At 40.2% G+C, this 72,089-nt stretch overlaps 1 protein-coding gene across 2 annotated transcripts; it reads left to right on the top strand.

Annotated features, from left to right (window-relative positions):
• The first annotated feature begins 38,992 nt into the window (after positions 1-38,992).
• pcdh10b (protocadherin 10b) lies at positions 38,993-52,570 on the top strand. Of its 2 annotated transcripts, none has more exons than XM_052155138.1 (5): positions 38,993-42,003; positions 42,831-42,889; positions 43,076-43,182; positions 49,552-49,709; positions 51,329-52,570. In XM_052155138.1, the coding sequence occupies exons 1-5, from the start codon at positions 39,457-39,459 to the stop codon at positions 51,380-51,382; spliced, it is 2,925 nt and encodes a 974-aa protein (XP_052011098.1). In that variant the 5' UTR covers positions 38,993-39,456; the 3' UTR covers positions 51,383-52,570. The 2 variants fall into 2 exon arrangements, with proteins under 2 accessions (XP_052011098.1, XP_052011097.1); XM_052155137.1 differs by having other exon boundaries at positions 49,552-49,911.
• Positions 52,571-72,089: the final 19,519 nt, after the last annotated feature.

Below are 72,089 nucleotides of genomic sequence, written 5' to 3'. Positions count from 1 at the left end.
TGGAAAATTTATAAAAAATGGGGGGGGGGGGGGATCAATGTTTATTAGAGAGCCTTCAATATTTGTGTAATAAAAAAAATTGGCAATAACTTAGATAGAGATGCATGCTAGGGCAGAGAAAGTTTAATGTTTGAGTAAAATCTTGCGGCTCACAACTTCATGAATCATCTCTCATAAACAACTTCTAAATGTTGTTTTTTCATTTCATCAAATGTGACTCAAAATTTTGTATCAAAATACTTCTCTGAGATGAAGAACTCAGATTAGCAGACACAATCTTTCATTTTCTTGACTTTTACCTCCTAAACACTTGTCCTCATTTCTGCATTACACACAAACCTTGTGAATGACATGATCCCATCTTTGAGTATTGCATCCCAGAGACTAACAAAATATTTTGCCTCTTGTAGCTTGAAGTGTCTGCTGATAATCTCTTGAGACTGCCTATCTATCTCTCTATAAACAAGTATATAGGCAAATAAACACTGAAAATGGTGTTTCACAGCAGTATCACTACTCTCTGTGGTTATAAAATAGGAGACTCTGCGGAAGAAAATAAATCATGGATGGGTGCCCTGCAGTTTGTGAATTTGCTGCCTCTTAGTTTGGAAAAATTGTTGTTTCTTTAGAGAAAGGTCAAGGAAAGGTCACTGAAGAGTGTGCAAAGTGGTTCCAAGAAAGCTCATGATGACTGTGTCACTTGGTGATTTCAAGGCTTTATTATTTAATAAAAGTTAATTGGCATTAACTAATGATCATTTGTACGGGATGGCGAAATCTTAAGAAATAGTACGACTTGGCCTGTACGAAGAGGTAAAAACATAATAAAAACAGAATTTCAAAATTATACAATACAGGCATCAAATATTTGCTAGCCTACTATCCAACACTTTGATTATTAAAGAAAACATCAGTGAACCACTTTTCTTACTCATTTCATATTTAATAATTCAATATGAATTATTGGTGAACTAATACACTTCCCTTGTCTCATTCTAAACCCTAATGTTTTCTTTTGTACATAATACATGACAGTGATGTTCACATTAAATCTTGGTTTAGGGTTTGACAAGGGGTTAGACTTTTTAGGTTTGGGTTAGGGCCTAACTTTGGAAAAATCTGAAAAACATTTACCACATTTACATGCACTTAAGAAAACGATTTATGACAGGGTTTTTGTAGAAAGCGACATTCTGAAACGTCATGTAAACAAATTGCTGTTTTCCTCATGCCATTTAAGGGATTAAGAGAAAGCGGTTTAACACACCTGGGTTTCTTCTGGAGAACGTGGCTTATGTGGCCATGTAAACAAATAAGTGGCATTCATACAGGTTTTTGAGGAGTGTGCATATGCGTGTACAGACAGGATAACAAACGTCATAGGAGCCCTGGATCCCAACATCAAGTCAACTCAGTTGAAAAAAATTCAAAATGTATGGGAGTACAGTGGGAAAATCACATATACTATAAACCAGGGGTGCCCAATATGTCGATCGCGATCTACCAGTCGATCGCAAAGGCAATGCTGGTAGATCGCACAAAATTTAAATGTACTTTCGCAAAATTTTTATAAAAATAAATATAATGTCTTTCCTTCTTTTAGTTTCTGTCTGACTTGCACTTGACAAGTAAATATTGACCAGGCGAGGTTTTGTTTATTCAGTTGCCATGACAACTAGATTTGTGCATACGCACCTTCCAAGGACTTCTGAGAACAGAGCGCGAAATTGTGATGCTACTGCCCGGATTAGGCAAAACTGTCTGATTCCATTCAGTTCAAGTCATCAGAATAAGGAAAATGCCCTGGCTATTGTAATCTATTGTGCTGTAGCTGTTTTGGGTTTAGTTTTAAAACTGAATAATATCAACATTGAACATTATTATATATTTTTTTATTAATTAGAAGATGAATTCCATGTAGGGATACATGCAGTAGTCCCAACAAGCATTTTCTTATTTGAAATGAAACGTCTCGGGTTATGACTATAACCCTTGTTCCCTGAGAAGGGAACGAGACACTGCGTCGTTGAAAACGACTCTTTGGGGAACGCTCCTTAGCGTGCGCCTCTGAAGTATGAATGAAACTATTCCAATCTTGATTGGTGTTGCGTCATGACGTAACATGTGACGGCATAACCGGATGCATAAAAGTGACGCCGGCACACATACACATTAGCCTAGCGATGAAGCAAGCCGCTCTCAGGCCTTGAGGGGCGTGGCAGGACGACGCAGTGTCTCGTTCCCTTCTCAGGGAACAAGGGTTATAGTCATAACCCGAGACGTTCCCTTCGAGGGAACTCGCGACTGCGTCGTTGAAAACGACTCTTTGGGGAACGAATGCCCACTAGGCCACGCACTGAAAAAAGGCCTGCCCTAGGGTGAAACTGAACTCAGGCACTCAGCTAGGACGAGAGCACACGTGCGCCAGGCGTACTAGGGAGTGCAGACTGTAAAACCTGATGAAAGTGTGCGGGGTAGCCCAACCGGCTGCCTCACAGATCTCCTGGAGGGGTACTCCCGATAAGAGAGCCCTAGAGGACGCCATGCCTCTAGTTGAATGAGCCCTCACGGCCAAAGGTGAAGGCAAATTGCGCACCTTGTAGGCCGAGATAATAGCTTGAACAATCCAATTTCTAATGGTTTGTTTCGAGGCAGGGAGCCCCTTCTTAGGTGACCCAAAACACACTAACAGTTGGTCCGACCTCCTCCAAGAAGAGGACCTCTCGAGGTAACGCTCAAAGCTCTGACAGGGCAGAGCAAATGGAGCCTCTCTTCTTCTGCCGACACATGAGGTGGAGGATGAAAAGCCTGCAGGACCGTGAGACCGTGCCGTGTTAGACGGCACCTTAGGCACATAGCCAGGTCTCGGGTGTAAAATGGCTTTAACTCCGCCAGGGGCAAACTCCAAGCAAGCTGGCGTCACTGCCAGGGCTTGAAGATCACCCACCCTCTTTAGAGAGGTAATAGCTAAGAGAAAAGCCATCTTGAACGTCAGGTCCTTGGGCGAAGCTGACTGAAGGGGTACGAAGGGGCCAGGGATAACCCTTCGAGAACCACCGCCAGGTCCCAGGCAGGAACCCTGGACCTGGTTGTCGGTCTCATCCTCCATGTACCACGGAGAAAACGAATGACCAGCTGGTGCCTCCCCAGAGGCCCATCACTCAGTGTTGCATGGAACGTCGAAATGGCAGCCACGCACACCTTGAGTGTGGAAGGGAGAGACCCGCAGAGAAACGATCTTGAAGAAACTCCAGAACTGAAGCCACCGGGCAGTTAACTGGATCTACTTCATGTTCTCTACACCAAGTGGAGAACAAATTCCACTTGAGGCCATATAATCTCCTAGTAGACGGAGCCCTAGAGCTAAGTATGGTTTCAACCACCCCCGCTGATAGACCAGCATTTAGGTACTGAACCCCTCAGGGGCCAGACCCACAGTTTCCACAGCTCTGGACCGAGGGTGGAAGACTGTGCCCCCGCCTGAGACAACAGATCCCTCCTCAGAGGAATCTGCCATGGCGGAGCTATCAGGAGTGAAATTATGTCTGAGAACCATACTCGGGCCGGCCACATGGGGGCAACCAGAAGTAGACTGATGCCCTCTTGGCGGACCCTTTCCAGGACTCCCGGAGCAGAGCGATTGGGGAAATGCGTACAGGCGAAGCCTCGGCCAAGCCTGTACCATGGCGCCCAACCCCAGTGGGGCTGGATGTGAGAGGGAGAACCAAAGTGGACAGTGGGACGCCTCTGAGACGCGAACAGATCCACTTCTGATGGTCCAAATTTGTCCCATATCAACTTCACCACCTCTGGATGAAGTCTCCATTCCCCGGCCTCAGCCCCTGCCTCGACAGGATGTCTGCTCCCTGATTCTGAACCCCGGAATATACATTGCTCTGATAGACAGTATTTTCCCTTGGGACCAAAGAATTATCTGATGCGCCAGTCTGCACAGAGGGCGCGATCTGAGTCCTCCTTGTCGGTTCAGATAAGCTACCACTGATGTATTGTCCGAACGTACTAGGACATGGTAACCCTTGATGTCTGGAAGGAAGCTCCTCAGAGCCCTGAACACAGCCAACATCTCTAGACAGTTTATGTGCCAAGAATGATGATGGTCCTGCCACAGACCCCTGGCAAAGCGGCCGTCCATGACCGCGCTCCAGCCAGTGAGGGAGGCGTCTGTCGAAACGGTTTTCCGGCCACATGACGCTCCCAACACTGGCCCTTGGGACAGGAACCAAGGTTTCTTCCATATTAGCAGAGAACGAAGGCACCTGCGCGCTACTCTGATTATACTGAAATGGATTCCCGCTGGGGAAAACCCTTGGCTTTCAGCCACCACTGGAGGGGCCTCATGTGTAGAAGGCCCAACGGTACAATGTTGGATGCCGCTGCCATGAGGCCCAGCAGTCTTTGAAATTGCTTTACAGTGATGGCCTGGCCTAGCTTTAACCCGAACACCATCGCCATAAGGGACTCGACACGTGCAGGAGACATGCGTGCCTGCATCGTAACAGAGTTCCACACAACGCCCAGAAACGTTGTGCACTGGGATGGTTGTAACACACTCTTTTTGTGTTGAGTCTCAACCCCAAACTTCGAATGTGGCCAAGAACGACATCTCGATGCCGAATCGCCATTTCTCGAGACTGGGCCAGAATGAGCCAGTCGTCAATATAATTCAGTATACGGATGCCCTGAAGTCTCAGTGGAGCAAGAGCTGCATCCATACATTTGGTGAATGTGCGGTGAGATAGTGCTAGGCCGAACGGAAGAACCCGATATTGGTAAGCTTCGCCTCGAAGCGAACCTCAGGAACCTCCTGTGACATGGAAGGATGGATACATGAAAATAGGCGTCTTTTAGATCTATCGTGACAAACCAGTCCTCGGATCTGATCTGACTCACGATGACAGGAATAGTAAGCATTTTGAACCTGAACCTCCTCAGAGACCGGTTCAAAACTCTGAGATCTAAAATCGGCCTCAACCCCCATCCTTTTTGGAACTATAAAGTACCGGCTGTAAAGACCGGACTCCCTGTCTGAATGATGAACACGCTCTATGGCCTCCTTCAGCAGCAGAGATTGCACTTCTTGTTCCATCACCTGAGCCTGCTCCGAACCACTGTAGTCTGCACCACCCCAGAGAATTTGGGGGCGGTGCCCGAACTGCAGTCTGTACCCTGAATTTATTATATGCAGGACCCATGCAGATATGTTGGGAAGATGATTCCATGCCTCTACAAAATCTACTAAGGGAACCAGCCTCTCGAGGCTGGTCTCGAGTGTTTTGAGCACTGTTCTCGACTTCCTGAAGCGGGATACCGGCAGGATTTGGTCGATACAGTGCTTGTGACCACAATTGATGTGTGTTTTTATTTTTTTGACGCTGAACGGCACGGTGTGCTTCGCTGGAGATTGGTGTGGCCCGGCGTCAGAGACGGCGGAAACCAACACCGATTTCCTGAGGACTCCGCTGCGAGAACAACCTCGGTTGCTCTGCAGCTGGGGCAGCCCTCCGAGGTTCTAACACCCGGTTAGGACCTCTTCCCAAACCCCTCCTAGCCTTAAGGACGTCCCTCAGGTCGGCCCCTGGCTGGAGGGCTTCGCTGGGAGCCGCTTCCTCTGTTGCCAAGCTCCTGGAGGAGGGGCTCTAGAGGAAACGCTCTCCTTTTGCTCTGCGCGGTGCGAGGAGCTGACTGAAGGCTGGGGCTGATGTGTTTGCCCCACCCTACTTGACTTAGACTTGGATTTACGGGGAGAAACTGCTTGAACGCCGCAGATTGTTTCCTCGCCTCCTGAAACCTGTCGACGACCGATGTAACGGCGTCGCCGAACAGGCCAGAGGGCGAGAGCGGGCATCAAGCAAAAAAGCTCTGTCTTTTCTTTTATTCCCGATAAATTTAGCCACAGATGCCTCTCCGTGGTCACCATAGCTGCCATAGAGCGGCCAATAGCGTGGCCGCCTCTTTAGTTGCCCGGAGAGACAGATCTGCGGCTCTGCGCTAACTCAGCGATATCTTCGGAGTTGGCCCTCCCCTCGTCTAAATCTTTCAAGAGATCGGCCTGGTACGCCTGCAAAATCGCCATTGAGTGCAGGCACGAACCAGCCCAACCTGCCGCCATGTAAGCCCTGCTTATTAATGCAGATGTATCTCTGCAGGGCTTACTAGGCAGCTCGAGGTTTTAAGGAAGATGCCGACTCAGGAGAGAGGTAACCGCTAAAGCCTCCTCCACACCAGGCATCTTCCCATAGCCCATATCCCGTGCCCCTAAAACATCGCTGTAATCGACCACACTGGGGGTGGAGACACGGGCCTAATGTGGTTTATCCCACGATCTCGAGATCTCTTTGTGGAGATCGGGAAAACGGCAAACCTCGGCGCTGGGGTTGTGACGCGTGCTGCAGGAAACGCCGTCTAATTTGCTTCCGACGTGCGTTCCTGCTCATTTTGTGGCCAGCTAATGTTAAGTCTGGCCACAGCACGCTCACAACCTGAATCAGCTCCTCAAAAGCCTGGCCGAAAACCGGCGTGCTTGGCTGCTCACGGTCGTCCGCGATCAATGCTGAGCATTTCCACTTCCTCGAAGCAGAGAGCTCGAGCATTGGGACCTGATTGTGGGCAGAAGAAGCCGCGACGCTGGCTTCTGCACCACTCACAGTAGGCTCGGGATCCTCAAATGAAGAATGAGAAAGTGCCGCAGCAGTCTCATTCTCATCTGCAAGATCCCGCTGCAACCCCACGATCTCAATCGCCGCTGCCTCAACAGACGCGGGACCAGAACCGTGGGGAACGCGAGCCTGACCGTGCTCATCAAAGCACGCCAACCGGAGCGCAGCACTCTCATGGGTAGTGCTTCACAACTTACACAGGCAGATCCCTCGAGAGCTGCCTGTGCGCTAGGCGCCCCAAACAGTTCACACACAAATCGTAGCGTGTCCTTACCCGTAATAAAACGAGGGCAGGGGTGCACGCACTTCTTGAACTGCTCGGTGGCCATAATTCTTTTAAATAGGACAAACAACACCAAATAAGACAAACAATATACATAGAGCTTGCTGAAGAGCTGAAAGCTAATGTGTATGTGTGCCGGCGTCACTTTTATGCATCCGGTTATGCCGTCACATGTTACGTCATGACGCAACACCAATCAAGATTGGAATAGTTTCATTCATACTTCAGAGGCGCACGCTAAGGAGCGTTCCCCAAAGAGTCGTTTTCAACGACGCAGTGCGAGTTCCCTCGGAAGGGAACTGTGTTTTTTTTAGTTGGTAGATCTTATTGAGTTGGTCATTTAAAAGTAGATCATCACACAAAAAAGTGTGGGCACCCCTGCTATAAACTATACCCATTTATACACACCAATGTTAAATATTGACTGTCCCTCACGTTTGCGCATATTCACTCAAACATTGCAGGAATCCCAAAGTTTTACATTAGAGGAAAACCCCACTATTGCAGCGCAATTCTGCTGCAGATTGTGATGGAAAGTAAACAAGCACAGCCACAATTCTGGTATATCTGTAAATTAAGCAAAGCAACAGAGATTAAATAGCGAAGTCTTCCTCAGATACCATGTCTGTTATTTACACAAGCATCGTGGGGAAATTATGTCACTGTGGAGAAAGCTGTTTACTGACAGAGCTGCATGTATAAGGGTGTAAAAGAGTATTATAGAGCTTATACAGTACATACTTCTTTCCTAGCAATAATCTGCTTTTTAGTGTCCATGTAAACATAATCACTGTTCATTTGTTCATTTATTTGTCTTCATGGAATTAAACGTTTTAAGTTGTTGTATGAGCCAACTTGTTTTCTTACTGTTTTGCCATCTGGTATGAATTGTTACGACTTGTTATGGGACCAGTTTGGAAGTAATGCTCCTTAATGCATTCATTTTGAACATTTCACATTGTTATCATATGAAAAGTATTGTGCTATTTACTCCTGATGTCAGTGTAACTGTCTGACATCAGGTGTAAATAACACTGGCAACATAGTGCAACTACTGTATTTACACCACAATAGATTGGTGGAGTGAGATAAATCTACAACAAATGCTAGTTTGACATATGAGATATGACCTGGAGGCTAGTGCACCAACATTGTTTCAGCATTTTGCATGGTGACACTTATGTGCAGATAAAACAAGCTCAAATCCAGCTTGTGACATTTTCTGATCCACTCCTCTGTCTCTCGTTTCCTGTCTCCAATCTCTATGACTGCATGCCTGTTCAGTATAAAACGTTTTTAAAATAAACTAAACAGGCAAAAAAATTATGTACTTATACTATATATTAAAATAATAATATCATTTTAATAAACTACTTGTCATAACTATATACTGTATCTATCTCTGTGTATCAAAATGAATGCCCACAACAATATAGATTGTCTGTTGGGGGGGGGGGGGGTCAATTTGTATCTCTGTATCTTCATTTACCCAAGTGTATCATGAGCTACTCTTTAAGGATGTCTATCGTTTTGTTTAATGCCAATTATAATCAGCAATAAATTGAGCAACTGCGGCCTTTTATCCTTTATAAGCCCTCATTTATTCCAACCAAAGATCAAAGGTCAGACATGGTGAATAATATTTTCCAACTTGAGATCAAGAGCAGATACAACACCTCTCACATATAACCTCTCATCCCTTCCTCTGTTTATCTCCTTTCACTTGCTCTCTCTCTATAGCCTGTGCCAAACACTTTGATAAGTTTGAAAAAGAAACATACTTCAAATGACTGTGGCGAGAGAGTTTTGAATAATACACAAATCAGGCAAATTAATTTAACTGCCATGCTTGATTCTCAACCAAGAGAGCTTGATTGTCTAATTTAGTCTGCTGGTGTACTAATACAAACTCAAGTGAGTGGCACACAAAGATGACATCACAAAACTGATTGACGTGACCTAGACCCTGAAACGGGACAATTACGCCCCCAAATCAGCCGCATCAGTCCCGGAATCACCTTCACACTACAGGCTTTCACCCCATTATACAATGACTTTCTCCCCTCTCATGCATTCTCAATCTCTCTTTCCATATCAGACGTGCAGTTGATTGTGTTGAGTAAGGGTAACCAGTTTCTGAATGCCGTTTGACAGCCATTAGCATAGTCATCACGGTTAACCTTGGGTCACTGACCTCTCTTACTTTCTGACACGTGAACACACACACACACACACACACACACACACAGGCACAGTGTGTCATACACATTCACCTTCATATAGAATGTCTACTCTGGATTTACCCAAACACTACTGGTTTAAAACATAATGTGATACAGATGGCACATTCTTTTGAGGGCAGAGAGAATTACTGGTGATGAAATATTCAGCTCTGAGCTTCACTGATTTCAGTTTCATCAAGAAAATAGATAACGAGCAAAAGTGTTGGTGTGTGCTAGTGTTTAGTCCAATTGTTTTTTCCAGGGAAAATGGAAAACGAATGTAACAGCAATAACATAATCAACAACGATAATGAAAATAATGATCATCAACATCATTGTCGGCATCATAACCATCATCATATTCATCATCTTAACCAATAACCATCATCATTGCCATCTTCATTGTTCAGGATCTTAAGCACAAAGCTGCTTTGCGTTTTGCAGATTGGATGTGAAGTTCCAGTCAAAGTCAATTCCTATTCAATAAACACATACAATCATACATTTTGTAAATAAATATAATAATAATTGTAACTAATTTAAAATAGAATATAAAACAAAAAACATTTTGTAAATAAATATAATAATAATTGTAACTAATTTAAAATAGAATATAAAACAAAAAACATTTTGTAAATAAATATAATAATAATTGTAACTAATTTAAAATAGAATATAAAACAAAAAACAAATTCTTTAATAAACGGTATGCTTTAATTATACCTGGAATTGTCAGGTTTTCCAAAGCTAGCTTAATTTAACCCAAGCTTTAATTTGATGTTAGGTTGACATTATTATTGTTGTTATTTATTTATTTGTTTGTTTTTTATTGTTGGTTGTGTATCTAGAGAACTGGAATCAATATTCCCCACAGAGCTTTATGTTTGACTATATTCTTAACATGACACATCCTCACTGCAGCTCGCTAGTCATGTGTATAGCGGCATGTGCAATCGATACCAACAATCAGTGCACATATGAACACAGCACGTCTAACTCAATGCTACTAATATGCCCCCTGGAGAGTATGAGGGCCTTCATTCAAACATTTCTCTTTGTAATTGTGACTTCTATTTTACATGTGGAGAAGCAATTCAGTCGATTCTCACTATTCACACATAGCAGAGTTAATATAAATCAAATTTGTTACAAAAACATGTTGTGACTATCAGAGACAAATCCACTATATCCAAGCTCTGCATTTTTTTATTTTGCCCTCTTTTCATCTTTGTCTCAGATAAACAACAACCAATCACACATACACATTTATTTCTTGTTCTTTTTTGAAAAGCCATTGTTTACTACAAAGTGTACGAAAGCGACTTGTTGGTCCTATTTATGATGAACAAATGGCAATAAAAAATAAAATGAGTAGCTACAAGCTTTCAGATAAACCTGGTTTCCACAGATGCTCATGTGAAATACCCAAGCGATGACATTTTTTTTTTAATATCACCTCACCCAGCCTCTGTTAACACAAGGAACACTGCTTGTTTGTTTCATAAAGACCTATTCACATGTATTTTCAACAGAAAATCTCACTTTGATTTAGACATATAGGTCCCTCCTAAACACAGACACACCTGTGGTGAAATTACACCAATGTCTTGAGAGACATTTCAGATTCACATATTTTTGTGGAAAACAATTTGTTGCAAAAAAGATCAGAGAACAATTATAAGAAAACATATGTCTTGCCAATCACACTGAAAAGCGAAAGAGATGCATGATATTTGTGATAATGTTGTACATTTAGTTTTGTTGTATTTAATTTTATGTATTTAGTATCCAGTGGCAAATTCTCAGGGCCAGCTAAGACTTCTCTCTTATTAATAAATAAACATCTTTTCATTCTCATTCACCTTTTTGTCCATGTATTTTCAACCGCTTTGCTTACAAGCAAAATCGCATGAACAAAGCCGAGTTCATTAAACAAATTATTTCAGACTATGTTCATACTTTTCAGGCAGACTGTCTGCACTATTAATTGAAAGTGATCAAATCAAATTTGCGACATAACCAACCTATCTGCATGGGTTGCTTTGGTAATGACGTAGGCGATGCTTTCAAAAGAGATTTGTGGAAAATGGAGGTGCATCATCTCGCTCTCCAAATAAGTGCTCTGTCCAGTCGCGGTGCATAACTCCTCCATCGCACAAAAAAAAACTCAGCGATGGAGGAGACTGGAAAATATTGCGATGTTCCGTGCTGCAGTCACCGATTTTTTACGTCATGGATGTGTAGCGTTAAGAGTGTTGCAAAAGACCATTTGAAATCTGATTTGAGCAGCCAGTGCGTCCAGACTGAGATGCATCTGAAAAAAACTTTAAATCTCATTTGAAACCACCTCCCAACCTCCAACATTTTTATTTCATATGTTTTTTTGCTGTACAGACTATCAAAACCCATCTGGATACAATCTGGATATGCAAAAAATCTGATTTTTTTGTGGCAGTCTGAACAAGGCCTACTGTCAGATTATCAGATTCATCAGCCAATCAGACTGATTTATTTGTTTTTGGTGGGTGTGGTCTTTAGGATATGTCCTGGTCGAGGCCTTCTAGCTGGCCTTGAGTGACACAATCACGGTTTAAGTGATGTATGTAATTTGAAAGCAAAGAGATCGAGGTCTAGTTGACAAGTCGGCTGTCATCACTGCTGCTATCACAATCAAGAAAGAGATCCTTATGGATTTTAAATCCCAAGATGTTCTGCATGGCCATGTGATTATTTAATTTATTAAATAGGAAAAGAGGACTGATTTTCACTTCAAGTAAATTGGTATGTGATTTTTGCATTTTTAGATCAACATCAGAACTGTTCTAAGTGTAAATTAGGCTTGAGCATTCAGTGTTGTTTCAAGTTTTGAAAAGTAATCATGTACCCTGACGAAACAATATTTATTGCAAGCTAAATTTAAATAGCAAATATTATTAGATAATTTATTGATGGGAGAATCTTTATTGATGGGAGAATCAACATGATTCTCCCATCAATTGTAAAACCGACCCCACCTTTGGTTTCCTTTCGCCGTAACCTCCGTTCCCTCTCACCCTCTCGCCTTTCCACTGATGTCTCTGCCTCTCTTCCCACAATAAATGTATTTTCCATGCTTGATGTGAACACTGCCACAGACACACTTAGCTCTACTTTAACAACCTGTCTAGACAACATCTGTCCTCTCTCCTCTAGACCAGCACGGACTACACCACCCAGCCCCTGGCTGTCTGACGTCCTTCGTGAACATCGGACTGTTCTCAGGGCAGCTGAGAGGAGATGGCGGAAATCTAAAGATCCAGCTGATCTAGGTAAATATCAGCTTCTGCTCGTAACTTTTTCAAATAGCGTTAAAACTGCAAAAACTTCATATTACCAGACCAAAATCAACAGCACCACAGACACTCGTAGCTTGTTTAGAACATTTAACACACTTCTCTGCCCTCCCCTCCACCACCTGACACATCACTGACAGCAGATATATTCAGCCACATTTTTTACTGATAAGGTTACAGCCATCAGCAATACATTCACAGCACCACACCCTGTCAAACACCTGGCTCCTGTATGCAACCCTTCTTTCACTATGTTCTCTCCTTTAACTGACACTGAGGTCTCTAAACTCCTCCTCTCCAACCACCCCACAACCTGTTCCCTTGACCCCATTCCATCACACCTTCTCCAGGCCATCTCTCCGTCCATCCTACCGGCACTTACACACATAATTAACACATCTCTTCTTGCAGGCACTTTTCCCACTACATTTAAGCAGGCTCGAGTAACCCCACTGCTGAAAAAACCTGCACTTAACCCCACACAGATAGAACACTACAGACCAGTCTCTCTCATCCCATTCATGGCAAAAACACTTGAAAGGGCAGTTTTCAATCAGATCTCCGCCTATCTCTCACAGAACAAGCTGCTGGATGACAATCAGTCGGGCTTCAAAAGTGGACACTCCACTGAGACTGCCCTGCTGTCTGTCATCGAGTCGCTGAGACTGGCGAGAGCTGAATCGAGATCATCCGTTCTGATTTTGCTGGACCTTTCTGCTGCCTTTGACACAGTCAACCATCAGATCCTACTCTCCACCCTCTCTAAACTGGGTATCACTGGAACTGTGCTTGACTGGTTCAACTCTTATCTCTCAGAAAGGTCCTTTGAGGTAGCATGGAGGGGAAGTATCCAAGCCACACCAGTTACTTACTGGGGTACCTCAGGGATCAGTGCTTGGGCCACTTCTCTTCTCCATATACACAACATCACTGGGACCCATCATCCAGTCACATGGTTTCTCTTACCACTGCTACGCTGATGACACGCTAACTCTACTTGTCTTTCCAGCCCAACGACACCACAGTGACTGTTCAAATCGCTGCCTGTCTGGCAGACATCTCGGCCTGGATGAAGGAACACCACCTTCAACTCAACCCTGCCAAGACAGAACTCCTTGTCTTTCCAGCCAACCCTATTGTTGAACACAACATCACCGTGCAGCTGGGTCCAACTACAGTTTCAGCCTTCCAAAGCGGTCAGAAATCTAGGGGTAACCATTGATGATGAGCTAAATTTCACAGACCACATTTCAAAAACTGCAAGATCTTGTAGATTTACACTCTACAATATCAGGAAGATAAGACCCTTCCTCTCTGTACATGCCACACAACTGCTCGTTCAGTCCCTTGTCATAACTAGACTGGACTACTGTAATGCTCTCATTGCAGGCCTTCCTGCATGTGCTATTAGAACTCTCCAAATGATCCAGAATGCAGCAGCACGTCTGGTCTTTAATGAACCTAAGAGAGCACATGTTACACCACTCTTTGTCTCTCTCCACTGGCTGCGGTTCATGCACGTATTAAATTCAAGGCCCTGATGCTGGCATATAAAACAGTCACTGGGTCTGCTCCAGCATACCTAAAAACATTTATGCAGAGCTACGTTCCCACCAGAAGCCTGCGGTCGGCTAAGGAACGTCGCCTTGTCGTACCAAAACAAAGAGGCACCAAAACACTTTCCCGGACTTTCAGTTTCATCATACCACGGTGGTGGAATGACCTTTCCAACTCAATCCGGGAAGCTAACTCACTCTCTATCTTCAAAAAGCGGCTAAAAACACATCTTTTCCAAAAGCACTTAACGGTCAATAATAAAAAAAAAAAAAAAAAAAAAAATATATATATATATATATATTTACATTTCTTGTTGCACTTAAATCTGTTTTGTATACTATTATGATGATAGTAAAACTTTGTAATATGGCACTTTTTGTACCACTGTCTCCCTAAGATGATTCGCTGATGTTCTTCCTCTTTTGTAAGTCGCTTTGGATAAAAGCGTCTGCCAAATGAATAAATGTAAATGTAAATGTAGATAGCCTTTTCCAGGTATTAAAGACCTCCTTGGTAGATTCAGATGTAAAAATATGATTTTTGAATGTCAGTTCGGGAGAAGTTAATTTAAAAAAACATTCATGCTGCAGTTCAAATGAGGCTTGCTTGAGCATTCAGTGTTGTTTCAAATCCTGGCTTTGTGCATGGACATGTTTTAAAAATGTCAACTGGTATTATTAGTTGGCTGCAACATAATGTATGATGTCCTTAGGCATAGGGTGTCTTATTCATTGTAAAACAGTGTTTTCTTAGTGGCATGAATCACACTTAAAATGCACGGGCCGCCACTGTTAGTAGCATTACCTTAAATCTAGCGGATATTTCCAGAGGCTATGAATAAAGCTAAAGTTTGGTATTTTTGGCAATTAATCCACATTCACTGTTGTGTGTGTATTTAATTATTATTGTAATTATTATTATTTTACTCCCAAGTGTTTTTGTAGCATATAAGGGATGGCTTATTTGTGCCTTATTTGAGTCTTCTGTGGCTTGTCATCACATACACACAAAAGTAAACAATTTCCACCAATGAAAATGGAGCAGCTAATTTTGGCCCCAACAAAATTTCCTTTGCTGTCTCTCCTACTGTCCCTTTTATTGTTTCACAATCTACTGTATATTGTTTGTCTCTTCACCTCAGAACTGCCTCTCTCTCTGTCTCTCTCTCTCTCTCTCTCTCTCTCTCTTGTTTATCTCTGTGAAACTCTAGTCAAGGGGTTCTGACATATCCAAACAATTAGTTTGGGGAGAATATCATTTGGTCAGCGCTGACTCTAATGCAGCTCTCAGAAGAAAAGAAAATTACACTTTTACACAAGCCTTGAATCATCTAAGCCGTATTAACTGGCTTGGGAATGAAAGTCTTTTTGCCTGGCAGAAAGCTGCTGTTAGTCTGACAGTAACACAATGCCTCTTCATTCACATCATCAGGCACTGACTCCCCTCCTCACAATAGAGTCAGGGAGAGAGGAGAGGGAGAGAGACGATTGGGTGCGTAATGGGAGATTGGAGCATTTGTCTGTGGACGTTAATGACCCGTTGTTTATGGTGGTGGAGATGAGTTCACCTCATGGTGACAGTGTGGCCTACTGCAATACATTCCACTCTGTGTGTGTTGCATGCTAGCACTTTTCTAGTATAATTTAAAACTTTTTCAGCCTTGCTGTTGTAGCAGCTTTCAATAAACTGCTATATTTACAAATGATTCATTTGTTCTTGGGTTTTAACATATGGTGTCTTATATGTTCCGTTACACAAATGACATTGTTATTTTACCTAAAAATAAAATATGACTATATGACTTTCCAATGATCAACTGATCATCACAATTTGATAAATAAAACAAGATCAATGGGGGCAGGCAGACCAAGGAGGGCACGGGGGGCAAACAGGCAGTCCAAGGGGGCCACAAGGGGCAAACAGGCAGACCAAGGGGGCCACAAGGGACAAGGGGATGAGGGGAATGGGGCAAAGACCGGGAGGCAGGGCCAAGATGGAGCCGGGTACCAGGGAGACCAGCGAAGGTCAGGCAGACGGTCTGGAGACCAAGGGGATGACCTGAAGATGGGGACTAGGTCTGGAGGTCTGGGAGGAGGCCACAGGATAGGGACTGGGTCAGGAGGCCTGGGAGGCGGCCACAGGAAGGGGAGGAGCCAGCTATTCCGTATTACCAAACTCTACCTGTTCGTACCTGAAAGAACAAGGGACGAAACCGGCTCAACCCGGTTGTAAAATCTTGCGAAGGTAGTTGGTGTTGCCCAGCCTGCTGCTCTGCAGATGTCTGCTAGAGGTGCCATTGGCCAGTGCCCATGAGGGTGCCACACTCCTTATAGAGTGTGCTCGAACCTGCAAGGGGACGGGCACGGCCTTGGTCTGGTAGGCCAATGCAATGACATCCACGATCCCGTGGCCAAGCCTTTGTTTGGAGAAAGCGTTCCCTTTCCGCTATCCACCAAAGCAGACAAAGAGCTGCTTGGAGCATCTAAAGCTCTGTGTGCGATCCAAGTAGATGCGCAAACCACACACCGGACACAGCAACGATAAGGCTGGGTCTGCCTCCTCCTGGGGCAGCGCTTGCAGGCTCACCACCTGATCCCTAAAAGGGTCATGGGAACCTTGGATAGCCTGGTTGGGGTCTCAGGATCACGTGAGAGTCTTCCAGACAGAACTCCAGGCATGTTTCGCTGACAGATAATGATTGCAGGTCCCCGACCCTCTCGATGGAAGTGAGCGCAGTCAGGAGGGCAGTCTTTAATGAGACAGGCTTTAACTAAACTAACTCTCTAAGGGCTTGAACAGGTCTCTCCGAAGGCCCAGCAGGACCACGGAGAGGTCCCATGAGGGAAAGAGGCGTGGCCTAGGAGGGTTCAGCTCTTAGGAACCTGATGATCAGGTCGTGCTTACTTAGTGACTTACCTTCAACTGCGTTGCGGTGCACTGCTATAGCAGCTATGTACACCTTCAGGGTGGAGGGGACAGCCGACCCTGCAGCATCTCCTGCAGTAAGTAAATCACTGACCCGACTGTGCATCTCTGGGGTCTTCGCTACAGGAAGAACACCACTTAGCAAACACACGCCACTTCAGGGAATACAGCTGCCTTGTTGAAGGAGCACTGGCCTGTGTTTAACAGTGTGGGCAGTAGACCTTCCTCAGGGGAATTTGCAGGAGGTCCGAGAACCAAGTCTGGGTGGAACAATACGGCGCCACAAGGGTGGCTTGTTCCTCATCCTCCCTGAACTTGCAAATACGTATTTGCGTTTGCGGGGCCCTGGCTGCGAGTGCTCGTGTCTGGCGGCCAAGAACACCAATTATGTGAACCAGAGACGATGTAGACGATGTAGTCCTACAGGCCCTGGAGAGGAGTGCCGGACAATCCTGCCAGGTGGTGGCGTTTTGTGGGCCCTCCGTGCCCCGCGACCACCTTATCCACCTAAGGGCCCTCCGTGTACCTGTGAGCCACCCCGCCATCAAGGGTATTGAAAGTGGACGAACCTGGAAATCGGTTTCGGGCAGCAAAAGGTTCCCTCCACGACATTAGTTCGTCGTGAACTTTCGGGTGGAGGGGGCCGCGGCTGTGAGCGGTGCCCTGAACCCAGGAACCAATCATCTAGCCAAGAGGGCTCAGGGCCTCAAAAGAGACATTAAGCTGGCCATGAGGCAAGTCTCATCTCAGAACTCAAAGGGGGCAAAAGAGCGTGCTGGGGAACGGGAGGTCCACGGTGATTTACTCAGCGGGACCGTGCCCATTGAACTCACCATATCGCCTCCAGCACCAGCCGGGCCGGCATCGTACCCGTGGGTAGAATGCGCAGAGGGCAGCTGGAGTGAAAGAAGGAAAGTCGTGACCACAACGTTGCCATGGTCATATTCTTGCAATGAGAACATGAACCATCCACAAACGCTGCCTCAGTGCGATTGCTGCCCAGATACGTGAGGCAGCGCCCGTGGCTGTTGGAGGCGGAGAGATAACGACAGCATCCAGGAATAACACAAAGACAGAAAATGCATCTTTATAAAGACACATCTTTAAAAAGACGTTCACGTCAATGTATGGAATGCGATGTATATCCAACAGCATATGCTTCTTCGAGGTGAATGGAACAGCAGTAGTATTCAGCTGTATGAGAGTGGGCATGCCTTCTCCTTTATATACATATGCCTGGGGGAGTGGCATGCAAATTCCACTCGCCAATTCACATTGGCCTTTTCTCATAGATATGAGGTCTATTAGGGCCCCCACGAGCGACCCCTAGTGTCACTACATCGACACAATGTCGAGTGAGTGTCAGAAGGGGAACTGATATTTCAACATGCTCATATTGATTTTAGTCGGTTGCATTGCATGCATCACATTCAAGAGTTAACCCAATTTCCATTCTTTCCCTCCCTCTATACTTGCTTTCTTTTTGTCCCCCCAGGGGGGAATTTGAATCTAAACCGATGAGATATTTACTCATTCTTGATTAGAAGAATTTACTATGGAGGAGTGAGACCTGCATCTTGATGATGACTATCAACAGATCTCAACAGCCTCAGCACCCGTGGACACAGCTAATGTCAATCGCTGTCCCAAAATTAACACCGCAACCCTTAAGTTGGTTATGGGCTTCTGAAAGGTCATTTTGAAGACTTTTTCTTCTTTTTTTTTCTTCAAACAAATTATAGAAATTAATCGGAACTTGACATCAGAGTGCTTGGGTGAAGTTGAATTACTTTTTAGTTGTATTAATAAAGTCATTGTGCTGACAATATAATCAAGTGTTTGACAGTACAGGATGACTGCAATCAGTTCTCATGGTCGTGAAACTGGCCCATATGAGTCTCATTGCAAAGCCTAAAAAACTGCACCTGTTGTATTTCAAACCAATGAAGATAACTGGAAGTCATTTCACTGCATATAGTGCAGTGGCAATTGCTTTAAGTCTATACAGGAAATACACTTCCCCTAATATTTCCTAAGAAATGCAGCAATGACAGGTTTAATATATGTAAAAATTGTCAATGTAAATCACATATAATTGTACATTTCAATATTTTGGAAAATAAAAGTACAAAGTCACACATAAGTATTCCACAGTTCATTTAAATAACATAGTCCACATTTCGTTTTTTGTTTTTTATACATGAATATGCCCATATAGGTCTGTGGATGTACGGCCCATAGAGTGATATAGAGGCCTTGCTTCAATGGGAGTCTATGGCATTGTACCATTCTAATCAATGGTGCAAAACATCAATGTTCATTGGATTAGTGGCCTGGATGGTATGCTTCTCTGGGAGTCTATGGGAGCTTTATGAGCTCTATTTGCATTAGATCTACAACTGCTTGACCATTGGACATTGGGCTTTGGGCTTGTGATTTTTTATATGATGATTGGTCAAGATCCTAAATGGGTGGGACATTTAAATTAATGGGCAATAATTTAAATGTTGTTTTAGAAGCGATATGTGCAGCATTTTTAAGCAATATTGCAGATGCTAAATACAATATTCTGCGCTTTCTCACTTTTTATAAGGACCAGTCACCACTGATATGGAGGCAATAGGGTTCTTCATTCTGCATTACATATCTTACCATATTTTTTTTTTTTATCCCTTAGTAGGTCCTCGTGGTGGCTGGGTTACTCGCCTCAATCCGGGTGATGAGGACAAGTCTCAGTTGCATCCACTACTGAGACCGTCAATCAGAGCATCTTATCACATGGCTCACTGTGTATGACACTGCGGAGACTCCACCATGTGGAGGGTAATGCTACTCTCCGTGATCCACACACAACTTACCACACACCCCATTGAGATTGAGAACCACTAATCATGCCCACGAGGATGTTACCCCATGTGACTCTACCCTCCCTAGCAGCCGGGCCAATTTGGTTGCTTAGGAGACCTGGCTGGAGTTACTCAGCACACCCTGGATTCAAACTCATGACTCCAGGGTTGGTAGTCAGCGTCAATGCTCGCTGTGCTACCCAGGACCCCTGCATTATACAGTATATCTTGAAAGAATGAACTTTCCAATTAAATGTGCCAGTCTGAGCTAATTTTAACTACTTTACCTACTTTTCATGAATTGAGCACTATAATTCTACTGAAGTATTCAATTTAATTTATTTGTATAGTGCCTTTTGTTTTATACTGTATATTTCTCTAAAGCAGCTTTACAAACCCCATTGAGCAAGCCAATACATATGAGCAAGCCTAAGGTGACAATGGCAAGCAAATGCTCCCTAAGATGAAGTATATCCATAATTCAATGTGTTCCCCACAAAGGTGCATATATGTTGCTAGAACACTGTGTGTGTGTGCATGTCAGCTATAGGTCTGTGTTTCTATGCACATGTGTGGCACTTTTCATTTTGATGTGTGCTGAAGTTGACAGTGTGATTTGTGCTGCACCTTCGGGCTCACTCAGAACACAAAGGCCGTGTCTCACCGCTATTTCCAGTGGGCACTGTCAAGGTCAGCCGTCCTCCTTAATGCATGTCCAACAAAAGAGCCAATTTAGGAGCCATCAGGCCCCGGCTGGCCCCCAGGCTCGCTCTGCTTAACTGTTATGAATCCCGGCAACTCTGTAATGGGAACGAGCCTCCGATTAAAACACTGCCTTTCTTCATCCGAGCAGCAATAAGAGACCCATTTCCTGACACACACAGAGAGATACGCACTCACACAGACTCACAAAAACATTGACCAAAGACTCCCGGAGAGGAACTCAGACCAGTGAAAATTGGTCAGTGGCCATTCTGACACATTTTTTACTTAAAATTTCAAACAGAATTTGGGCTAAGCACCCTTTCAGCTTCATGCACAAATTGCAAGCAACCTACTGACTGTGTTGTGATGGAAATACAGCCCACACCGTTAAGCTTAACAAACACTGTCACCTGACATTTCACTAAGCTGCTGTCAAACACTCAAAAGAATTGTGTCACTTGTTACCAACCCATAATGCTCTGGAGTGACACCTCTTGCACCAAGCAAGTATTTCGGTTTAGATTTCTCAGGCATTGCTTCATATCTCCAATGTCTGCATAAATTCTGCTTGTCCAATCAGTCGTCATCTGAGGCGATAAAGCGTCAGTATGTTTTGCTCAGTTGTATTTTCACATTATTGATGATTATATTCGGAGGGCTGATGAGAAGTGTGAGAGAAACTGAGATTGATGCTGTCATGTTAGTTGCTTAGATGACAACTACAGGCACAGGAAGTTAAATTAAAGCTGCAGAAATGAAAAGCGACAGTTGTTGGTAATAAAATCTGACCACATCATGCACACTGCTCCCTGACTTTACTCACAGGAACATATCAATTTCTTTCTTAGAGACCCCATGAAGTGGCTTGACAACCAAGGTGTCCTTTCCAGCTTTGACATATTAGGGTAGTTGATGCATAATTAGTCCATGGACCTGTTTTATGTATATATTTTTATTTAGTAATCAAAGTTAATCCAAATTTTATGTTAAAATGTACATGAATGTTTAAGGGAAAACGTATAGCTTAAGTTCTATTCCTGGTTTATTTGATTCTTTCAGTTTTAATCACTGTTTGCCTTCAGTAGTTCATTTTAATTGGCGCTGCATGCTGTAAAACAATAGTTTAACATTTTTAAAAGTACAAATATTTAATTTGTACTCTCAATTAATATGGTCATAAAAAACTGCATACATTATAATGGTAAAATTGTCTTCTTAGGACTGGAGTGCATATTTGTGTAGCCTGTCCATATTTGAGTCTTACAGGGGGTATGTTTATCCACTCCCACTCATGTCTTGCCAACAGTTCTCTACGGTTGCCACCTCTAAACAGAGAGCAAGGTCAAACCCAAATGTTATTGAAATGAGAGATAGCCTGCAGTCGGCTTGAGGTGTCCAGTGATTTTGCATGTGCATTTGACATTCAAACACGTGGCTGAACCACATCCGAGAAGTGTGTGGTCCTTGGTTTCATGGCTCCAGCTAAATACCAGTTCCGCACTCTGTGAAATGATGGGTGAGAAGGAAAGGATGGCAAAAGAGAGAAGAAAATATAGGGTATATCTTATTAGTCAGTCCAACCCAGATCCTCTTGTTTGTTTGTTTGTTTGTTTCTGTTGTTGAGTGTTCAATGTTACAGTGAGGTTGTGATAAATGGGTGAGTAGACCTTGAAAACCCCTGTTGGCATGCTCTACATTCATATACAACACCCGTGCCATAAGTCAGTTCACACGCTCGCCCGGCTTTTCATGCAGACAGTAAGAGAATAATGCGACCCTGCCGCTACCTGCAGAGCGTGTCTCCCTCTCCTCCTCAGCACCTGTCAGTCACTCTAATGGCTGTCACATGCCTCCCCGCTGTCCAGCTCACACCTGTCATGAAACTGTCATGAGCACATCCAGGGAATGACGTTGGGAATGGGAATTTGACCAGAGCAGATGGGGGCTTCACCTGAATGCATTTCTGTCTTTTCATTGTTGATGTTGTTGTATTTCCCTTAAAAAAAAAAAATTATAAATAAATATATGCATGCAATATTTGAAATATAAAGTCAACATGAAATCAATCTTGACCCAATTAACTTTATTTTACATTACCCTGTTTAAGTATATTACATCCATTGAATGACACTAGGAATTTGACGAGAGCAAATCTGGGTTTCATGCATGCATTTATGTCTTCTTATGTTGTTTTTTAATCAACTTATTATTTATAAGAATATTATGTTAAAGATTTTTCAGAAAGCAAACACCTATAATCTTAATTTTTTTTATATATTTTAAATGAATTTATGATATCTTTATTTAAACTGGCATTTAAGTATGAAATAAAAATGTACCTTATTTACTATTTTAATGCACAAGTTCATCCAAATCTGAAAATTCTCTCATCATTTACTCACCCTCATGCTATCCCAGTTGTATTTGACGTTCTTTCTTTTGCTGAACATAAACAAAATTTAAAGAAGAATATTTCAGCTCTGTAGGTCCACACAATGCAAGTGAATCATTTATTCACCCTCGTCGGAAAAATATCATAATTTAAGTCCTTATACTTTTGTTTTTGGTGATTTGCATTCTACTTTAGAATGTTGTTTATGGTGAAAACTGACTTAAATATTACTCGCCCACACTTATATTATTGCTTTAGAGTCTTATATAATACTTTTATGCTGACATTATGTGCATTTTGGAGTTTCACAATTATAGGACCCATTCACTTGCATTGTATGGACCTACAGAGCTGAGATATTCATCTAAAAATGTGTTCTGTAGAAGAAAGAAAGTCATACATATCTGGGATGGCATGAGGGTGAGTAAGTGATGAGATAATTTTCATTTTTGGGTGAACTATCCCTTTGATGTGAATGTTTCATCAGTGTACATATACTGTATTTACAGTCTTCCATACACTTGGGTCCGTTCCAATTTGTAATGACGACTGCTCATGATCCAATTTATTTCTAATGGATAAAAGTCCTGCCCTAAATGTATTTTTACTGGATATGTAATTTATTTTCTACAATTATGGTAGTAAAATAGGTTGCAAATGATGTTTTATGCTGACTTTGCAATAAATATTTAAATAATAAAAAAGTACAAAAATAGGAATACAAAATGAATACTGCCACTTAGGCTTAAAAATGTATCCAAAAAGAATAATGAGGAGAGGTTTTCATTGCCACATGAGGTTACTGAATAATGTGGTTATTGATATACTCACTGTTTTGTGACTAATTGTACTAATTTTAATGATTGATCAATGACTGAAGCTCATTGGCTGCTGCCAATTGAGTATCACTTAAATAAGGAACTGGTGTATGTGCATTCTCATGCCCTGATGAAGGCAGCTAGTCTGCCGATATGTGTTGGCATTTTTATTTTTGTTGCCTATATTGCCTATGAACACTCTGCATTGGAGATTAAGTGCCTTGCTTTTCGCTATCAAATGGCATTTCATGTTTTGACAATAAAAAATGACTTTGCAAACATAGGTATAGAAGATATGCACACGTGTGACTTGTTAGTTCTGCAGCTCATCCACAACACCAACCACAACTATGTTCACTTTATGACAAGTACACAACAGCACTTGTAAACACACACATTCATAACCTTCAATGGCTCCAGCATGTTGAAGACTAATTATAATACAAATCAATCAATGGTTCACATGCATTAATCAAACATTCTACTTCCACAAGGAAAACAAAAATAAACCGTTAGAGACAGAGTGCATCACCTTTTAATTAAAATGTATTATGTGACCCCGTTGACAGGAGTTTATTTATTTATTTTATGTGTGGCCTGGTGAAGGGTAGGGATAAATATAGACTTTCTCTTTAGATCTTTCAACACTGCCATGGGGTATTGTTTTAACAGTACTTCCACAAGTTACAAACCAGGCTATCCACTCTCAGTACGGGCTTTGAGTGAAGGCCTTCATTTAGACTGGACTTGTGCATTCATTAGGAAATGTTCTAGACTACAGTAGCTCGTAGTCTCAGTGGGGTACTATCCCAGGTTTGTTGACAGATGTGTGTGTGAACAAGTGTGGGTTTGTAATTGGAGCAGAACCACCAAGCAGTTTAACTTTGGGCCCACCAGGACCAAACCTTCATTTAAAAATCATCCCAAAGGAGCTCCAGAACAATCTACAGAGAAATACCTTTAAAAATACTTTCACAATTCAAAATTAAAATATATGATGGGAACAGCTTTGCAAGATGAAATCCCTGCTATGGAGGTAATAATTTATGACCTTATTAAATTAATTAAACGCATGTTTCCTATTATGGTGCGAGGCTAAAAAAAAAAAATTACAATGGCAGCCCTTGAGACAGACACGGTGATGAGACAAGTGTAATGCACTGTCACACTCACACACACACTCTTACACGCATTAAACTCAGTGGCTTATTAAATTTGTGTCTCTTTCCTTGGACGGCACAGTAATTGTCATACATGTCATTAAATTCAGATTGGTTTTTGCTACGCTTCACGGATACTTGCAAGCATGTACGTGCTCTAACACACAAACATGCACACACAAAACTCTGAATATGTAGACCAAAGTACACCCATTGTATTAAGCCAAATGCTAAGGCAATTGAAAAGATTTTCCTCATTAATGAGTCACTTTTCTCTTTCTTTGACAACGCTTATCTGTGTCAGACCTCCACAATGCACAACACTTAATCAACCTCAGAAAAAAAGAGAGGTCAGTGAGGAAAGCATTTATGTTGTAACTGAAAGATGTAAAGTATTTGATATTTATAGTACATTACAGTGAAAACGTGACATTTACTGTATGAACACTGGCTTACACGACAGTCTGCTAGCTCATTATAGCACTACATATTTCTCATGTATGCATTTATGTTAACTAAGCTGAAATTGAGTATGCATTATGCCTGTTATGTCTTGTTTAATTTTGGTGTTTGGATATTAAGGAAAACCCAGAATCATCACTATAGTAATTGCAATAGTATATATATATATATATATATATATATATATATATATATATATATATATATATATTTAGACACATCACATTTAAATCTGATATTACCTGGACAATGATACTCAGTGAAACACATGCACACACATAAATGGTAGAGTTCCTTTGTGACATCGGGGGTCTAATGATGGTTTGTGGTAAACAAAAGTCCACAGCTCTCTCTGCTCCTCATCAACACAGAGGAATTCGAAGTTTAGGTTAATTATAAGAGTTCATTATCACGGATACAACAATAATTAATTCAAAAAGTGTATTTGAATTAATTATCGATATCATTAATTAAGATGGGGGATAATTAAGCAGTATGCAGTGTGTGAAAGAAAGAGTCGACATAGAGAAGAACTGTGTATGTGCGTTAGACTTGCGTGTGGGCAGAGATGCAGACTGACAGAATGACGCAGAACATCCTCGGCTGTGGTGACAAACAACATTGTGAGGGGAATGAACGATGGGGGCAAAATGGAGTGAGCCAGCGAAAGAGCAAAACAAAAAGTGAGGGAGAGAGAGTTGGAGAGTTAACTCAATTAGCCAAAACAATCTGCACCTCGCTGCTGCCCTCACAACACACCAAACACAAACTCATCTAATGGCTGCTTTGGATGACAAATGATGCAGTGAAAGCATTTCAGGTCTACATGGGAAAAGCAACTGATTCATACAGCATCATTCTGTGCCCTCTACCAGCTGCTTAACAATCCTCCTTTCTCCCTACCCAGGCTTTTTTTTTTTTTTTTTTTGGTCTTCATTTATCCTTGTCACAGTTTGGCTCTGAAAAACACAACTATAATTTTGCCCTTACTCACAAGCTGTCCTTAGCACTTTGAGATCTTAAAAGCGCCACCCTGCAGATGCGACTGCATTTGTCAAAGTGAAAAGTGAATACAGAGGAGACAAACGACACAGTGCCAGCCAACGTCAAGCCAATCCAGGGTCCCTTACTTTTCATTGCATCTGGCAAAATTTGCTTCTTGTTGTCCACCTGCCAAATAAATCAATAAACTAGCTGCAAAATAAAGGCGGGACTCTAGTTTCTAAGAAATCTGAAGTTTTTATTTTGTATATGTATTTTTTTGTGGAAAGCTTGCGAATAATGACTGACATTTTTTTTCTTGCCTGATGCAATATATATCTCATGGTCAATAAACAATGTAAAGAAAAATTTTGAAAATCGATGAACGTGGGTCTATAATCCAAAGCTCAATACTGTACATGAAGTAGATACAAGTATGATAATTTACTGCATTATACAGTCTAATAGACATAAATGTGAAAGTACAGTTTAATCTATTGCATGATATATGAAATAATAGAGAAAAAAAATATTTCCACACATTTTATTACCAGTCATAGAGCACATTGAACAATTCAACATATAATTTACAAAAATTACAATAATAGGGGGTAGATCTAGGTAGGTTACTGTTATGTTTACCTTGTCTTGTTTCACTGTTGCCCTTTTTGTTTACCATTTTTGTCACTTTTGCACTCCATAGGTTCACTTTTGTCCCTTGATTAGCTCCACTGTCTCACTAGTCTGTTGTTAAAAGAACTACACTTCCCAGTATCCACCTGTCATCATCACTGCCATTTTGTTCATTGTTCTCACCTGTGTCCCATTTAGTCATCACTCCCTGTGTATTTAAGCCCTGCTTCTTGTTCTCTCCTTGTCTGTCGTTGAGTGTTGTTAGCCTAGTGTGTTTTCCCTGCCCGAGTTCTCTGTATTTTAGTTTCCTGTTTCCCCATTGTGGGTTTTTTCTTTTGTGTTTATTTGTTTATTTGATCTTTCAATAAAGTCAACTGCGTTTGGATCCGCACCTCCTCGTCTGCCTCGCTGCTCATTCATAACAGTTACTTTGGCGCAACAACATGCAATAATGGGAATAAAAACAAAAAGTGCAGTCTATTTAATATATATCTCTTTATTTCATAACAAAACACATTTTATGAAAGATCTTCAACATCAACTTCATTTAAAAAAAAAAAAAACATTTGTGCTTAAAAGTAATACAGTTAAATCCAGTTACCATCTTAGTGGGGTTTGTTACCTAGAAGTAACAATGCGCAACAAAGGAGTATTATTTTTATGCATTCATTCTCATTAAATTTTCAAAAACTGGATAGAAAACCAATTTGTGTTGTTTAAAACAGACTAAAGAACAAACAACACTGGTGGATCATTAAGTATTTACACAAATCATGGATGAGCCACTTCTTTATCTTAGGTTACTGTGTGTGAAAGGCGAAGAAACAGTTTTTGTCAGGACTGTGACACAGAAACACGTCACATTTCATGCACTTGACCTTGATTATGCCATTGCATCCAGGATATTTGCACCTCCCTCTGTTTTCACTGTAGACAGACCAGTGGTCCAAGCGGACTGGGGCCGGGGGTAGAGGTGCAGTTGCGCCGCGTCTTTTTTTCAGGTCTAAACCTGCCTGGACACTCAGAGATGGACGTCCCCTCTTGCTGCAAAGTGTGTCTATTTTGCAGAGGCAGCTTGCCACCTCAGATTTGAAGTCCATCAATCTCAGCTGCTCCTTTTGTTCCACACCACAACTGGTGGAATCTCTTCTGTAGAGCAGCCAAGCCTCCACCATCGCCACGTCCATCATGTGGAAGAAGAGGCGCAGATACCATTTCTTGGATCGCACTTTGGTGCGATACAGTGCGATAAGGGAATCAAGGAGGTCTGCTCCACCCATGCTTTTGTTGTAGATAGACACAATGTTTGGCCTTACCACCTCCACCAATTTTGGGGCTTCTTGACCCATCTCTTTACCAAGGTTGTGGGGTAGGCTGCTGCATAGGTACTTAGCAAGGGGACTGAACGGTTATCATGCCACTTCACTGCTCTCAGGTTGACGCCCTCAAATTTCGTTTCCTTCTCTTCAAAGGTCCCTCTTCCTTTTTTATTCATTGTTTTGTCTTCAGTAAAGGTGCAATTGGGCAACCTTGAGGATCTCACTGTTCCAACACTATGGATTTTCATTTTTTCAAGTTGGACTTGTAGGTCGATGCTGCAGAACCAGTTATCAAAAAAACAACTTGAAGGACTGGTTGGTGGGAATGACTGAACACAGCTTTAGAACAATGTTGCCACTGGCACCAATGTCTGGCTTCCCTTCAGCTCGAGTGATGGTTCCAGTGTAGACCTCAAAGTTGTGAATGATGCCATGGCAGTCAGCAAGGATAAATATTTTATACCCCCAGCGTTTTGGTTTTTTGGATTGTATGATTTTAAACTGCTTTTCCCTTTGAACGGCACAATCTGTTCATCAACACAGAGCATCTCATGCATTGGAACAGTATTGAAGCTCTTCTTCAGAGCTGTCAGGAGAGGACGAATTTTGAAGAGCGCATCACGCCCAGGCTGACCTGCTGGGATGTGGTTTTCATTGTTGCTGAAGTGGAGGTATCTCTTGATGGTCTCCCAGCGATTCACTGACATAGTGTTGGCAATGCAGTCCACCCTTGCAGCTGTGCTCCAGTACAATCGTGTTTTTGGAAAGTTGAAGACTGCCATGTACTGTGCAATGCCAATGAACTGCTCAATCTCTTTGAAAGTAACATTAAGCGGCTTATTTATGTCACACTGGCTGGCATACAAGTTGCTCTGTGTGACGATGTTTTCAATTGCATCAGGTTTCTGAAGTAGTCAATTGGTGCTTTTACCTCTGTGGCCTGAGGAAGACTGATTTTCCACTAGGGGACAGGGGGTATACTTTTTCGGCCAGTTTTCCATGTGAGATTCAGGTCCTTAGCTTTTATGTATGCTTGTTCCTCTTCGTCCTCTTCCAGCTCTCCATCTCTTTCTTCAGCATCTCTATCTGGAGGTATCAATAAGCACATACGGTATCAATAAACATATCAATAGGTATCAATAAGCACATAACAAGCAATAGTTGCCAGCTAGTCTAACTAATCTAACTAATTATCTAATATTACCCTAGTATTATTTATAACGGCTGGTAATCATTATAGAATGCATTATACATTGCATAAATTATACTTAAACCTAACAATCAACACTCCATTACCTGACTCATCACTTTCTCCCTCATTGATAGGTCTTTCCTCCTCATTTTCCTCATCACTACCATCTAACTCATCCTCACTTTCATCACGTGGAACAACCAAAACAGTGTCCACTGCCTGACTCCTCTTTCTGCCATAGAATGTTGTTATGTTCATTGTCACTGAAAAAGATAATTACACAATTATTATATGTATCTGGAAATATTGGAGGCAGATTGAACATTTGGTGTGCACACACGTGCGCACACACACACATCTGAGCTTACAAAGCTACAAATTCTAGGCTATGCCTATGCATACTTATAGCTAAACTGTCATCATAAATATTGTTATTGTTATTAAGTATTTAAAAAAAAACAAAAAAAACAAGGCACATACTGACAAATACTTTAATAAGTCTTGGTATCCTTCCATCTGTGTGAAATGTTATATTGCTGATAATATTGTATTGCTAACTAGCATGAAAACAGGGAATTCTCATTCCACTGTTGCATATTGTTGCTTTGAGGCAACATAGCTATTTTACAGAACTTACCCAAAATTGTGAAAATATTTTTTTTTCATGGAAATCCTAAGGAAAATGTCACTTTTTCAAAGTTTTGTGGGGCTGAAAAAACATGGCTGCCGCATGTGAGTGCAGGTGAGAAAAAGACATTGAAAAGGGGGTTGGACAAGTCATTTGATCAAATACAAGCATTCTATTGGCTTTTCATACTTCCTCCAGATTAAAATAAGCTTTTTTTTTTGGTGTATGATTTTGTAGGCCTGAGAATATGAGGGAAAATGGGTATGTTACCCTGATACAACACTATGAAATAGAGGGATGAAGTAGATACAAGTATGGTAATTTACTGCATTATACAGTCTAATAGACATAAATGTGAAAGTAGAGTTTAAGGTTGCACAGGTTGCCAATGAATAGGGTTCAGTGCAACATATGCTTTTGTAAACAGATCAGTGTGACACTGTGTAATATAATACTGTCACAGCTCCATCAGCCCTTCCCTTTATGTTTGGACTTTTAGTTTGACATTTATTGAGACTTGTGTTGAAGTTTTTCCCTTAGACTATACTTCCCATTATACACTGCCTCATCACACTCATCGGTTCCCCATCTTTGTTCGCAGGTGTTCTGTTTTGTCATTACCTATGTATGTATTTAAGCCCTTATGTTCTCTCCTTCTTTGAGTAGTCTTAGTTCTATGTAGCTATTCAGTTGTTCTTTCCATGCTAGAATTTATATCATCTTCATCATCATACTTCTTCTTCTTCTTCTTCATCGTTGTTGGCGGCGGCAGCATAGTTATTTGTTTATCTTTTATGTTCCTGGTTAAACTCTCTCTTTCTCTCTCTTCCTTGTGAAAGCATGAAGATACACTGTAATAAGTGCCATCCTGAATGTGTTAGCTTCAGGAATTATTTCTGCCTGAATTAGCCTTTATAAATTAGTTTAATGGGTGTAGCCTAATATACTCAGGTAGATTTAAACATGTAAATTAAATTTTTGACTAAAGCAAACCAGTTAATTTAGATGTTACTACATGAAGCATATTTTAATTAAATTTTTTACAGTGAGTAATACAGAACATAGAAACTTCAAAAATACAGTATGTAATAAGGCTTATTAACAGTGATTATCAACTGGTTTTGCTTCCATGATTATGATAACACAGGAAGTCGGCCTGTTGCTTCTGAATGTCATATATTTTTGCCAAATGCCGTCAGACATTTTTGCAATGGTTCCAGCTTATGGAGTGGTGGTGGTGTAGTGGCTAAATCACAGGGCTGTTAGGTCTGAAGGTCGTTGGTTCAAACCCCACGGCCACCACCATTGTGCCCTTGAGCAAGGCACTTAACTCCAGGTTGTTCTGGGGGGATTGTCCCTGTAATAATTGCACTGTAAGTTGCTTTGGATAAAAGCATCTGCCAAATGCATAAATGTAAATGTAAATGTCTTCTCTGGTGGCTTGACCGGAAGCACATTGTCTCAGCAGCATGGGAGACCCGTATTAAAACCAGGAAGAAATCTTGTTCAGATAATGGCTGACAACTGTGATTCTGAGGTTCCATTTTCTCTCTAAGATTACATTTGCAGTGCACTGACAATAAGGTTTAGGGTTGGGGTAGCTGGAGCTCACATGTGCCCTTATGTTGAAAAAGACTTCCCACTTTGTGCTTTAAATATTGGAGGTCTGAGTTTAGCTCAAGAAAAGTAAACTAACTGTTTCTGAATTCACTGTGAGATCATTGCTGCATCAGGACACATATTTTGAATCAGACATCATGTGGTGTCCCAATACCAACATTAGCCTATTGTATAAGTAAACAAGAATTTCTTTAAAATCAAATATTGAAATGTATTCATGCTAAATGCAAGTAATTCAATGCATCTGTCACATGGTAATATGACTAATATTAATACAATATTTAGAACAATGCTTGTCCTATGTGTTCCTATTGTTTATGTGTTTACAAAATTGTCAATTGCCCTATTTAGCCTATGTCTTGTTAATAAATGTGCATATTGTTGGGAAAATGTAGTAACCCATTTGTGTTGCAAACCCAAAGTTGAGAACCACTGCCATAAGGTATAGCAGGCGAAGTTGCAGTTAATTATTCTAATAAAATGCATGATGTGATCCACAGGGGTGCAATGATATTTGAAATATGTTAGCACTTTGTAAGAATAAAGACATTAAAAGGCATACATTTCAAATGGCCCTCATGTGGTATAGAAAGGGGGTGGAAAACCGTCCTATTGCAGTTTGAAGAGTTTTGCTCTTTACTTACGTAATTGACCACATATAAAGGTGAATGATTCATTACTGCTTGCTTTGCTGATATCCAGGGGCTGGAGAAATAGATCCTACCTGCTGCTATCGTAGGGTGGAGATGTAAGTCTTGTTCTGCTCTATAACATTTGAGTGCTTTAGCCTTTATACTGATGTTCGGAGTGAGATTGCTTGCTCTGACTCCACTAAAGGGAGTTATATGGCTAATTGAGTTTGAAATGTTCTCAGTTTGTGGTTAGGCTGGAGACCCCACGGGATCCACATATTTTTTTCTGTCTCTGTGAATGTGAACAAGGACACTGTCAGGACTGATGCAGGGAGCTGTATGCTAATCCTGTATAGGCGAGTAGGCGGTGTATTTTTCCCCCACTCGATGGTGTGAGTTTGTTATACTGCCACAGATCGTGTTACAGGACTGTCAGTCCTGTAAAGCCTGAGTTAGTCAGATTTTATGGAAACACAGGTAGACAAACCTGATGTGTTCATAGCTTTCCTCACAAATTAGCAGGAGTATTTATATTTTCAGATTTCTTTGCCACCACAGCCTCTCCAAATTCTTCACATCTGCAATGATGAAATGCTTCTTCTTTACAGCTCTGACAGCTGTATCAATGTGTCAAGAAAGTGCTTCTTCACAAAACACTGAAAGTTTGGCACCTCTAATAAAACAAAACACACACATAGAATGCTAGCTGGAAGCATTTTAATGTATTTATGTTAATGCTTCCAGCGTGTGAAGGAAAGAGCAAAACTGTATTACAGGTAAGCATACCAGTATCAGCTGTGTGTTGCTAAAGTGTTTTGCATTGAGCAACTTATTGGATTGTGTGTATTTATGTAGGCATGTGTGTGCGCGTGTGCTTGCGTGTGGGTATGCGTGTGTGCGTGTGTGTGCGCGCACGTGTGTGTGTGTGAAAAGACTTCTTGACCTACATGAAATTAGTGCACATTTCCATTTATTCATCCGTCTGTACATCCCTTTTGATCCTGCATGAATCATGTTTCTCATCACAACCTGTTTGTGTGTGTGTGTTCTAGTTTGTGTGTGTGCATACATGTTTGGATATTGAATCTTGACATTGGATGTAATTTGCATGTCAAAGAGAGGACCTGGAAAGGTTGAAGGGTCATCATATTTACATTTCTGATTAAATGTTATATGTATTACAAAGGAAATGGTATTTCTATCTGCATCAACGAACCAATAAGGAGAGGCTTTGTTAAAAGAATAGTGCACCCAAAACTGAACATTATTTACTCATTATTATTATTATTATATACAGTATATACACTACTGGTCAAAACTTTTGAAACACTTGACTGAAATGTTTCTCCTGATCTTAAAAATTTTTGATCTGAAGGAGTATGCTTAAATGTTTGAAATTCGTTTTGTAGACAAAATATAATTGTGCCACCATATTCATTTTATTTCATTATAAAACAAAATTTTAATAAAAAAAAAAAGTTTTTGTAATTGATGACTTGAACCAAATAATACAGAAAAGCAGCCAATAAGTGCCCAGCATAGATGGGAAGTACATGTCTGCAAATTCTAGGCAAAGGGTGACTACTTTGAAGATGCTAAAATATGATATATTTTTATTTATTTTGGATTGTGTTTAGTCACAACATAATTCCCATGTATATGTATATATACAAAAACCATGCTGTCTGAGTGCTGTTTAATATAGGAGCAATTTCCAAAGCCAATTCCCTCTCTGCACTTCCACGAACATGGTCTGGATACAAATATACTGTGTCGATAACGTCATCCCTCATTGATTCAAATTTGTATTAATAATTTGATTTTATGTGAGAGTGAATCACAACTCAAAGCCTTCTTCACTGGCATCTCCTCTCACAATTGGGAATTACTGTGTGTGTGTGTGTGTGTGTGTGTGTGTGTGTGTGTGTATTATTGAAAGTTTGTGGGTTCAAAGCTCTTCCAAAATACCATTTGTGTTCTGGGGAATTCACTTAAACTGGATGCATATTTCCCATAAACATTCCCATAAAGCATACACATATCTGTGTATACATTACCTTATAATAAAAATATAAAAACACAACTTTCTGCTAAATGATTGCCACAGAGAAGAAGGCACAACTGCAAAAATGTTAAAAGCCCATAAGGATGAAATAAGCCATTACTTTGATTTGAGATATAGAAAAAAAAATATTTTTCTGATTTGTGTCCCTATAAAATTTGTATAGGATCTTAATGGATGTAAAACAACTTCTTTGGGCCATATATTTTGACATGCAGCTATCTGAGTTAAAAGTTTCACATGAAATTCTCCTCGTAAAGGGGAAGACTCCACAGAACCTCTAACTCAACTCCAGTACCAAGTACCACATTACATTTTCCTCATGACTGAACACGAGCAGAGATTCAGACACATGCTCATCCTCACCCAGTCTCTAAGGGACTGCTAAATTGAATAAGGCTTTTGGACTGAAAACAATCCTCTGTCAACCAGCACTCTCTGTCCCATCTCATCCTGTCACAGCAGTGTCAGTCCTGCACCCATACTCATACATGTGTAGGTTGCAGATGAAAAGGGCTTCTGGGCCACAGACACAACAGACAGTCACTTTGAGAGCAGCCAGACATCCAGACACGAATAACCACACGCAGGACTGGTCAACAGTCCGACGCCACATATGGCCATCAGATATTAAGATTTGAGAACAGACATCTTATGCTGTCTCTGAAAACTCAATTTTTTTGTGTTTTCTGTCCATTTTGTGTGGAGGAAAGGGGAAGCAGGATTGGACAACTGAGGCTATTTTCTTCAGATGTACCAGATCCAAGATTCTGACGTGGTGTTTTTAACACAATTCAATCCCATATTTTAACCAGTAGGCTTTTACAACCATTTGAATTGGGTAACAATCTTGTGGGCTGGATTCTTGACTTTTTAACCAAAAGGGCACAAAGAGTGAAGGTAAATTGAACTTTATCTGACCAAATTTGCTCCTCTACTGGCTCCCCACAAGGATGTGTGCTTTCACCCCTATTATATAATCTCTAAACAAATATGTGTAAGAGTAGGTGGGAAAATAGGACCATCGTAAAGTATGCAGATGACACTGTTATTGTCTGTCGGCTTCAGGACAATGAGACCAGTCACGGTCATCAACGACTTTAAGTGGTGTGAGGAATCCATTCTTCAATTAAACTTATTAGACAAAAGACTTGATAATTGATTTTAGAAAACATGCTCACACACACATGAAGTCACATCCATTTAGGGTCAGACATTAGAATGTGTACAATTTTACAAATATCTTGGGAAAATTATTGACTCAAAACTGAACTTTGAAGCAAATTGTGAAGCCATGTGTAAAAAGGGGCACCAGCATTTGTTTTGTTTATGGAAACTGCCCCATTTTCACATTGACAAAACTACGATGATCTTATTCTGTCTGTTCTATCCTTTTCTTTAGTTTCATGGTTCGGAAATCTATATTTAAAGAACAGAAATATTTTGAGTCAAATTGTCAAATGGTCTAGTAGGCTGATTGGGGAGTCCCAGCTTAACCCAGCGTCCCTGTATACCACACAGTTACAGCGGTTGGCTGGCTCAATTTTAAATGATGACTCCCATCCCTTGCACAGTGAATTTCAGCTTCTTCCTTCTGGACAAAGGTTTATCGTCCCACAGTGCATAACAAAGTGGTATAAAAACAGCTTTGTTCCAGCAGCTATTACTGAACAAGTCGTAGCAACATTGCCAAGATGATGATATAGATGCAATGTCTATTTTATTTAACTATTTATATATTGTATTTAAATGTTGATTGGAACATGGAGCACTTGTTATCATGTTGTACACTGTTTGTGCTGTTTGTAAAATAAAAAATTAAAATGTATGAACTCACACACTGCAAAACATATCTACCTACATGTATAAATAAAGTAACATGAACCTGAACCTGATGGTGATACTTAGTTAGAACTCAGAATATGATTTGGTTTAAAGGCTCTGTCACTTTGCCTTGTCCATCACACTTCTAATGAGGGCATCTGATTTCTATTGTATACCAGACTTGAAGATGACAGATCTAATATGTCAGCCAGACTTAACATCCAGACATAATGTTATTTATGTTGATAAGAATATTCTTCAACTGCAAAAGCCAGTAACTACATCAATAAATTACTTTTGGGTGGGCCTCGATAAAATTTGATGGGCCAAGTTTTCACATAGATTTTTTTAACCAAATTCTCCTTAACAACAGAGCATTCAAACAGTTCTTTCACACTTTCAGAAATCTAAATTAATGTATTTTTTCAACTATTTTATAAATCTATATTTAAAGTCAATGAATACTCTCTAATATTCTGGATGTGCCTGGTCTAATTTGGGTGGGCCTTGACTACGCCACTGAACTACACATTTAGTCAAAATTAAGTGTTGACTGAATATCATGTCTCATAGAATATGATGTGTCTTGTGACAGATGGGTTTGGCTTAGTTATGCTCAAATTCATGTACATATATAATTATTGCATTACCATGTGAGATTTACAGCACATTTGGCTCAATAATCAAGAGATATTTGAAGCCATTTTACTTAGATAAAGTTGACTTTAGTTATATCGTTCAAGCATTGAACTCCAACATTAAACCCTAACCCTAAAATATGATTAGTATGGTTTAGAATATTGGGTCTGGGACCAGCAAAAGTCTTGATCTAGGAACATGTTCAATAGATGTGTGTAGATGTGTTATTGAACATGTGATGATTGTGAGTCAACAACTTATAGTAAGTAACACCGTCACAGCAATTACTTAACCAAAAAGTCATTAAACTGGTTTAAACTAGTTTATGAAAGATGCCATACTAAACAGACCACCACATGTCTTTCTTTCTTTTCCTCCAGAAATCTATAATTGTGCATTTTCACACAGATAATGGAATAAATTACTTCTTTTGAAACCCAAAACATCACCTTTCCCCAAAGCAGCTTTGCAAGAGCGACAAAAAAGACAGACAGCTTGGTGCCAATCATAATGACAGCAGCACTCCTCATGCTGTTGAGGTATGCTCGCATTATAATACAGAGAGTGGAGATAATCTGAATCTCATATTCAAATCACTGTTTGTCCATAAATCTTGAAATATTCATGAAAACTCGAATCTATTCAATCCCTCTGGCTCTCTCATGGGAATTAAAGCAGAAATTTGTATGAGTACGTCAGTAGCTCGCCAGAACTTGATTTTTAGAAAATCTCTTTTTGGAAGCGATTCATGTTTACACTCCACTGGCGTTAAGATTCTTTCTGGCACAGCACAGTTTCAGACACTCCCTCAAATGTGCCTTTCTTGCAGGGAGACTCAACTCAGCCATCAGTCCTTAAAATGGCTCTATGAAACGCAGGAGTGTAGTGCGCTGATGATGCGCTAGGAGGCGCTCCGACCGTTCCTGTGAGTGCGCCCTGCCTCGCCACTCTGGCAGTTTGCCACAATGGATCTTGCATTATTCCGCTCAGATGAAAAACCATGTAATTTGGGTTGCAGAGAGCCGGAGAGCAGGTATACGCCAACAGTTTGATAGAGTGTCATTTTCAGCAGTCGAGGGCAAGACGCGTTTGGATTTTATGCATTAAAGCGGGCAAAATTAATGCCGTTTGAGACGTTGATTTTAGGGATTGCGTGACTTTAATATAATCTAAGACTTCCCTTGTGAGGATGTAAAAATATCAGATGAAGCTAAATTTGATCTCAGCTATATCGCATTAGTGTGGCTGGATGCCCCTATCTTGTCTATCCAAACTGCTCCAGCTGACGTCAATGACTTTATTTCATTTGACCCAAAAAAAGCCACTGTCCAAATTCTATGTGCAACATATTATATATATATATATATATATATATATATATATATATATATATATATATATATATATATAATACGCGCAGTTGTCATGAAGAATCACAGGCGCGTGTGATTGAAAGATTTATTTTGGCAGTTAGGAGGCGCGTGGAGCTCGCGCTTGGGAAAACAAACCGGAAAAAGAGCCAGAAACAACACATTTTCAGATTCTGGTGTTTACATTCGATACATCAAAAGTATGATATTACTTATTAAGTATGAAGTATGAAGTATAAATTATTAGGCTATTATTCAAAATAATTAGACCAAAATTAAATGGGTGCTCTGTCCAAATTAGATAAATTAAAACCATTGACTGACTGGATGTAATATATATCTGCCCTTTCTGAACCATAGATTGGGAGTTAATGCAAATATGTATATTTATTCTTTTTTATGATGATGATTATTATTTCTCTGCAGTTGTTTTACATCTACATTTTAACATTTGGATTGTAGAAAGGTTTTTCCTCTCTCTGACGCGCTCCCATACAAACTCATCAACTATTCAATCCTTATGAATTCCCGCAGCTCTGACAAGTGGGCGTGTCTGTTCACCAACAGGAGGCGTGACTGACTTAGAACTTGTCAAATAAAGCTTCAGATCTGCTGGTGTCGGCTGATCCCATTGGTTGGTGAGGGGAGGGTGCTGCGGGAAAACCGAACAGCTAAGCGCTGGCGCTTCAGTCCTGTGCCAGCGGACCCCGCAGGAGTGCTTCAGAAATACAGGGACCTTTCAGAAAACAAATTAAATAAAAAGAAGGGAAACATATTGACTGTCGCTATAAAAACAGATTATAGCTCTAACATTAATGCATTTGTTGAATTAACTCTAAGGATTATGATAGTGTGTTTTATCGTACACACAATCTCTTTATATCTAAAGCAGTATCAGTTTAATGTACTGTTTACTTGTGCCAGCATTTCGCTGCTACTCTGAATCTAGACCGTGTTCGTGGAGGTGCACGGAGGGAATCGCCTTGGGAAATCTCTCCTGCATTAAACAGCACCCAGACAGCATGGTCTTTGGCTAACAGCCCCGTTCCAGGAAAGATATTACCTTTGAACCAAAGCCTTACGCGCGCCTGCTCTTCTTACCTTGGGGAAGAGGGTGATGGTTTTGCTGCGTGCTCTGCGGAGATAAAATATTCCAAGTGCCCTTTCCGGAGTGGAGATGTTTGTGTTTTTGCTCCTGTTCTGCCTCGCTGATGGGGTAGTTTCGCAGATCCGTTACTCTGTGCCCGAGGAAGCAGAGCATGGCACGTTTGTGGGAAATATCGCAGAGGATTTGGGACTGGACCTTACCAAACTTTCATCCCGCCGCTTTCAGGTGGTGCCCAGCTCGCGGTCGCCATACCTGGAAGTAAACTTGGAGACTGGAGTGCTTTTCGTGAACGAGAAAATTGACAGGGAGCGCATCTGTAAGCAGAGCACCAGCTGTTTGCTTCATCTAGAAGTGTTCCTGGAGAACCCGCTCGAGCTCTTCCGCGTGGAGATAGAGGTGGTGGACATCAACGACAACACGCCGAGCTTCCCGGAGACGGACATCACCGTGGAAATATCCGAGAGCGCGACCCCTGGCACGCGCTTCCCTTTGGAGAGCGCATTCGACCCGGATGTCGGTAGTAACGCACTGCGCACCTACGACATCACCAATAACAACTATTTCAACTTAGATATGCAAACTCAGACTGACGGCAACAAATTCGCCGAGCTGGTTTTGGAAAAGCCACTGGATCGGGAACAACAGGCGACGCACCGTTATGTTCTCACTGCCGTGGACGGTGGCCAGCCACCTCGGACTGGGACAGCTCTGCTTGTGGTTAGGGTGCTCGACTCCAATGACAACGTACCCGTGTTTGATCAGCCGGTGTACTCTGTGAACCTGGCTGAGAACGCGCCCGTGGGCACACTTGTGATCCAGCTTAACGCGACAGACTCTGATGAGGGCCCGAACGGAGAGGTAATTTACTCATTCAGCAACCACATCTCGAACAGAGTGAAGGAACTGTTCGATATTGACGCAAGAACTGGCCGGATAGAGGTCAGAGATGAGGTGGACTTTGAGGAGAGTAGCCTGTATCAGATTTACGTTCAAGCGAAAGACATGGGACCTAATGCTGTGCCCGCGCATTGTAAAGTTTTAGTAAAAGTGGCAGATGTGAATGACAATGCGCCAGAGATTGTCTTCAGCACCGTCACGGAGTCCGTTAGTGAGAACGCTGCCACGGGCACCGTCATCGCTCTGATCAGCGTCACCGATCAAGACTCTGAGGAGAACGGCCAGACCCATGTTGAGATTCTCGGCGACGTTCCTTTTAAACTCAAAACCTCGTTCCGAAATTATTACACTATTGTCACCGACGGTCCTCTCAACCGAGAGAATGTAGATGCGTACACTGTCACTGTGGTTGCGCGGGATAAAGGAGTTCCATCGCAATCGACCAGCAAATCAATGAAAGTGCATGTGTCCGATGAGAATGATAACGCGCCCACGTTTACCCAGCCTACTTATGATGTGTATGTGACTGAAAACAACGTCCCCGGTGCTTATATTTACGCTGTCAGTGCCGTTGACCCTGACATAGGACAGAATGCTTATATAACTTACTCAGTAGTAGAGTGTGAGATCCAGGGTATGTCTGTGGTCACTTACGTGTCAATCAACTCGGAGAATGGTTATCTTTACGCCCTCAGATCCTTTGATTATGAGCAACTAAAAGACTTTAGCTTCATTGTTCAAGCCAGAGACTCGGGAAGCCCTGAACTGTGGTCCAACGCCACAGTAAATGTAATTATAGTGGATCAGAACGATAACGCGCCGTCTGTGATTGCGCCTCTTGGAAAAAATGGCACTGCGCGGGAGCCTTTGCCGCGCTCTGCCGAACCAGGTTACTTGGTGACGCGCATTGTCGCCATGGATGCAGATGATGGAGAGAACGCGAGGTTGTCCTATAGTATACAGAGAGGTAACGAGAATGGCATGTTCCGAATGGACTGGCGCACCGGGGAGTTGCGCACGGCCCGTAGGGTGTCAGCCAAGAGAGACCTGCAACAGCTTTATGAGCTGTTGATTGAGGTGAGAGATCACGGGCAGCCTCCCATGTCCTGCAGCGCAGTGGTGCAGGTGACACTCGTGGAAAGTCTCGTGGAAGGCCACAGTGGAGAGCGCGGCTCAGCCAAGGCCAAAGACGCGTCTCTGGACTTGACACTCATTCTCATCATAGCGCTTGGCTCTGTCTCCTTTATTTTCCTCCTGGCCATGATTGTACTGGCCGTGCGCTGTCAGAAGGACAAAAAGTTGAACATTTACAGCACTTGTCTGGCGAGCGACTGCTGCTGCCTTATAGGCTGTAGGTCGTGCGGGTCAGGTGGCTGCTGCGGGCGTCAGGCCCGGGCTACCCGAAAAAAGAAGAAACTGAGTAAGTCGGACATCATGCTGGTCCAGAGCACCAATACAGCCAACGTGAGCGTGGCGAGCGCTGCGCAGGTGCCCGTGGAGGAATCGGGGAGCTTCGGTTCACTTCATCAGAGCCAAAATTATTGTTACCAGGTCTGCCTGACCCCAGAATCGGCTAAAACGGACCTGATGTTCCTGAAGGCCTGTAGCCCGTCCCGCAGCAATGACACCGAGCACAATCCGTGCGGAGCCATAGTGGCCGGTTATACTGACCAACAGCAACCTGACATCATATCCAACGGCAGCCTGCTCTCCAGTGAGGTAAGAGAATTCTACAATTTGAAAACTCACTCAGACAATATAATAGCCCTGTGCTTCATGCAACACATGATTTGATTTTGTTATTAATTTTGTTCCCCTCCAAATGTTCTTCTCCATAAAGATGGATACGGTTTTATGTAGAGATTTAATTTAGATTAATGGCACTCAGAAAGCAAGTTTGGCTGATTTCTTTACACATGTCTCTAAATGCTACCGATTATAGGTTTTGCTACATTTGTTATATAAATATTATAATACCTTATTACATTACGTTGTTTTATTTATATATATATATATATATATATATATAGAGATATATGTAGAAGTTATTTATATATATATATATATATATATATATATTATTAAAATAACTTCTGCAAACCCTCTAGTGAGATTTGAAGACAGGTTTATAATCAGTTGCTTGCAGACTGACAGCAACAAATTCAATATATTAACTTTATTATTATTATTACTATTATTATTAATATTATCAGGTGATTTGTACTGTGGAAGTAGCCATGGTGGAGTGTAAACATAGTGAGTCAGAGAACAGATAGATTTGCATGTTTTTGAAAGCTCCCCGGGTTATAGGCATTATATATGCCAGTCACAGTGTTGCAGAGCCTCACAAGAACAAAGATCTGTCTATAGTTGAATTCTGCTGAATAGCAGCAGAGCCTAATGATTTTGCATGCTGTATAATCCTTCTGAAGCTAAGTGAGAGATTGAATTTTGACCTGTATCATTATCATAATTATTATAAATGATGTTTTTGTTAGTGATAAAGTTGTTGCCAGGCCTATTTCAAATCAACACCCCTCTTGCAGACAAAACACCAGAGAGCAGAGCTAAGTTACTTGGTGGACCGACCAAGGCGTGTTAACAGGTAAGCACCAGATGCTAATGCCATATGACATCCCTGACCTTAAAATTTCTATTCTAAAATTAGCTTGACAGACTTCCATAAATATTTGAAACGAATGGAGACCATTTCAAGTCTGAGTAATAATAATTTGTTTATATTAGAGCTGTGTGGTATAGCAGTTATTTCAAATCCTCTCTCCTCCCCCAGCTCAGCGTTCCAAGAGGCGGATATCGTGAGCTCAAAAGACAGTGGTCATGGAGACAGCGAACAGGGAGACAGTGACCATGACGCCATGCATCGCGGGCATTCCTCTGGTACATCTAAACAAGTTAATTTATTTTTTCACACTGCTCTTGCTTTGTTGTGGAGTGTTTTTTGTTGTTATTGTTGCTGTTCTGATTAACAGAAGAGCTGTTATTCAGGCTAAAAGACAGAGACATGGCTTGAAATTGTTGGTTAAATTTACAATTGTGCTGAACGAAACAGAAGTGGAGAGCATTTCCCCTAATTAATGGAACAGTTTGCCCCAAAATTAAAAACTCTGTAGTCATTTACTCACCCTCATGTTGATCCAAGCCTGTATGACTTCCTTTTTTTTTTCAGTAGAACACAAAAGTAGATGTAAGACAGAATGTAGAGACTTCCAGCATCAGTCGCCATCTAGTTTTATTGAACTTTATTTTATTTCTTGTGTTTCATGGAAGAAAGAAAGACAAGTGAAATGACATGAGGGTGAGTAAATACCAACAGAATTTTTATCTTTTGTTGAACTATCCCTTTAAGACTACTGGCTACATGGAGACGATTCATTGGGAACATGTTTTTAATAGGTTGGCTTTGTTATCAAACCCCTGTTCAAGTCATGTCATGGCTTTTCAGGCCTATCAGAATCCTATTAGAAATATTTTAGGCCACCGCACCTCGAGGTATGGATGCATGAGCACACTTTGTGAACAACAGGCATAGTGCAGAATATAATCCAATTGTTTATAAATACGCACTGATAATAGGGATTTACATCAGTGGCACTTTCATTCGTCCACCCACGACTCCAAAAACATGATGGAATTTAGATCAGTCCACGCAACCTGTCATCGACTCTGTGGAATGGGACCAAATAGGTTGAGCTGCAAACAAACAAGCGATTCATTGACTGTGTGCGAAACCCTCACCCCTCCTCACACTTGCACCCTAATCCCTCTGCCCGCATTCCACTGACGAAAAACGCTGTGTGTCCACTCCTTCATATGACCACATGTGGTGATCTGGAAATGAGTTTCAGCAATATGTTGCATTGGAAGAATTGCTTTGTTGCTCAAGGACACCTACTTTCAAGTGCTTTGTGAAGTAGACTGTATAATGTAATTATGACATGGTTGGACTGAATGAAACACTATGGCTGTGTCTTGTTTGGAAGGAAGCATCCTCTGGAGGTCACAGCCTTTGAAGGCTGCAGTATACCGAGTGTCCTCCTTTAAACAAGCCTCGTTTAGAGGATACGGTCTTCGTAAGACATACTTAAACGTAACGTAACATGGTTGCTATGACAGCATGCCACTCTTTAACAAGTGCGAGCGCTTTGAGTGAGACAGTACAAAGTCCATTTAGAAGGAAATGTATGAGGTACATTTTAGGAGAGTTATAATGATGTAAAGAGAAAAGAAAATATATTTTACAGGTGTACTTTTAGTCTAATACTTTATTTTAATTATATATTCATATTATTATACATATTATATACTCTGCACCCGTCTACTGAGGTACTTCAACTTGGGAATTAACATTCCTTGTGTTTGAACATCATATTTACGTGCAAATCAGCATAGTTTTTTTTAGACATTTCCGCTGAAGCAAAGAATCATGTATCCTCGAATTCCTGTGAAAGATGGTCGCATTCGAAGGCTGCATTCAAAGTGTCCTACTCGCTTTTCTGAAACGAGACAGCCTCGATGACGTATGTGGCTGACAAATGCGACCCACGGAGGACACAGCCTTCCAAATGAGACACAGCCAATGAATACAACCATAAAGTTGCATCTTATTATCATTAATTTAGCTTTGGTTGAGCATATGTCCTCTGCTGTTATTCCTGAGCACCATATGCTGTGGCTGGAAATTCAGCTGGACTACTTAAGCTCTTATTTAGCTTATTTTTCTTGCTGTATAACATTAGATTAAAATCAAGACTTTATTTTTTTCCATACAAGGTCAGCTAGCCCATCTGCATTTGTTGTCACAGACCGTCACAGAGAATGTGCCTTTTTAAGGTACAGCAGATCTTTGGAATTAAAACCAATATATTGTGCTTGTTTTATTGTTCTTGAGCATGTTGTCTCACTAAAATGAATTGTTTTGCTACCTACTATCTGCCTTAATTAAGATAATTGAAAGTGTCACTTGGTATGCAGACTTGGAGAGCATTCAGGAGAATGCATTGTTTATTTTAATGAGAATTTTCAAGAAACTAGCCTCATCCTTTCAAATTTATTTTAGCCAACTTGTTTCTTGTTATGGCCTTTTTTGAAACAGTAAATGTCTAGTCCAGCTACGTTTCTAGTCGTCTCTATCAGATTAAAAACAGACCAAGATAAGTGTCAATTAATTTGTTCTCTAATGCATAACAATGTATCTGTAATACATAGCGGAGCACTCAAGAGCTGCTCTGATACAACGACCCACCTGAATCATTTCATTCCAGTTTCATTTCTTTTATCTCGAGGATCTGCCACAGTGCAACATATTCTCTCATTTGGGTTTCAGGTCATGTTCGGAATTCAGAAACAGCTCACTGATCAGTAATTTATTTTCAGCCCGATGCATTGCGATTAGCAAATGGAGGTTATTATCAGATCTAATGCTTTGCAGGGCTTCTGTTCAGAGAGCAGCAGAGCAAATGTAGAGAAAATGAAATGATTCAATGGATCATTTCATTTACAGTCTATTGCTACATCTTGTTCCTTCCTTTTTTAATCTCCTTTTCTCTCTCGCTTTGTCATGTGCAGTGTTAAGCATAATGAAAAGGTGATGTTGAGTCTTAGGTTGCTTCCTGTATTTTCACATGTGTAGAACCACACATCATGGGTGTTTTGTCAGTGAAATGCTATAAAGGGCGCTACAACAGGATGTTTTTTTTTTCCCAACTGGAGAATATAGAGCATTACATTTTCATCAGATCTGACACTTTACTGCAATATTGAACCATAAGTCAATAATATAATTACTTTTCCAATTCATCCACTGAAAAAAATGACACTGGATGAGTTCATAGCGTATTTAATTTCAGAAAATGTCAAAATGTCTCCCTGCGATTAGACGATGAGGAATTTTCTTATCTCACACTGTAAATATCAAACCCTCTCTTCCTTGTTTGCTCTCTCTCTCTCTCTCTCTCTCTCTCTCTCTCTCTCTCACTCTCCTCTTTTTACCTTCTATCTATCTATATATCTATCTATCTCAGATATATAGTATACACCAATAACCATTTTTTTCACAAATCAGTCTATAATGTGTATGATAAAAATATGACTTTTGAATATTGTGAGAATTGTCATAGGTGGCTATAAGATTTAGTTTAGTGGCTAAACTGCTTGTTGATTTGCAAGGCAGTCCTATGGTTGAGTCTGTAATTAGGAGAGTCTTACCAAGCCCAGGCCTAAGTAGGTTGTTTGCATGTAGCTCCAAAGGACTCTAATCCGCTTTTAACGTAGAAACCCAAAGTCTGTGTATGCTGACCTGTCTTCTGTCTGAAGGGCTAGTCTGAGGATTAGCCAAGAGCATTCCCCCTCCCCATCATACACACACTGCCGACTCCATACCTTCAACATCTCTGCTTAGCACTGCTTTGAAAATGGCACTTCATTAATCCTCAAGCTGTAATTACTGACTGTTTTAGACATGAGGCTTTTAGACACAGGAGCCTCATGTCTCTCTTATTCTTAGATGTGCGCAGTCAAAACGGCACAACTTACACCTGCTGGGGTGCTGGTGGGGGAAAAGACGTTGTGCAACTGTCATGCAAAAACTAACAGGATCTGTTCCCTCATGCTGGCTTTACGTAGTTGTACTGCTCTTGTAGTGCTAGCTTCTTGGCTTTATGATTTGTGAGGTCGTTCATGATTGGATATTAAAAGCAGCCTGTCTGAATTAAAGTAACCTTAAAGGAATAGTTCACCCAAAAATGAAAAATCTCGTATCATTTACACACCCTCATGCCATCCCAGATGTGTATGACTTTCTTTATTTAGCAAAACACAAATGAAGAGTTTTAGACAAATATATCAGTTCTGTAGGTCTATAAAATGCAAGTGAATGGTAATCAGACATTTGTAGCTACAAAAAGCACATAAAGGAAATGTAAAAGAAATCCACAAGACTCCTGTGTTTAAATCCAAATCTTCAGGAGCAATATAATAGGTGTGTGAGAAAGAGTTCAATAATGTAGTCCTTTTTTACTATAAATCTCCACTTTAACTTTCACTTTCAGTTGTGAAATTGAAACTAAACAGGCACCACGTGTGACTTTCAGGTGTAAAAGTAAAAGTGAAAGTAGAGATTTAGAGTAAAAAAAAGACTTACATTTCTATCACCCACACCTATTATATAACTTCTGGAAATATTGATTTAACCACTGGAGTCTTATGGATTACTTTTATGCTGCTTTTATGCGATTTCTTTAGAGCTACAAATGTCTGATCACCACCATTCACTTGGCTTGTATGGACCTGAAATATCCTTCTAAAAATATTTGTGTTCTGCAGAAGAAATAAAATCATACACATCTGGGATGGCATGAGGGGGAATTCATGCAGATTTTCTTTAGATGGGTCATGCACATATTTTTTTAGATGACGTCATTGAAACCCAACACTGTTTGTGCTTGTTAGTGTAATTAAACACGGCACATAAGTTTGAAGTAAAATGATGAAGCAGATGTATTTTCAGTTTGTCTGTTCCTCTCAAAGCTTTACTCTAGAATAGACTTGGAATATAGCACATAAGTAATATGAAATATGTTTTTGGTATTTGCTTATTTATTGTTGTTGATGATTTAGTTTTTTGTCCTTTTTTAAGTATGACATCTGTGGTAACTATGTACTGCCACTGGAAAAATTTAATAAATAAATACATAAATAAGAAGGGTGAGGAAATAGTGACAGAATTTTTATTAAAATCTATTTTAAAACCTATTTTAAATGTATTCACCCTCATGTTGTTCGAAACAATGTTCCATGACCATTGAAACATTTTAATATCAGGGAATTTTAAAATGGTGTTTTCCAGGTCTGGAAAATTAGAGAAATTCTTAAAATATCGGAAAAGTCATGGACATTTCTATAGTGGATATTTATTTTTGTTTGTCTCTCTTCTGAAGTATTTTATGATCTATATATCGCTCATCTGGAGAGTAAAAAAGCTTTCAAGCCATCAATGCATGTTTTTTGTATATTTTGTTTGTTTATTGTCACTACTTTTCAGTGAATTAATCAAAATAACTTACAAGTCAGTCTAAATGATTCATCAACAAATCCTAAAGCAAAAGTCTGAAGCAAAATGTTTAAAAAATATATATATCCTGGTCGTGGAAAAGTCATGGAAATTCATTGGTTAAAAAGGGAGGGAACCCTGTGTTTGATATTTTTTCTTCTGTGGACAACAAAAGGAAATGTTAGGCAGAATGTTAAAGACTAACAGCCTCAGTCAACATTCACTTTTATTGTAATGAAAGAAAAGAAGATTCAATGAAAGTAAATTGTGACTGAGGCTTAAATCTGCCTCATATCTAATTTTGTGTTCCATAGAAGAAATAAAGTAATAAGGGTTTGGAACAAAATGAGATTAAGTACATAAAAAGTGAGTAAATATTATTTTATTTTTTTGGGTGATTTATACTTTAACTGAGACTGAGACTGTAAGGAGATGAAACGAACAGTTACTCTGTGGCAGGGGTAACGTGACGCATTGCAAAAACAATATTTTTTTCATGGAAGGCAATATAAAATGAGAGAACAAGAGAGAGAGATAGACAAAAGAGAAAAGGGGGTAAGACCTTCATAATATATCCCTTTATCCCATAGCTTGTTGAAAAAGAAGGAAAGAGAACAGAGGACAGTGGGTTTTTTTTCCCTGCAAGCTTGCTGTCTCATACAGTTTACCTTTGATGTCAAACAGAAAGAGAGACCTCAAGAGGAGATTGTAGCATTGACTCCATCCACTCAGTGTGTGTATGTTCTTTGAACATGCTTTGATCAGGTTAATTTGTAATTCGACAGTCACAAAAAAGGGAAAAGAGCACAACCCAATTTTTCATGATCAGTGCTTCAAGTGCCAAAGACTTTTCACGCATACAGCTTCTAATGTTTTCAAAGTGAATGACATGCGTTACATTTAATTTGGATTAACATATTTCTAATGCTTGATTAAGTCTTAAAAGATGTTGAGAAAAAAAAAAAACTCCAGCCCCCGGCTTGTTCAGATTGGTTGAATTAATGTGTTGGTTCTGTCTTTATATTAGAGGAGACATTAGGGCCAAAGGTTCTCAGTGTTATATTGTAGAAAAAGCACATATGAATGGTTTATTTGGTTTATTTCTGGATTACATTTCCTGCACAATTTATTGCACAAGCCCATCCACCCACACAGACAATTAAACACAAGCTAACCTCTCTCTCTTTTCACTCTCACAGGAGCAGACCTGTTCTCCAACTGCACGGAGGAGTGTAAGGCCCTCGGCCACTCAGATCGCTGCTGGATGCCAAGTTTTGTGCCCACCGAGGCTCGACAGGGCGCCGATTACCGCAGCAACCTGCATGTGCCAGGCATGGACTCTGTACCCGACTCTGAGGTATTTGAGGGCGAGAAGTTGGCGGGTGATCAGTTATTCTCCACCTTTGGCAAAGAGATGCCACACCACCCCAACCAGATGCACCAACATCAACATCAACACCACCAACATCAACACCACCTCAATGCCTCCACACTAGAGAGGAAAGAGTTCGATGCACTTCTGTGTAACTCGCGCATGCCTTACAAAGCCGCCTGTCTGTGTGAGTATCTTGAAAAGAGAGCTTTCTGTCTCTCTTGATCTGACCCAAAAGCATTCTAAATTCAAGGCTTTTGGCATGAAGTGCTGTTGAATTCTCCTCTAAAGACCCCTTGACCTTTACATCTCTGCTCTATTTCATTCATCAGCATCTATTCGTTTCTTCATCCTTCATCTGCTCTTCATACATTTACTGCTACCAGGTCTACACTCATAAAAAGAAAGGCTCTAGTTAGAACCAACAAGGGTTTTGCAACTTAGTTCCACAAAGAACCTTTTATTCTCTAAAGCAGCAGTACATAGATGGATGGATTTTTTTAAAGACCCCTGGAGGGTTCACTTTTCCTGTTAACAGATGAATAGAGGAATCAAAACACCAAAATCAGAAAAAACCTATAACCTATAAGAGTTTTTTTTTTAATGTGCAAGATTAAAACATCTGATACCAAATGTTTGGTATCACTTTACAATTAGGTTCTGTTTGAAAACATTTGCTAATGTATTAGCATTTATTCATCTTAATGCTACTTGATAAAATTAGATTTTTCTTTGTTAGTTAATGTTAGTTTTATAATGCATTATCTAATGTTAACATCAGCTCATGTTCACCAAATGTTATTTTAAAAATGTATTAGTATATGTTAAAACAACCTGTAACCAGCATCAAGAAGTGCTGCAAAAGAATTGTTCATTGTTAACTAATGTAGTTAACTAATGTTAAAAAATACAACTTTTAATTTTTTAAAACTGTTAGTATATGTTGAAAATAACATTATCCAAGATTTATAAAGTGCTGCAAAAGATTTGTTTATTGTTGAGTTATGTTACCTAATATCATTAACTAATGATAAGGAACAATTACAGTAAGTTTAACCAAATGTGTTAATCTATTATTTCATAGCATAGCTGCCTTTACAGTAAAAAAAGGAGGTTCTTGATTTAAAAAGTTCTAAAAAAAGATCCATTAAATCCAATGGTTTTAATTATCTCAAAACCAAAATTATCTCAGAAGTTGCACATTTACACTTTGAGTAAGATGTTTTACAATTAAATACTTTCTTAAATAAATAAAATAATCTGTTTGAGGTGTGGAATTTGGTTGTGATATGATGTTAGATTCAGTGTTTGGTCAGGAATCATTCAAGCATTCCGGTAAGCAAAGACTCACTAGAGATACAGAAAAATCATTTAGTGAAAAATGCCTAAAACGAATTTGTAAAACATAAAGATAAAAGAAAGCTGCATGTGAATAGAGTGTTTAACTTGGAGGAAATGGTTTATAATTGTGGGCTTCTAGTGTCTCATTTCTTCTGAAGAGACCAATATCATGGGCATTTGATAGCTTACTACACCACAATATGCATTTTGCTGTCACTAAAGCACATTTTTAATTAAGCTCTCTGTCTTTTTTCTGTTTTTAGCGCGGAAAAGGATTTGCTAGCTCTTTCCGAGTAGACATACCAGAGACAGCGTGATTTTGCACAATCAGTGAAACTGATGGAAAAGTGAAGAGCATCAAGTTTTCAGACTCTTTTTCCAGAGGTGTCAGATCATGTGTTCCCGAAGGCTTCTGATAAAAAAAAAACTTGATGTAAGAGTCGGACTCACAGAGCTAGATAGAAAGCCAGATGGCTGGACACAACACGCTTCTCAGCAGGACTGAGATGGAATGGAGGACAAAACTGAACCATTGGAAAAAAAAATCATACAAAAAAACCTTGAGGATTGGAAGACAAGGAGAGAAACAAGAGGATGATTGGTCCTCTTGGGTTCTGAGTGTGCCTGTTTACAGCACTACTGTACATCGTAAAAAAAGCAAAACAATTGTGAAAGATGAAAAGAACCAACAACGAAAACTACACAAATGGAGATATATTCACTGAGCCCTTTAGTTGTTTATGAACACACACACACACACACACACACACACACACACACACACACACCACTGAAAAGCCAATTGTACAGGAATGCATTTGTGCATTACAAATGCAAAATTGTTCTTTTAGACATGACTGTTTTTATATTCTGTGTGCGGTTGTGTGTGTGATCAGGTGTTTTTCTTATACCAACTCTTTGTGAAAAGAGAAAAAAACGGTTTCCACGGAGGGATTTCTTTCCGTCAGGGTTTAGTGTTTCACGTCTTGAGCGAGACAGCAGTGGCCTAATCTTACTCTCTCAGACAAGACGTAGGTTATATCACGTGTGAGAAGTCTTAACTGTACTCTTTTAAACTCCAAAATAAATATAAATCTATATCTATAAATCTATCTATATTAAATTTTTTCTGAAAGTGCGGTCTTCATTTGCAGCATATTTTCCAGTGTAGTGTGTAAGGCTTCTTGAGGGAGCCAACAGCATCAGTAATCCACTTTACAGGGGTTCTTAATGTGACAGAAAGCCTTATCTCCAAATTTTCATCCATTTTTTCCACTTTTGGATATTGAGATTCATGTCTGTAAATCAAAAGAGAAGTAATAATCTAGATTTGGATACATGGCAGTTGTGTATTACTATAGCCAAATAGGTTATTTTGGAAATTTGAGGCCAAATATGAGAGGTGCACATATTGCAAAGCAAACATATACTGATACTGATATTTTACAAACACAGAAATAACAGTTACACACATGCACACAAACACCTTAATGTCAGGTGACAAATAAACTGACAAAATGTATACTTACTAACTTAGACTCCTGTGTTTTATTTTAAGCATGAAATACTTCATCTTTTATCTTTAGCTTAACTAATGCAGACAGACAGTTCCATAATTAAGTCACGTTCTTTCCAAAAATCAGACAAAAAGGCTCAGCTGTCAGAAAAGATTAACATTTTAAAGTTTGCTTCTGTTTTAGCACACACGAATACAAGAAACCAGATGTGCAATTTATTTGTCCAAATCAGATGTTATTTAGAGCTTATTAATGTTGACAACTGACTGCAAATACACTTTTTATTCAGCACAGCCTACAAAAATTGAGAAAAATGTGGGCAAAATTCAGGACAAAAATTTAATTTACATCCTATCTCCAACGAGTATATACAGTTGAAGACAGAAGTTTACATACACCTTAGCCATATACCTTTTATTTCAGTTTTTCACAATTCCTGAAAATTAATCTTAGAAAACTTTCGCTGTTTTAGGTCAGTTAGGATCACTACTTTATTTTAATAATGTAAAATGTCAGAATAATAGTAGAGAAAAGTATTTTTTGTTTTTATTTCTTTCATCACATTCCCAGTGGGTCAGAAGTTTATTTGTTATTTGGTATCATTGCCTTTTAATTGTTTAACTTTTCCACCAAACGTTTCCACAAGCTTCTCACAATAAGTTGCTGGAATGTTGGTCCATTCCTCCAGACAGAACTGGTGTAACTCAGTCAGGTTTGTAGGCCTCCTTGCTTGCACATGCTTTTCCAGTTCACAAATGTTCTATCAGATTGAGGTCAGGGCTTTGTGATGGCCACTCCAATACCTTGACTTTGTTGTCCTTAAGCCATTTTGCCACAACTTTGGAGGTATGCTGGGGTAATTTTCCATTTGCCACCAAGACTCATTTGCCACCAAGCTTTAACTTCCTGCCTGTTGTCTTGAGATGTAGCTTCAATATATCCTAATTTCCTTCCTCATGGTGCCATCTATTTTGTGAAGTGCACCAGTTCCTCCTACAGCAAACATCCACCCCCACAACAAGATGCTGCCACCCCCGTGCTTCACGGTTGGGATGGTGTTCTTTGGCTGGCAAGCCTCATCCTTTTTCCTCCAAACATAATGATGGTCATTATGGCCAAATAATTACATTTTTGTTTCATTAGACCAGAGTTCTTTGTCCCCATGTGCACATGCAAACTGTAGTCTGACTTTTTATGGTGGTTTTGGAGCAGTGGCTTCTTCCTTGCTGGTATGATGGTCCCATGGTGTTTATACTTGTGCACTATTGTTTGTACAGATGAATGTGTTACCTTCAGGCCTTTTGGAAATTGCTCTCAAGGATGAACCAGACTTGTGGATTTCCACAATTTTTTTTCTGAGTTCTTAAAATACATACACAGGTACAATTCAGTACACCTCCTATCAGAAAATAATTGGCTAATTGACTAAAGGCTTGACATCAGAAGGCACAGTTAACTTAGTGTATGTAAACCTCTGACCCACTGGAATTGTGATATAGTCAATTAAAAATGAAACAATCTGTAAACAATTGTTGGAAAACTTACTCGTGTCATGCACAAGGTAGATGTCCTAAATGACTTGCCAAAACTATAGTTTGCTAATATTAAATCTGTGGAGATTTGGAATTTTGCAGACATGCTTTAGAATCAACTTTTAAAGTCATTCAAAGTAGTTCAATTAACTTTTTAGACTTTGAGTAAAGCTTATATTTTATTTATTTATTTATTGGAATGTCATTGACAGTGACTACAAATCCATTTTCAAATCAGAATCTCATTTGTTTAGCATTTAAAACGTGATAAGGTGGTGAAGTAGGCCTCAAATGATGATTTGAATGTGGGTGTTGAATGACGCTTTGAGCAGGGGCCACTGGTGACAGAGAGATTGAAGTTCAACAGAAAATCTCTCCTCATAAATATGCTAAAAGCCCCAGCCACTGTCAGACTATTTTCTCTCACCTCCCTCACACCTCCCTTTATCCTCCCTCCCTTCATCTCACCCCTCTTTTCCTGCTCCTTCCTCCTGCACACCTCATCTCCTCTGACAGGTCAGCAGTCCATTTGTTCTCTCTCACTGATGACATATATGAGGCTAACTTTTGTTCTCAAAAGAGAAGAACAAAAAAAAGAAAATAAGAGCGTATTCTGTGCTGGTTTGTCAAGGTGTTCCATGTCTGTTCTCACTTCAAAATGTTTCTCTGTAGGGAATGTTTTGAAGATCTGTGCCCTGTGTGTGTGTGTGTGTGTGTGTGTGTGGCACTGCCAGATGTCTGATGTCTGAGGTGACAGTGAGACATGGTGGAGGCTCATCGGAACCCTGGCAGTTCTCTGAGGGGCCTCGGGGGCCCCTGCCTAAGCGTCTGAAGCAACAAGGCACTGAAAAGGCGATAAGCGAGGGGGGGACAGGAATGTGAGAGCAGGGAGGCCACAAATCCCAGGTGCGCTGTCTGTTTTGCAGTAGCGGGAAGAGAGTCGGACAGCAGATAAGATGACAAAAGAACGATGGAGCCGTGAGCGGAATGGGAGGGGGGAGCCAAGTGAAAAACAGAAAGAAAACTAGGGATAAAAAAGCCCCCATGAGTAGAGCTCTGCCAGGGGCTCTGTGTACACAGCTTTTCTGACATTTAGACCTCTCAACCACTGTAGTCTCACTATCAGACTTGTTATTGACACGGCCCCACTGAGACTACATTTCAAATACTCCGTATAGACTTTGAAGGGAAAATGGCACCATCGTAGGCTGTGGATTTTAACAATCTTTTCCTTTACCTACAGACCTCTTTTTCATTTGTTAAGCAATTGCTTTCTACACAACAGCATATAGTTTAGGATAGCAAGTAAAATAGATTCAATTAATCATAAGTTTCTGTCCTCTATGACTGATATTTTCATCTAAACTTTCAAATGTTTTCGTTTCACTTTTCATTAAGTGTCTTAGTTTTAGTCTGTCCAGATGATGGTATGCTTATTTATTTTATAGAATTAACGTTGATTTGTCTTTAGTCCCTTTGACCTATTGGGGTACAATGGGGTTAAAGACGCCCCATGGTAGAAGGCACTCTCAATTATATTTTTTCCTAAAACTTTAAATATACACAACAACTACCACCACATTTTCCTAAAAAACTATTTGTCACTGTGCTCTGCAAAAGATTCCTTATTAATGAGGTCTTCATGTGCAATGTCTAAAGGTTGATTTTGATGCAATTTGATTAAAATGACTTACATTTAATTTACATTATATTACATTTTAAATTAATAGGACAGTATTTGAGGTAAAAACCCGCTTGTTGCATTGGCTAAAGCCCCCATAAAATAGACCCTCTCTTAAGTGGGGGGAATAGATTTATTATGAATAATGTTTAAAGTGAGCTGACATTGACTGATCCAAACATATTAGAGATTAATTTGTTTATAGAACAGATGTTATGAAATGTCAAATGTGATTGAATTTACTGTAACAGGAAATGACTCACACTTTTTAGAGTTTCTATTTTGAATGAGCATTATATTAATTTGTTGCTCATTTTGCTGTCTTAAATTAAGCATAATTAAAAGAAGAAAAGAAATAGATAAAAAGTCACCTTTTTTTACATGAATTTTAACCAAAACTGTTCTGTTATTATTTAAGAAAGAAAGAAAGAAAGAAAGAAAAAGGAATAGAAAGCAAGAGCGAACTCAGAGGGAGACCATGTACACTAAAGTACAGAAAGAGATGAGTGCTTTCCATGGAGAAAATGGTAGGGAACAAGGATGAATGGAACAAAATGGAAAAGAAAACATAAATTGCTTTTTTGATGCCGTGGCCAAATATTAACCTGGGGAAGGTTCCTGTTCTCTTTCATTCTGCATCTCCACGATCCCCATAACCAAATAGAAGGCAAAAGAGGATCTAAATTCAATGTAACATAAATACAAGTTCAATACAAGATAAGCTCAATTGAGAGCATTTGTGGCATAATGTTGATTACCACAATAAATAATTTCAATTTGACCCTCATTTTGTTTTTTTGTTTTTTTTAAAGAAAACAATTCCAGTTACAGTAAGGCACTTACTATGGAAATAAATGTGGTCAGTTCATAAACATTATAATACACACTGTTTCAAAAGTTTAGCCACAAGGAGTAAATATTATATGTGTTTATATGATAAGTGCGATGAAATCTCAAACTAAAATCTGTGTAAACGTAAATACAATATTACAACTTTATTGTGATAACAATATTTATCTTTAATATTACTATTTAATATTTTATCAAATGATATTACTGTAACACATATAATGTTTATGTCTTGTGAATAAACGTTTGAAACTCTATTTTTATGTTTATGTACTGGCATTCTCTTCAATGTAAATGTATTTCTGTAACTGCAGTTTTTGTAAATGAGGGACAAGGGCTGATTTTTGTATTTTTATTCATTTATTTGTACATCTGAACATTCCTTTACATATTTCTGTTTCACTACACAAAGAATAAAGGTCGAAATATAAATAAAAAAGTAAGTGTCCCACACCCTATTTAGCATTATATCTTTAAAAAATAAAACACCCAAACAATCGCTTTTCTCATTATTTTCACTGAGAGGCCAGTGTGACCTTCCTAGTGTTTTGTTGCTGTGGAACGGAACAACTTTTCTCTTCTCTTCTCTTCTCTTCTCTTCTCTTCTCTTCTCTTCTCTTCTCTTCATTCATTTTAGTGAATGCTCATATCTTTTTCTCTCTCATCAGAATCATGTTCTTTTTTCAACACAGGGTGATGGCAACCTTTCACAGTGGAACTGTGAATTTGTGAATAAAGTGTTTATGATGCAGACACCTCTCCTCTCTTTCGTTTCCCTCTTTTATAAACAAGGCAGCATTTCATCTTGTAATCTGTACAAATGTGTGGTTCATAGATTGAAGAAATTGAGCACATCTTAGCCAAAATAAAACAGTTGTGTCCCACAATTGCAAACCTGAAACATTTTATGAGTGCCAGAGAAAAGATAATAAGAGCCAAGTATCTTATTAGAAGTAGATACGTAATTGCTGTAATTAACCTTCCATGGATTGTTTTATTAGGTTGTCCTAAGTAGTTAACTGTTGAAATTAAGGAGTAGTGGCTATATCCTGTATGTGTGAGAGAGAGAGCGAGTGAGTGAGGTGCCACCTGGGTACTAATGAGTGAGTAATTAGGCTCTGGCACATGCACAGACAGCCACACCTCGCTCCTTAAGATCCTATCCACCATATGCTACACCAGTTGGGAGCTCAACTTGCCAAGAACTTTAGAAGAAAGAGAAAAGTAAGTAAAATGAAAACCTCAGCTCTAGCTTTCTGGTTCCCAGTGGCAATCCTTTTGAATATTTCTGCTTCTTAGCATTTAGTGACCTCAAACTCCACAAGATGCATTTAAAAATCACAGAGTAAATACCAGAAAAGAATGAATAAAGTAAGCACATGGAGCCTGATCTCAAACATATTCAGTTATTTAACAAAGGAAGGGGTGTGTCTTTAAAACAAGGAAAAACTGGACTGAGGCCTGTAGTTAAGTATTACAATTGTTTGATTTTGTTTTACAGGTGGAAAAAAAACTCACCCCCAGTTCTTTACAGATGGCTGGAGTGAAACCCAAACTGGGAGTAATGTTTGTGCTGCAGACTTTTGAGAACTTGAACGGAAAAAAACAAAAACTCTTACATGAGCATGAATAATCAGCAAATGCTAGCAGAACAACACACCAGATTTGTTTGTCAGGTTCAGAAATGTTGTCCAGTCCCACTGTAAAATTTGTTAACAAAGTCCCATAGAGACAATGCTATTCAGATTCCTTCTACCCATGACAAGCATATGTCATTTTGGGTCACATTCGGGCTATTTATTAGAAAGAAATAGAAAGCATACACACTTACTCAAAATGCATAGCCATCTGTCCCCCAGGTGTTATATTACCACGTACAAACTATCTAGTAAGCTCAGGAAGGTAATTTGGGTCTGCAGCCATTTGATGATTCTGCTTGTCTGCTGTTGTCTGCATTGCAAACATGCAACAGAAATCAAGCGAACAGATGCACCACGTTTACTCGAGCAGTATTGAGCAGTATTGATTTACTGATTTGGGGCAAATATTCTTATTATACTGATGTACAAGATCATGTGACGAGTCTTGGAGTGATTTTAGACTCATCGTTACTTTTCAACAAGCAGATTGCTGTTGTCAAGGGTTACTTTTTCCACATGAGATCAATCGCTAAATTAAAACACTTTCTTTCCTATAAAGACTTGGAAATTGTGATCCACTCACTTATCACATCAAGGTTAAACTATTGTAACTCATTGTACATTGGTCTGCCCCAAACTGCCTTCAGCTTGTTCAAAACAGCAGCTAGGCTTTTAACGGGGTCAAGAAAGGGGATCACATTTTTGCGGTTTTAGCATCTCTACACAGTCTTCCAGTGAAATTCAGGGTCGATTTTAAAATTGTGATGTTTGTCTTCAAGGCACTATCTGGTCTCGTGCCCCAATATATCAGTGACCTTCTACATCTTTACTACCTCACCAGAGCACTCAGTTCTTCTGATCAACTTCTATTGAAGGTTCCTCATTGCCGCTATAGATCTAAGGGTGACCGTGCCTTTTCTGTGATAGGTCCTAATCTCTGGAATAGTCTCCCTTTCCATGTGAGGTCAGCTTCATCTCTAGCCATTTTAAAATCTTTTTTAAAAACATATTTTTATTCTGTGGCTTTTGAATAGGTTGGAGTGGATTAATACATGTTGTATTGAAATAATTGTACTTATTTTATTATGTTTTATATTTAATTTTAAATCAGTCTTTTAAATCAGTTTTTATATATTTTGTTTGTTTAATCTGTAAATCACTTTGGGTCAACTTCTAAAGGTCATATATAGGTTGACTTGACTTTGTGTATATATATATACACTCTGTTGAGTGGTGGTGGTGTAGTGGTCTAAGCACATAACTGGTAATCTGGTAATCAGAAGGACGCTGGTTTGAGCCCCACAGCCACATTGTGTCCTTGAGCAAGGCACTTAACTCCAGGTTGTTCCAGGGGGATTGTCCCTGTAATAAGGGCTCTGTAAGTCGCTTTGGATAAAAGCGTCTGCCAAATGCATAAATGTAAATGTAAATAGATATATATATATATATATATATATCAGTACACACACACTGGTGGCCAAAAGTTTGGAATAATATAAAGATTTTGTTCTTATGGAAAGATGGTACTTTTATTCACCAAAGTGGCATTCAGCTGATCACAATGTATAGTCAGGGCATTAATTACGTAAATATTACTATTACAATTTGGGAAAATTTTAACTACTGAGGGAAACTACTTCAAAGAGTTCTCATCAAAAAATCCTCGACGTGCATCAACCAGAGCTTTGCAGATCCTTGGCATTCTAGCTGTCAGTTTGTCCAGATACTCAGGTGATATTTCACCCCACACTTCCTGTAGCACTTGCCATAGATGTGGCTGTCTTGTCGGGCACTTCTCACACACATTACAGTCTAGCTGATCCCACAAAAGCTCAATGGGGTTAATGTCCATAACACTCTTTTCCAATTATCTGTTGTCCAATGTCTGTGTTTATTTGCCCACTCTAACCTTTTCTTTTTGTTTTTCTATTTAAAGTGGCTTTTTCTTTGCAATTATTCCCATAAGGCCTGCACCCCTGAGTCTTCTCTCTATTGTACATGAAACTGGTGTTGAGCGGGTAGAATTCAATGAAGGTGTCAGCTGAGGACATGTGATGTGACAATTTATCAAACTAGAGACTCTGATGTAATAATCCTCTTGTTTAGTTGTTCATCTGGCCTTCCACGTCTCTGTCTGTTCTTGTTAGAGCTAGTTGTCATTTGTCTTTGAAGACTGTACGGTACACCTTTGTTTGAAATCTTCAGTTTTTTTGGCAATTTAAAGCATTGTATAGCCTCCATTCCTTAAAACAATGATTGACTGATGAGTTTCTAGAGAAAGCTGATTCTTTTTTCCATTTTTGACCTAATATTGACCTTAAGACATGCCAGTCTATTGCATTCTGTGGCAACTCTAAAACAAAGACAATGTTAAGCTTCATTTAATGAACCAAATAGCTTTCAGCTCTGTTTGATATAATGTTGATTTTCTAGTACCAAAGTAGTAATTTATTAGGATTGCTCAAGGATAAGGTGTTGGAGTGATGGGTGCTGGAAATGGGGCCTGTCTAGATTTGATCAAAAATTACTTTTATTATCAGATATTGATGGTGCTGCTTTTTTTACATCCGTAATGATCTGACTATACTTTGTGATCAGTTGAATGCTACTTTGATGAGCAAGAGTGTGATATGGCCCTATATCAGCACTGCTGTGATTCGGCACCAGGCCGCGTAGGCAACACAGCAGTGCTGATTTAGGGCCATATCGCACAACTTGCTCATCAAAGTAGCATTCAACGGATCACAAATTATAGTCAGATCACGTACATTTAAAAAAATAGGAAAAACTGAGTACCGTCACAAAAACAAATTTTTGCATGTAACTAATTTCTCGATTCGATCTCAGAATCTGCCATTGCTGGTTCAAAAAAATTATGCATCCAAGACTCTCAAAAACATCACTTCAGAACTACTAGGTGTGTGTGTGTGTGTGTGTGTGTGTGTGTGTGTGTGTGTGTGTGTGTGTGTGTGTGTGTGAGACAGAGAGAGATATGGAGGATAGATAGATTGGTCAGTCGGTTTCTTTCTTTCCAGAATCATTAACACATTATTTTACGATGCTGTGTAAAAACTATGAAAATCGCATGTCAACATTCTAACATTCAGTTTTGCTTCATCCAGCTGTCAAGAATGTGTCCTGTGTGAGTTAAATTGACAGCCCTAACAGTTACATTATTACTATTTTATAATAATTTTAGATCCCCTAATCCCACCCTACCCTTAACCTAACCACTTTTAAACAATATACATATTTTAAAAGATTAAACATCCAAGATTTCCACTGTCGCCCCTTCAATAATTGTATTATTAATATTAAATAAATGACATTCTTTGTGGTACTCATACTTTTGATCTTCTATTTTGGTAACAATGTTTAAACATCAGTTTTTCTTCTTGTTAAACTTAGGTTTTTAATTTGAGCTTTGGGAAGTCATCATAAATAATATTTAATGTAAACATTATACATTAATTCAGTACTACATGGTTACTGCTCTCTAAAATAGATCATATTATATTTTGTGTGTTCCATAGCATTTAATTATTCTGAAATATTCTGCCTGACACATATTATCAGTTCCTGACTTCCAGGTGGTGAAAAAGAATAACTCAATTCAGTTTGTAATTCTATCCTCGTTGCACAAGAATAACTTTAAATGATTCCTGTGAAAGAAATGTCCCCAGACATCTTGAGTTCTTTTTATAATCAAATGCACATTTAACTGATGTGTGGGTTAAAAGCAATCCAATGCTTTTAACATAGCAATAGTTTCAGTATAGTAATACTTCAGTATATTGAGAAGCAATCCAACAAATTTGAGTGTAAACACTTTAATAGAGCTATGATGTCAATTGGTACGCTGTCGGCACAAGTTCCCTCATGAATTTCTAATGTTTTTTTTTTTTTTTTTTTAAATCGTTGTTTTCGATCTATGAGTAAAAGAAGGTCTGTGGTTACTATTATTACTTAGAGGGATTTTTGTATTTTGTTCTACAGCTTAAATTACACTGTAATGATGGTGGAGAATCAAGGTGAGAGAAGATGGATCAAAATGCAGTTTATTTAATGAAAACTTAAAAGAAACACAAAAACACTGGAGAGCAAAATTAGGTGGTGATGACAGGGCATCAATAGGCAATATGGAGACCACAAAGGACAAGGGAGTCCAGGGCAGATTAGGTGACCAGGGGAGAGCTGGAGGAGGACCCAGAGACTAGGGCAAACCGGGCAACCATGGTGGAGCCAGTGGAAGGCCAGAAAACCAGGGTGGAGCAGATGGAGGGCCTGGAGACAAACGTGAACCAGGAGATCAGGATTCAGAGTTCAGGGCAACTGGAGAATCAGAGGGCTTAGAGGCCAGGTCAGCTGGGGGAATCAAAGGGCTCGGAGGTCTAGGCAACAGGGAACTTAGCTGTCAGGGCAACAGAGGAATTAGAGGTTTGGGCGACGTGAAACTCAGCTGTCAGGGTGACAGGGGTACCAAAGAGTAAAGCGATAGGGGACTCAGGGAGAAAAGAACTACATAGCAAGTTGATAGGGGACTCAGGGAGCAAAACACTAGAGAGCAAGATGCTAGGAGACCCAACAGACAGAGCTTCTGGATATTTAGGGGGTGGATCCACTGGACACTAAGGGGGAAGAGCCACTGGTGACCAAGGGGGTGAGATGGCTGTGGATGCTGGCTCGTGGTCCATGGCAGGCGTGGACACTGGCTTGTGGTCCATGGCAGAGGTTGGAATGGTGCTGGCAGCGGTGGGGAAGTAACCTCCGCGGCCAAGCTCACACATTTTTCCAGGACACAGAAAAGCTCTATATACCCCCCTATGGTGTCAGACTCCTGCCGAGTTCAAAGACCGCTACAACCACTGGAAGGTCAGTTCTTCTGTGAAGATGGTGGAGAATCAAGTCAAGAGAAGGTGGATCTAAATGCAGGCTATTTAATAAAAACTTTGGAACTTTGGATTGTGCTTTATTTAAGAAGACTTGAAATATTACAAATGCAAAACACTGGAGAGCAAAACGACTAAACCATTACAGCCAAGCATGGCAAAGAACTGACAAAGACAGAGAGCACAGGAGGGCAACATATACACAAGGACTAACAAGGATACACCTGGGGAACAATCAGAGGGTAACAAGGAACAGACACGAGAACAAGAACTATAATATGATTTCAAAATAAGAGTCCATATAAAACTAAAGTCCAGAACATATGTTACATACACCCAGTGAATCAAACATACATTTCCAAGCTGCAGTGTTTTAGACAAACAGAAGTTGTTTCACATGCAAATAAAAAAATAAAATAAATAATAATAATTCTAAAATTCTAATTCTAATGTTTTATTCAGGTTTTAGGAACTCTTGTTTTAGCATTGGGCTGGGATTCTAGCATTGACTTCTTCATCCATACATTTTGTATTGATTCTTCAAAGTCTGAATCTGGCATTGAAATTTACCACACCACCATTCCACTTATCAAGTTGACAGAAGGCTCATCGCTATCATGACAAATACAGGAACTGACTCTTTTGTGGAGCAGGATATGATGGAGCTGAACAGAACCAAATGGTGGAACAGGAGGAAAAATAGTTTAGCCCCGGGAGATAACAGTGGCTGCCGCAGTGGCTGAGATACTGATCTAAATGAAAACAAACAGAGATAAGAGGGAGATTGGAATCACACTGGCATGCTCTGCGGTCTCTGTGTGTTTTTGCGTGTTTGTGCACAAGCTCCTGTGTAAGCCCCCACGCCTGCCAGCGGTAACGACCACCCATCAGATAGATATCATTTGTACAATTAGAGCGATGCCTCCACACTCACTAGATGAAGATTCTCAATACAGGGTTTAATTTTGGGGCCCTTAAATTTTTTATGAGGTATCAATGTGGAATCTTAAACAGGAGGGACATCAATCAACATATCAGTGAAAACAGATGAAGAACTTGGTCTGTTATGGCTGAAAGCGTGTCTCTGAGACACAGAGGTAATACTTCTGCTCTGAAGTCAGATGAAACAGAGATTCTGGTTTGGGGCCCAAAACCCCATTGGACATCACTCCCACAGCTTCTGCCGTTAATCTGGTTGATGCTCCCACTAAAGCTCTCATGTTTTGTGATCACACACCAAGGAGTCAGAACTGATCCAGTAATCATGTTTGATATCTTAATCAAAAACTCATCTTTCTTAGTGACGATATGTCACTTGGGAAATTAGGACAGTCTAGTATTTGCATTTCAGATTTATAGCATGAATGTAGCACAATGGATATTTGTGCATGCTGTCTTTGCCTTGATATCTTGGAAGGTGTGTGCAGAGGGGATGGCTGTTCGGGCCAAAGCCCCTGCCCTTTAGCTGAGGTCCTCCACCAATAGAGTAGTGGCATAGTCATGGGTTTTCCAGGTTGTGCAAATGCCACCTAAAATGAAAGCTTGCACACCCAAATGAAATATATATATTTTTTACACTTTATAATAGTATGCAGGGGTGTAAAAATGCATAAATGTTATGCTGAAACTTTGATGCATCGATTAAAATATGGTATAACCTATTACAATGACTATGATAATACCCAATGTGATACAGAAGCCATCTCAGATTACACATGCACGCTCACAACAGACGCAGGGTGCGTGACTGAAAAAACAAACACGCACTTTAAATGACGAAAGTTTAATTCAGAATTTTGCCTCATTGTTCATAATTGTGCTTGTCTATATAAAAAATAAATAAGTCCATTGTTGTTCTTTTCTTCCCAGTTACGATATATTATACATATTTGGGAATATTTGGAGAATACACTTGGAAAGTTATGCAATACTCTACTGCACCTTTGCAAGTGATAAGTATTTGTCCTTATTGTGTTACACACCATTACGTTTTTAATTCTTTGAGCCTGCTTGGTTTAAAGATCAGACTTATCTGCCTGAATAAATGACAGATTTCATTTATATTTAATTTATTGTTTCAGTAAATGTTCCCTTGATGATATGATAATCTATTACATATAATCAGCAATCTAATTACTGTCTGTTAGTTTGCATAAATTCAGACATGATATTATCCTTTATTCAAATATGCTCAATAATTAACATAACCAGAGTATTATTATTTTTGTATTTATTATGAACTAAACCTCCCTTTACTCTTACTGTAAATACAAAGACATTTCTGAAAATAAATTTTAATCTCACAGCTGTGCATTCTTCTTGTGTTCAACAGAATTATGCATTATGCATTTTCTCTCTTATTAGCAGGCTTTTGAACCAGTGAATATAGTCTAAACCTATGTGTTTTGTGTGTGTGCATGTATGCGTGTGTGTGTGTATGTACACAGGTTTCACTATATTTGTGAGTGACAATTATTTGAAAATGTACTCACTAATATAGAGAAACCCACTAGTGAGGACATTTTAGGTGGTCCTCACTAGGAAAAAAAATGTTTTAATAAAACGTTTCATAAATCGGCTAAATCATGTTTAGCTTTAAATCTACTGATGTACACAGGTTTCTTTGAGGGTTAGGTTTAGGCGTAGGGTTAGGGGATATAAAATACCATTAGCCTGTTATGAAATCAATGGAAGTCTATGAGATGTCTTCACTTATATAGTGAAACAAACATGTGTGTGTCCATTTTCCTGAATAGTGAACATTATCACACCATCTATATATTCATCTTCAGCATAAAACAGGCCTAAAAAAGAATTATCATCAAAAAAATAATCCATAGTGAACCTGAAAATAAAGATAGGGGCATGGGCAAAGTTACTTTATACTGGTAAATCAGCCCTGATTATTTGAACTACTGAAAGGTTTTCTGAAAAGAGTGTCCTGAATTCATAATTAAAATTCCATTAGTCTACCATAGAAAAGAAGCAATATTACTTTATGGCTGAAATTCAAGGTTAACTGCAGAGTTGTATTCAGGAGCGCTGACCTAAGTGCTAATATATTAAGACATATTTGTGTGCAAGTGTGATTAAATTGTGGCAACAACATTTGTAACACCTCTCTAACTACTCTGTCTATTAAGAGACTGGCAAGTCTTGAGTGTTAAATTGTAGTCTAATATTCATTCTACATTTTTGTGTGGAGACATGTATGCACTCACACATAAAAGAGTCGGATGGTCTGATTAATCCACTTCAGGAGAAACCATTATCACAAGAACAATTGGTGTGTCTATCCTTGTGGAGTGGCTATCCATCAATGTCACCCACTACTTATTATTTTCCATTGCCTCAGGAGGTCCACATTTAGCCACTTTGCAAACTTTTACTGTCATAATTCAGGTTTGTCTGTAATTTTGGTTGCATTCTATTTGTTTTTTGTCCAGAGACTTACTACACCAAAACAAAACATTGTTTGCAAACAATATTTAATATATAATCACAATGTGTGTTACGGTATGTCAGTGTGCATGTTTTTTAAAACCCTAGGATGTTGATTTCCATAGAGTTTTGGGAGGTTTTGCAGTATTTCATAAATCTGCAGTCATCAGGCAGTGACCATCTGCAAAAATGAGTCATACTTCACACCAAACACTGACTGAGAGTTCTTCACAAATTTAGGCAGTAAAAAACAAAAAACAAAAAAAATTTTTTTTTTTAAATACAGTACACATTGGTTGTCTAAGGCCACATTGATTTTAATTTGAAAACTCAGTTTTCTGTTTCCTAATATCATTTTTTGCCGAAGTAACGATGCGCGTTTTCAAAATGCTCAGTTACCCGTTTGTCACTCACTTCGACGTTGTGTCGAAGAAGCGACACTAGGGGTCTCTCTTGAGCGCCGAATATGCCTCTGATCTATGAAAAAAGGCCAATGAGAAGTTGGCAGACAGTATTTGCATACCCCGCCCCCAGACATACGGATATAAAAGCGGGGAAATACGTCGAGTTCATTCAGAAATTTTCTTCAGAGCCGATGGTCGTGCATGCAGTCAGCTGCGAGTCACACACCTGTTCCTGTTCCTCTGACGCTTTGCCTGCTGTTGGATCTATGGCACACTTCAATGGCTTTTCTCCTTCTCTGCACGGCAGTGCAGTTTGTCCCTGGGTGCTTCAACATAGCAAACAATTAAAAGAGTTTATTTAAAAGAGTGATTTTCTCAATAAAAGAGTATTTTCCTCTAAAAGAGCATTACACAGCGGCGTTGAACGTCCTATTCAGGAAGCGTCTTTATACATTTATGCATTTGGCAGACGCTTTTATCCAAAGCGACTTACAGTACAATTATTACTGGGACAATCCCCCTGGAACAACATGGAGTTAAGTGCCTTGCTCAAGGGCACAATGGTGGTGGTCGTGGGGTTCGAACCAACGACCTTCTGATTAACAGCCCTGTGCTTTAGCCACTACGCCACCACCACTCCATATAAAGATGCCTTTCCGCCCCTGTGTAGTTCCTTGATGTGGTAGAGTGCTCTCTGATTCAGACGGCCACAGGCATTGTCTCATGTGTCTGGGCTGCGATCACACCGAGGCAGCGTTTGTTGATGGTTCATGTTCTCACTGCGATGGCAATGTTGCAGTCACGGCTCGCTTTCAACAGAAAGCATGCCACTCCAGCCACCCCCCGCATTGCCACATTATCCACATTACCGCAGTACACGGCGAGCATGCCAAATCCCTGTGCGTGGAAATCGCTACTCTCTTACTCAAAGATGTGATAGAGCCTGTCCCTCCAACCGAGATGAAGAAGGGTTTCTACATCATACCCAAGAAAGGCGGCGGCTTATGATCGATCTTGGACTTGCGAGTTTTCAACCGGGCTTTGCCCAAACTCCCGTTGAAAATGCTCACGCAAAAACACATCTAAACTTGCGTCCGGCATCTACATTGGTTCGCAGTGGTAGACATGAAGGACGCGTATTTCCACGTCTCAATTCTGCCTCGACACCGACCCTTCCTACGGTTCGCGTTCGATGGCCAGGCATATCAGTACAAAGTCCTCCCCTTCGGCATGTCTCTGTCCCCTCGCATCTTCACGAAAGTCGCAGAGGCAGCCCTTGCCCCACTCCGAGAAGCCGGCATCCGCATACTCAATTACCTCGACGACTGGCTCATTGTGGCCCACTCCCGAGAGTTACTATGCGCTCACAGAGACCAGGTGCTCAGGTACCTCAGCCGTTTGGGGCTTCATGTTAACTGGGAAAAGAGCAAGCTCGCCCTGGTTCAGAGAATCTCTTTTCTCGGCATGGAGTTAGACTCAGTCTCAATGTCAGCACGTCTCACCAACGAGCGTGCACAGTTGGTGCTGGAATGCCTCGCCACCTTAAGGCCGGGCACAGCAGTCCCTTTAAAACTTTTCCAGAGGCACTAAACTTTCATAAATCTGTGTTCTTATAACAGTACATTGATAAACATATTATAACTAGGGCTGTCGATTTAACGCCTTAATTCAGTGCAATTCATTTTATAAAAAAAAAAACGTGTTAAAAAATTTCCGCAACTAATCGCACTGTCCCCGGACCGTAATAAGGACGATTCCTGATCAAATCAATGATTAACTCTTCTGCCTCAAGAATGTAATGCATTTTAATTATCTGAATAATTTTTTTTAATATCTAAAGTTAACTATTGTAACATAGTTCAATGGGAAGGAGGATGCGAGAACCGGCTTGACAATATAAATAATAGTTTTAATGATAAACTTAAAAAGACACAAACACAGAAATGACGGACATGTCCGTAAACGAGCTCTCTCTCCTGCACAATCCTCCGCAGTCGGCCTTTATCCCTCTCGGAGGCATGATTAGCCTGATAAGGGACTGCGTCCCCGCTCTCCGCCCTTCCACATTCCTCCCTCGGTCTCTCAGGCAGGGGAGCCCCCGGCATGATGTACACCCCCCCACCTTTCCCTGGGGGAGGGCATGACCGAAGCCCCGTCTGCCGGCAAGTCATCCCCGTCCACCTGGATGAGGGAGGGGACAAGGGGAGGGAAACAGAAATAATAAAAATGGGGGGGAGGGTGGGGGGGTGGGGGTACTTCCTGTAACAGTGTAGTACCCCCCAAAAAAACACTGTAAAATTGAAATGAGAGGTAAAAGGCCAACGCATAGAGGCAGTCAGAGAGAGAGAGAGGAGAGAGAGATGAAAAAAAAAAACACTTACTCGCCAGTTCTCCGATACGCTGTAGCTTGTTCCTCGGCCACTCCTCTACCCTCCAACGGACGACAGCCGTGCCTCTCCGGGCAGATCGGAGGCAGTCCTCCACCCTCTGGCGGACAGAATGCCCCGTAGCATTCTCGGGGAACAGAAGGGGTCTCCACCGCCGCGTTTCAGTGGCTGGTAGGGGACTCCTCCGCCCCTGGCAGCGGCCCTGACCGCTTCAGGGGGTCGGTTAGGAGCCCCTTCTCCCCTCGCGGTCGGCGGCCGTCCACCGCTTCCAGGCAGTCGGGCTCTTCGTCCCCCGGCAGATGGCCGCAGCTGCTCTGCTGGGGTGGAAAGTAGTGGCAAGAACTCTACTACGGCGTATCCCTCCTCCTTCCCGGATTTCAGCACCAGTATAACACTCTTTAGTTTGTTAATGGAGGAGTCAGGAGGCGAGAACCGGCTTGACAATATAAATAATTGTTTTAACGATAAACTTAAAAAGACACAAACACACACATGACGGACATGTCCGTAAACCATCTCTCTCTCCCGCACAATCCTCGCAGTCTGCCTTTATCCCTCTCGGAGGCTTGATTAGCCTGATAAGGGACCGGGTGTGTAGAATCACGACCCGACCCCGCTCTCCGCCCTGCCACAACTATGTATAATTATTTCATCATTATATATTGAATAATTGTTATATGTGGGGCTTTCTCAGCAAATATTTTTATATGTGATTAATCGCGATTAAGTAATCGGGACACCATGTAATTAATTTGATAAAAAATGTTACTTGATTGACAGCCCTTATATATACATATATACAGAGAGAGAGAGAATTGAGAGAGAGAGAGAGAGACCCACACACAAAAAGTTTGGAATAATATACAGAGTTTGCTGTTTCGGAAGGATATTGTTACTTTAATTAATCAAAGTGGCATTCAACTGATCATAAAGTATAGTCAGGACATAACTGATGTAAAAAAAGCACCATCATTCTTTGAAGTAATTTTTGATCAAATCTAGACAGGCCCCATTACCAGCAGCCATCACTCCAACAACTTATCGTTGAGTAATCATGTTAAATTGCTAATTTGGTACTAGAAAATCACTTGCCATTATATTAAACACAGCTGAAAGCTATTTGGTTCGTTTAATGAAGCTTAACATTGTCATTGTGTTTGTTTTTGAGTTGCTAAAGTATGCAATAGACTGGCATGTCTTAAGGGCAATATTAGGTAAAAAATGGCAACAAATGAAACAGCTTTCTCTAGAAACTTGTCAGTCAATCATTGTTTTGAGGAATAAATGCTATACAATACTTGAAATTGCCAAAAAAAGAATTCATACAAAAGGTGTAAACTACAGTCTTCAAAGACAAAGGACAACTGGCTCTAACAAGGACAGATAGATATGCGGAAGGCCAGATGTACAACTAAAGAAGAGGATAAGAACATCAGAGGCTCTAGTTTGAGAAATAGATGCCTCACATGTCATCAGCTGACAGCTTCATTGATGTTGAGTGGGTAGAATTCAGTTTCATGTACAACATTAAAGAGAAGACTCAGGGGTGAAAGGCCTTATGGGAAAAATTGAAAAGATAAAGGCACTTTTGAAACAGAAAAAAAAGAAATGGTTAGAGTGGGCAAAGAAACACAGACATTGGACAACAGATAATTGGAAAAGAGTGTTATGGATCTTAACCCCATTGAGCTTTTGTGGGATCAGCTAGACTGTAGGGTGCCTGAGAAGTGCCCGACAAGACAGGTCTGAAGGAAGTGTGGGGTGAAATGGAATCACCTGAGTATCTGGACAAACTGACAGCTAGAATGCCAATGATCTGCAAAGCTGTCATTGCTGCACGTGAAGGATTTTTTGATGAGAACTCTTTGAAGTAGTTTAAGAATTACTGAACATTGTTTCAAATTGTAATTAATAATAGTTCATTAAATAATAATAACTGGTCACATTATTATTGTCCTGACTAAAATTTGTGATCAGTTGAATGTCACTTTGGTGAATAAAAGTACCAATTTCTTTCCATAAGATCAAAATCTGTACAACTTTGGCCACCTGTGTGTGTGTGTGTGTGTGTGTGTATATATATATATATATATTATACATTTTTTTTTTTTTTCAGGAAAGTAAGTCATAATTATGTTTTAAATTTTTTCCATAGGGAAAATGTTTACTAACTATAACTAATAAATCTTAAAAACAAACAGACCTATCATGAGCTCCGATGTTGTTAATCAAAGGTTCATGCTTCCACTGATGCTATCATTCAGCTTTATTTTATTTTATTAAATCTGGTTTAATAACAGAATTCCTGGTGAAGAATACACTACCCATGAACCATAAGGGGAATCATAACAGAATAAAGGCAATTAAACTTTGTGTTTAATAAACAGTATTTTTATTACTATACCTACCTAGCACCATTTTATTACAGCAGCTGTGGTTTTATTTCACAGTGCACCTCCACGCCAGTCTCTAGAATTACAGATGCGAGACAAACTTGGACGATGTCTCATTTAAAGGAGCAGCCACAAATTATGGATTGTAACAATCTATCACAACATTAACTGCAACACAATCACATAAATTGAATAAATAAATAAAATAAAATTAGTTCTCAATGGATGAAGCATATAGTACTGTCATTTATCAGATGACTAAAAATTCAATGCTTTGATTTGTAACCTTAT

This window comes from Xyrauchen texanus, chromosome 23, assembly GCF_025860055.1.
Source record: "Xyrauchen texanus isolate HMW12.3.18 chromosome 23, RBS_HiC_50CHRs, whole genome shotgun sequence".
Classification (NCBI taxonomy): Eukaryota; Metazoa; Chordata; class Actinopteri; order Cypriniformes; family Catostomidae; genus Xyrauchen; species Xyrauchen texanus.
Note: the sequence above shows the minus strand (reverse complement) of the source record. Positions and strands in the feature narration are given on the sequence as shown.

What these genes read in the sequence shown, in the direction of transcription:
- pcdh10b (XM_052155137.1), top strand. Translation starts at nt 39,457, where the DNA reads ATGTTTGTGTTTTTGCTCCTGTTCTGCCTCGCTGATGGGGTAGTTTCG. An exon ending in CGACCAAGGCGTGTTAACAG is followed by an intron (nt 42,890 to 43,075) that starts GTAAGCACCAGA and finishes CTCCTCCCCCAG; the next exon opens with CTCAGCGTTCCAAGAGGCGG. An exon ending in TTACAAAGCCGCCTGTCTGT is followed by an intron (nt 49,912 to 51,328) that starts GTGAGTATCTTG and finishes TTCTGTTTTTAG; the next exon opens with CGCGGAAAAGGATTTGCTAG.